This window comes from Motacilla alba, chromosome Z, assembly GCF_015832195.1.
Source record: "Motacilla alba alba isolate MOTALB_02 chromosome Z, Motacilla_alba_V1.0_pri, whole genome shotgun sequence".
Taxonomy (NCBI): Eukaryota; Metazoa; Chordata; class Aves; order Passeriformes; family Motacillidae; genus Motacilla; species Motacilla alba.
The window spans coordinates 46,479,569-46,551,657 of NC_052046.1; the positions used below are offsets into that span (position 1 = coordinate 46,479,569).

The following is a 72,089-nucleotide window of genomic DNA, read 5'->3' on the forward strand; positions in this document are numbered from 1 at the left end:
GAAGCACAGACAGCACAAGGAACTCCACTGCATGTCAGCACCAAGCACTGATGTGAAAATGAGATATGTAAGGTGGATTGGGATTTGTCTTGTGCCATGGAACTAAATAGATGTTCTTGCTAGCTTCCTTCCAAGTTAGAATGGTACAGAGGGCTGGCGCCAGGTCCTGGTCCTAGGTGAGTTCCTGACTTCTAGGATATCAGTACTATTGATCAGTTTTAGTCCAGCAGTACCTAAAGGCCTTGGGTTTGATCTGCATTGTTCAAATGCAGCAAAAAGGCAGCTCAACTCAGCAGAGCTGGCCATCAGAACACTTAGTGAAAAAGAGCAGGCGGATTTCAGTGGGGGCTGTAGATAGCCCCTACAATTCTTTACCTTTTCTAAATTTGCTGGATGCCTGATCTAGTGCTAGACCATGCAGGTTTCACAAACACCTCTTAGACAATAACCAGAGAAATGAGGAGTACCAGTTGCATTCGCAGCAACCTTTGATGCACTTTGAAGCACCCTCTGGCCTGGGACGAAGTACAGAGTTTTGTCTGATGTATCTGCCAAATTCATTTCTGGTCCTGATATACCCAGAAGGTGTTAGTTCAGTCAAAACTGAGACTTTTCTTGCCAGCACTAGACTCTCAGAAAGGTATCAGAAGTGTCTGCATGCTAGCCAACACAGAGCTTCCCTGCGGAAGAATTTAAAGGGGAGGGTGCCCAGATCACTATCTTTTTCTTTGCTTTCTCTGAGATGTTTCAAGTCTGAACTATTGCCTGACAGTGAAGAAAACAGCTTCTTCCTCTACTACCTGAAGGGTGTTTTGAAGTAGGTTGCCAATTTCCCTGCTAGCGATAGAAACCTAACCTTTTTTTTTTTCCTGTCAATAGACCAGAATATGTCTGAACAACCACACACAAATGATAGTTTACAAATATGGATTATTTTCTATAAGGATGGAAGTGATTTAGGCGCTTAAGCTGCAATGGATATCTAAAGGTGTGTTTCTCACAAGCACCTGAAGTGTCAGTGATACTCTTGCTTTTCGTATGCAAGTGTATTAGTCCTAAAAAACACTTTAAATTAATGTTTCTCATAAGCCACCTGCAAAAGCTGTGACATGCTGTAGGAAAACAAAAGCAACAACTGTGTTTGTACAGTAAGCACACACAAAGGATTTGTACCTTTTCAGACTGAGTTTTAGATCAGAGTTGAAGAACTGCCAAGAGAGTTCTGCGGGCAGAAAAATCTAGTGGGAACAGGGTAGAAATGGCCCAAGTTGTTGAAACAAGCCAAAACAAGATAATTTATTCCTAGATAATTACATCAAATCAAGTTTGACGTACATGCAATTGTGCCTGTGGAGGGAGATAATATAATGTAGCTAATATAGAATAGGAACACAAGACGTCATGAGCAAAATTAAATCCTAGTCTAGCTTCAGTGCAATTGGTAGATATTATCCTGCAATGAATATGACTCAAATTATCATATAGAAATTATATATGACTGCAAACTTTTCAATATACATCAAAAAGACCTTCTTCATATGTTAGTAATCACTTTTAATAATGCTATTATTAAATGCCATATTTCCTAATGAGTTAGCTAGTGCACTGTAAAAGCATTTATCTAAGAATTTTTTAAAAGTCTTGGGAGAGGTGCAGCAAAATGACATACCTGCTTATTACCACAGCATTTTGTAGTAATACGATAGACCATAGTAGGTTCTGAATTAATTTGAGAGAGGATGATTATTCTGCCAATATCCCAATAACAAACAACAGCTTCAAAATATAGCTGTAGTGTCCCTAAAACTAAGATTTGTGCTCTGACCAGACTACATTGTCTAGGCTTAACAGCGATTCCTGAAATAAAGTGTAGAACTACTAATAATGTAAAACTACTCAATCTAAACCAATGAAGAGCTTCACAGAGGTAAAGATTAAAGGTGCATCTAGACTATCAGAAGATTTCACTCTGGTATTACTGTCAGAGAAAACCAAAGGAGGGAGACGTGTTAAGATCAATAAAGAGAGGAGGTTGTGCCAGGTTCCTCATGTGGGAATGGCTCTTGGGGAGCAAATCTTCCTTTTCTGTCTAGCTAAAGTCTGTTCCAGTCAGAACATTGATCCAAAAGGTACCTAAGAAGACACAAGAGTGGTGGCTAAAACTTGCTAAGACAACTGGCTTACCTTTATGTTTATGTTTATGTTTATGTTTGTCTCTTTTTTAGTCCATTTCCTCTTACACACAGCTTGAGGAGTGTATTGAAGATGAAACTAGGATAAAATTTGGATACTATTAGGAATTGTACAAGGAAGCCCTGGAGGGGTCATGTTTACCATTAGTCTGTACCAAATACTGCTCATGATCTTGCTTATTGCTGCCAAGAGCTGTAAGGCTGCAGTATGTCTACTAGGCAGACTAGCAACAACATTGAGAAAATATGAAAAATATATAAGTACTCAGAATCTGAAGGGAGGATAGTGAAAATTGGTTATTTCACATTTTTTAGCCCCCTCTAAACACATAAAGAGTCGAGTGAACGTTTCTATTAAAGAAATAATACTTGAATGAGAAATGTGAAAGGAATGCAGTCTAATACCGCTTTGGGCAGCATTACCTTTCCTCCATACCTTCCTCCTTCGGCCTTGCTATGGCCAAAGCAGCTGCAGCCCCTGCAGTGTCACCTGTTGGACAGCCAAGGAAGGCAAAGAGGGTGTCCAGCAACCACATGGGCAACTTGCCCTGACAGGCAGTTTTCCCACATGGTTTCTGGCACAGGTGCTGTGGGCTTTGGCGCCTGTCCTCCGCCATCCATCCTGTCACTGCTGGGGACACCTTGGCTCCTGCCCTCATCAGCACAGAGCCTTGCTCTGCCAGGACCAGGCATTTCCCACTGCAACCACCACAAAACGTCACCCAGCCTAAAAAAATTCCCAGGAGAAGGACATTTTCATGTCTGCCCCCCACAGCACATATTTTCTGGACAGGTCAAACAAGAAATCATCAACACTATTGTTTCTTGGCCTCTGAAAAGAGAGACGGGTGATTTTCACAGACAGAGAAGGAATCTGTTTTTTTGTAAATACTTGTTTTTACTAGAGGGATATTCTTGGTAAGGTCAGTGGTTCAGAACAGGGGTAAGAGTGGATAATTTCTTCATTTTTTTTTTCTGTGGGCTCACTGAATGGTCTGTAGTTCACCAGAGACCCCAGGACAGTGTAGAAACATAGTTTTCTGTATTTGTTTTCAAGTAAAGGATAAGACCCTTGAGTTTGCTTGGGAAGCACTGAAGCATGAAGAATGTCACTTCAGTGCAGGCTTGGCAAATTTGTCTTAATTTACTCCTTTGAACAACAATTTGATCTATATATCCATAAAAGGTTTCCTGATTGTGTATGTGTGTGCACATGCCTGACATACATAAAAGATGCAGTAAAGAACTGAAGATATTGAAAAGAAATCCCATAAAACATTTTTACACGAAACAGCTGTTTCTCAGGTCTCTTTAGCTTTATGCTAATTTCTGACAAGAAGCTTAAATTTTTAAGTGCAAGAATCTTGCTCTTTCAGCTATTATGTAAAACTTCTCTTTTAAGCCCAGGCATCAACATTGCTCTTTTTTCTCTTCTTTCCACATACATCTACATCAGACAGATTATACTCGTTCAGCAAGACAGATAGTCACTGCCTTTCAAACCTGTGCTATGTAACGTATTCTCCTTGACTCTCACTTTGAATAAAACTTTGTTCTTCATCTACCTGTAGACCAGGAAAAGGACAATTTGGCTGCAAAAAGACACGCTCTGGGATCAAACAGGGTGGGAGAGAGGGGCTTGTGCAATGGGTACAGCTCCACACTTGACTTTCTGTTCACCTTTATCTTCCATCATTTGGGGTTTTGGGGTTTTCTAGCAGTAATCCAAGCAGCTCATTTTGACAGATTTAGAGTGTTTCATACTCTGATTGGAATCTCACTGCTTTAATGTCTTTATTCAGACACTTTCTCTGATCATGGCACTGAAAGGGAAGTCTTCTGTTATACATAGCTTTATATGAAAGAAAGGAAGTTTATGTGATTATGGTAATACTTCTTAAAATCCATCAGACAAAGAATAATTTAGAATTCATTTATTCAGAACAGCAGAAGTTAATATTCTTTCCTACAAAAGATTTTCTGACATTAATATTTTCTTTTGAATTTCTGCTATTTTTGCAGAGGTTGTTTGGATTGCTTCACCATTACCATAGCCCAAACTTATTTTTATTTTCTTTTGGTTTTGGTCCTTTTTAGTCTTTTCAAAATACTGTTTTTCCTTAAGTAAATAACACTGCTTCCATTAAGATGGTATCAGAGCTCTCCTTCAGCTTTACTGTGGATTTATGTAAGTATTTGAACAGAACATTCAATTCTGTTCTCTGTTTTGCAGCTAAACATTTTAATGATACAGAACAAATCACTCCCCTACAACTGAAGGTTTAGGATTTAAACGACTTTGGATATCCTTTCATAATTTGAAAATTTCTGGTAATGGTGCACACTTACTGAGGCAATAGGGGAATAACATGTGTAAACATCGGTTTATATGTAATTTCTATTCTTTCAGTAGGAGTGATTGTTCTTTTTCTTTTTTCTTTCTCTGCTGATGACCTCCTCTATTTCTTCAGCATCTTTCTTATCTAAGATGCTTCAAACCTCCCTAAATGTCATTTTGAACTGAGCTCATAAAAAAAAGCTGGCAACAGCTTCAAATACTTAACTAGTTACTTGGGACCAAATTGTGTACTCCCTTGGCCTGACTTTGTTGAAAGCCATGCAGTTGAAAGCAGAAAAAATTTGGCATGCAGCCCTGAGAGAATTGAAGAGTGACAACCATAGGAGCAGTGATTCAGATTAGTCTTTGTATTAAATTCACTGAAGCAATACATCTGGAATGTATTAAAACAATTTTGTTGTGTGATCTGTCAGTTCTGTGCTATTATTCCAGGGTCTTTAAAACCCTTTCCTCTAGGTTAAATGAGTTTTGTGATTGCAAAATGACAGATGACAGGAGATGCTTTTCCTTTCCATCTTTGTCAGGGGAATCTGATGCATTTCATGTTAGGCTCAGTACCTTCTCATTATTTTACTGTGGAGTTGAAAATATAGGAAAAATTGCTTGCAATAAAATTTGCAGATGACAACAGAAACAGAGATTTGCTAGAGAAATATGAGTATAGAGAAGGCAGGAAATTTCAGAATCAGGTCTGGCTATTTGCCTTTTATTAATAAGGCATGTTGGCTTGTAAGCATCCCTGACCAGTGATGCCTCTGTGTGTGTGTGGGTGCATGTGTGTGTGCATGTGTGTGTGCACAAAGACAGAAATAACAGTTCCCTTTTTTGTTAAACTTTGTTGACCTCTGGTGATCTTCTTGCACACTCACTTCACCCTAGAACTCTTTGGCTGGAAGGGAGTTTTGTTCTTTGGGTCAGAGAGACGTTGGATGAGACCACGTGTTGAGGCCATTCTGATCTACAGATGTGTGTCCCAAGCTCCCTGTCAATCTTGGCAGTTTTGGAAACTTGGTTGGTTTGGGCTGGTTTTCTCTGTGGCCTTGTTGAGTTTATGGCTGCAGAGCATTTCCTGGAGAGCTTTAAAGGAAATGACCTTTTGGTTTATTCATTGTGACATGCAGACTGTGAGGAACAGAAACAAGCATCATAGAACCAATTTGAAGTGGTTTTGAGTTGCAGGTCAAATAATGATAAAAATAGACCTTGAAATTTATGGGCACTTGTCTACCCACTGTACAAGACTTCTTTCTGTGTCCTTCAGCTTCACTTGGTCACTTAAAGCTAGGTGGTAGTTTTTCAATCTAAACTAAAAGAGGGGGAAAGCTCAGCTCAAAACCCATACCCTGACACAGAAAAGAGACACCTTTCCGGAATATAACAAAAGATCCCCACCAACATGAAAACTTGCTCTGCGCATCATCATACCTGTGATGACATCTAGAGCCTCATTTCTTCCCTCGCTTTCTTTACTCAGACACGTAGACTGGCACTCCTACTGGGAGAGCCACAGAAGTGCCTGTCTAAAATATGGGAAGAGGAAACAATTGATTAGGCTGATCAGCACTTGTCTAAAAGACAGAAACAGCACTGCTGCGAGCCCTTCAACTGAGGTTTTCATTGGCATCCTCAGACTTTGCCCCTGGCTCATCAGCTGCTAGTGGTACTGCAGAACAGCTGTGCTGCATGGCTGTGCCAGGGTTGTTGACATTTCAGTGGAACAGGATCCTTGATCCTGTTCCCCAGCAGTGGCAGAAGGTGGTACCAGGTGTTCTTTGCCATTTCACCATTGTCTGGAGCATTTTCCCACAGAAGCGTCTTATGGCTGGCAGCTGTCCAGGGCCCTTCGCACAACTTACTTAGGGTCAAAGCAGTTTCTCTGGGTGGCAGGGGAATGATGGTTATGGTCAGCACAATGGGAATACAAATGGCCATGCAGAAGCAGGGGAGGAGTGAGCATGCAGCAGAATCTGCATGTTTTCTTCCTTGAAATGAGTTGGTCTGAACCAAGTTTGTCCTGCTGCTGTGGGCTTCCTGCAACCAAGAGCAAGACTGGAAGGTACTTGCCTGTTAATTAGTGGTGAGAATAAAATATTTCTGAAGTAAGGCATATTTATACATGGTTGCACGTTGCTAAGCACAGCTAAAGGAAAATAAACAAATCAGCCAAAGAACAGAATTTAATGTTACACAGGCATTGTTTTTACAAAATGAAAGACCTTTGTAAAATTGTGCTCTATCACACTGCCTCTACCACAAACATGGTACTGCTTGCTAGGCTGAAAGGTGAGCCCTATTGGTGACCTGAATGTTCCAGACCCAATTTCCAGCTACTTCAAATTTCTTAGCTTACGAGTGAAAGTGTGTTTCATAGTTTTTTTTGCAAGAGATGAGTATAGTGTCTGTCCCCCTTCCCTTCCCATCCCAACCCACCTTTTGAAGTTATTGATTTCCTGGTGACCTCCAAAAGGTATGCAATAAAATCTAGCCAGAACATCTAGCTAGTAACATCCAGCCAGGATATGCTGGCAGCAGATGAGCTCCTTGAGAGCAAAGACTTGCTGCATTTACTGGGATAAATAAATTTAAAGGCTCCTTCCCTTTCAAGTACATGTCCCAGTTTGTATGACATTTTCACTGTATGATGTTTATGTTAGGTGAAGAGGGTGCAGTATTTGGGTGTTTTTTCCACAAATGTTTGTTAATGTGCAGTAATCAGCAGGTTTCTGCTGAGGCCTGGGAGCCAAGCAATGGGACATGCTGGATTTGTGGGCCTGGCAGTGCACCACCACCAAATAAGACAGTTTTCAAGCAAAAAGTGTAGGTCTCACCAGTCTCACAGCTGTCTCAGAGTCCAGTTTTGGTGTGGCATCTGATGGCTTTATTCCTTCTAGCCATATTTCAAATGCACTGGGACCTTTTCATTTTGGGGGAAAGAAAGACAGAGACTGTCCTCAACCCAAGCAAACCTTGAGTATATTTCTTCGTCCAGGCCGCGGCTCCCTTGTAATTAAATGACTCATAAAATTGCTCACATACAGTTCTGCAAACAAACACAGGAATGTGTCATATTATTAAACGTTGTTGGGTTTTGGTGTTTGGTTAGGTTTTTGTTTTTTTCTTTTATATAGCTGGCATGGAAAAAGCTGTGGGAGTTTTGGGAACAAACTGTGAGCTTTGTACTTGCGCTTGTATAGCAGGAGTTCTGGTTTGCATTAACTCGGGTACAATGTGACACTGGAGGGAGAATTTCTGAGACATGATTCAGTCTTTGCTTTTTCCTGTAATCTGACTTGTGTAGTACTCCAGCACCAACAAGAACCACTACTTGTTCTGCTTATTCCTTATAAGTAGAAACCACAAAAAGATGAGGAATGCCATGCTCATTCCCTATGGCAGCTACAGAGTGGACAGACAAAAAGGAAGTCATGGCTGACTGAGGAGTTTAAAAATAGTACCTCACTGCTGCATGCCCCTGGGGAAGCAGTAAAACCAGTGAGTACACAATTTTAAAATACCCAATATGTGCATCCTTGACAGAGTCAACAACACATTTACAGAAGAAAAAAAAGAGAAGATTTTGTGCTCTAGTGCAGTAGAAGTGTGCAAAACATGAGGTGGATCCTGAGCGCAAGGTGTGTAGCTGTATGCATAGAAACAGCTCAGTTTGGGGCATTTACTGGCAACAGAGGAAATCGTGCTGAAACAAAATGATATTGATAATCTAGGTTTTTATACCCAACTATGGGTATAAAGATGTGTCACTACTGGGGAAAATTAAGGAAAACATTGAATCTAAATATGTATATTTTGGGAAAAGACACATCAAACCTAGCCAAACAGTTAATCTACATATGCTCCAAAGTAGGGCGGGCAAAACACCCCAAAGCGCTGCTCTTTGACAAGCTCAGTGAGCTTGTACCACTCATGCATTTCTTGATGTGTTTCTGCACCCTGCAGCCATCTCCTCGTTATCTAACAAGATAAAAAGTTTTCTTTTTATCTTCCAGAACTATCACTGAAAACTAACATTATTAATTCTTGCCAGATTACTGGAGGTGGAACCTGATACACCAGTCAGAGAGAAATCTTTTGGTAACACAGGTGAAATCTGTACATAAATTAGAAAAAGACATGAAGATGCAGCTACAGTGTTGTGCAGTAACAACTGAGGAACAAGTAATTATTGAACTCAAGTATGAAATAATGACAAGAAATGTTTGCATATGCGCATAAGGGTGTAATATTTTTAAAGGAAAGTCTTCAAGCTGTTCAAGAGACAACTATTAAAGTTCTCTGCTACATGTTCTGCTGCTCAGTCATGCAATTATAGTCTTGCTGTGGCTGAAACTGGCACAATTTCTTTTTATTAAAGCAGGAAGTAGGAAGAACAGATGTTGATGTTAATGCAGCCACTGGAGGTGGCAATGGAACAGGACAGTGTCATTGAATGGTTCTTCGCAAAATTTTTTCTATCTTTTTTGTCGTGGCAGAAATGTGTTGCATTTCTAACATGGCAGAGGCACAGGGAGCCTGGCACTCAGCTGACTGAACCTCTGACACATGGAGTGCTACATGGGCAGTGTAGCTGCAGGCGCAGGGCAGTGGCATTCCCCCATAAGCCCTTTGATACAGATAATGGTTTCTTGACTGACATTTTAAGGCATTTGCAGCAATGGATAGACAAGGGGAGTTAATGATCTCTGCACATTTACACTGGACTGGTTATCCAGGGACTATTTACATTTGAAGTAATGAATTTGAATGGACAGTAGTGTAATGCTTTCACCAGCTGCCTCTTGTTTCCTCTCTTCTCTGATTATCAGGAAATGTGCACACCTCCACTGCCTCAGGGAAGCAGTCATTATACTCCATGCAGAGTTAATTATATGTCAAGGAACCCAGTGGGTCTTTGTCTCAATTATCACATATGTGACAGAAAAGAACAAAATACCTATTTGGACACAGGTGCACAGCTCTAGCTTGGCTTCAGTGAGTGATTGGAGGACTGTTCTCAGGACTGGAACAGGACTGTTCTCTTACATCTCTCTGACTGCTTTTTTAACAGGAATATATAAGTTTTTTCCTTCTTCTTCTGCATGCCTTGCAGTCTTCAAGTCTTCTTGAGTCTGTTCTCACTAAACTTGGGCTGGTAATTACAACTGCTTGCTTAATGTTTCCCTATATTATTCAATCCACATGTCACCCTCATTCCCTTCCAGGCACGTGTGGGGCGTAGTCTGTATCTTTCCACGTGCAATCCCTCATTGCTGTGATCACTTAAAAGACAAGGGGACACTGAGTCTCAGAAATCTTGGTTAATGATCCACAGCTGACTACTCACCATATAAATAAATGATGATTCGTCCTCACATGCAACATTGCTTCACAGCAAGGAGCAAAGAGAGTGTGTCCTCTGTGACACGCAGGCACAACAACAGCCGGGGCAGAGTACAGAGTGCCAGAAATGGCCAGACAAGTGCTTCACTCCAACTGTGCTCAGGCATTGCCACCTCCTGGCAGGGCTGGGGTGACGACATCCTGCTGCCTTGGTGCACGACCTGGCTGTGCAGGCCAGGCCGCTTGCAGATGGGTTATCTGGCAAACTGGCAGGGCTGACTGTGCTGATTTAAGGGGTGAAAATTATGGGTATTTCTCACTGTCTGATTAAAAGCCCCCTTTTTGCACAGTGTTAGAAGCAAGGACAGGCTGAAGCAGGGCTTTTAGGGTGTCTGTGTGTGTCTTTATGGAAAAGCCCATGTTTCCCATACTTCAAAATCATACTCCATGGTTTTGTAAATTTGAGCCCTAATCAAAGGTGTAAATACACAGTTTTCCTCCAGCGAAAAGCCCTCCTAGCATGTTATCACCTAGTCCTTCTTTTCCACCAGCCTTCCTAACTACATCCTGCTGTTTTCTACCCCTTAACTCTGTCATGACAATCATCTGTAGGCCTATACCACCAAGTGGCACTTCTGAGACAAGTCAACCTAAAAATAGACAACCAGATCCAGACAGCCAAAAGAGAAAAAGTCCCTTCATGTCGGTTGATGATGCAGCCATACAAGTAGGAAGGTGAAGCAATTAAGCCAGATTTGCTCTAGGAAAATATCACAGGAGAACAGAGTCAGTCAGTCACTGACTGAACCTCCCCAAAGGTAAGTAGCTGCTTGAAGAGTTGTCTACCTTTCCGCCCTTCCTGTTTATTATTCAAATTCACATTCACAGTCATCCAGCTTTAGCTTTCCTGAGAACCTGAGAATGCAAAAAAGCTAAATGAAAGACTAAGATGTTGCTGTTATTTTTCTAGAATGCCTAGAACAGCTGTCTGCATCTGAGGGAGGCCCCATGTCATATAATGTGACTTACATCTTGCATAGCTGACATCTGTAAGGCAGAAATTCTTGGCTAGCTGATATAGTGCACTGACTCCTGGCATCTCTAACTTTCCAGATTCAGCACAGTATTGTTGTAAATCACTTTGAAAAGACTTAGGTGCAATAACAACGTGCACATTTTGGGAATTTCCTGCTATTTCTGTATTGATCCAAAAGCAGCCCAGGCTTCAGTGGCCTTATCTGTCCCGGTGAGTGCCTTTCACTCTCTGTAGGTAAATCTCAGTCTTCCTCAACAATCACAGTAACTCAGTACTTATACACACTGCACAGCATCAGGATTTTTTACAAAGCATGTAATTATGAAAGGATTCTTGTTAAGACAGCATATTTTATAAAAGTATCTTTAATTAAAATGTTAAAACCAAATAAATTTATTTCAAGATACTTTATATTCTCATTGTAAACTTTTATTTTGTAATAGAGAAGTTAAAAATAATCAAGTAACTCCAGAAAGCAATGCTGACATTCACTCAGAAGAGAAGAAATAATCCTCCAGGTTTGTTATATCAGACATCACTTTTAAAGAGAGTGAGAGCTAGAGATGAATATTTCTCTCATTCTGGAAAACTGAGTACTGTCACTCGCTGGTTCATAGAGATTTGTGCAATTTGTTTATAGCTAATATCCCCATAACTGTACTAATTGCACATGTAGAGATAACAAATTCTCTGCAACATAACTAAAGTGACAAAACACCTCTGTATAACTATGGCTAACTTCTACAAAAACTGGTCTTGTAGAAAAATGTTTCTTAAAAACAAAACAAAATTAAATCATCTTCAAGGCAAGTCACATTTGGTCACATTTGAAACATAGTCTATTACACTCAGTATTTTCCAGTAGCTTGTGGTGCCTTGCACTGGACAGCCAAGGCACCAGATATTATTTAACAAATAGACCATAAACTTAGTAAAAAGAAAAAAAAAATACCAGTAGCTTCTATATTTGTTTATAGTTCTGTCTTTTATGAAAATTATTTCACTCTTTCTCAGTTTAATTGCTCACACAATTTAATTACTAGACAAAAAAAATACCACTGCCTCTCTAAGAATACTCTGCTCACACAAAAATTAAACACATATATACTAACCAGCCATTTATATGCAATAAATATATCTAAATCTAAATCTTATTCTCTATATTCTTCTAAAATCTCTATATCTAGCAGAAAAAATGTAAGTAGATTCCTGAGATATATGCAAATGACAATAAAATAGCTGCTTGTAAGTAATAAGTGATAGAAATGCCTCTATTGATAATATTTAAAATGAGGTTGAGCAAGCAAAGCATAAGGGTAAAAACAGAATCAGAAATTGATTCCTTGATTTGTTATTACTCTACTATACTTCCAATTTAATGGAGACGTACACTGCATTACAGAAGAGTGATAACTCAAATGCCTTTTCCTGAGATGCCCACTGAGATTTGTCCCACAGGACAAATACTAAGATTTTGGAGCTGGTAATCTTGTTGTCCATCTGCCCATTATAAAATATTTGAACTAGACATGAAATTTAACTTTAGAGGGGGTAAGGTGTCGTGAAATTCTCAAAAGCTTTTTAAAGAAAGGTTTGAAGAAAAGATAGAAATGACTGCTGCTCAAAACCCAACACAAGGAGCCATGGTATACCCAAATAGATACATAGAAAAAATATGTCTGGAGAAGGATGGAAGAGCACAGAGAAAGGTAAGCGCTGCTCCATCACAGGTGTATTTTCAGGAATGCAGCGTTGGAGTTTATGTCAAAAATACAGAATCATAGGTGCTGGTATGTTTTCTTTCAAGATGAGATCAAGCCTCTGAGTTCCCAGTTTTCACAAGGAAAAATAACTCCCTGAGGACAGCTGGGCTGAGGAACAAATGAAGAGATGAAGAACAAAAGAAAATGGTCACATTTAAAGGATGTGATGGTGTTAGAAAGTCAGAACTCCCAATTCCCCTCTGCTTACTTTACTACTAGGAATAATGTGATTTGGTTTAAAGGGGCTTGGTGATAAAATCAAACACACTGTCAGTCAAATCATGTGACACACTTGCACGGTGAATTTGCTTCCTAGTGAGAAATGTTTATGCTATTCTTCCTTGAGGGAAGGGAAGGCTGGAACAACTAAATACATTTAAAGGCTAATAATGTTGATGACAAGAATTTGAATTCCAATCTGCATTCCAATATAGGAGAGGAAGAGGGCTCAAAGTCACTAAATAGATTTTACAAGACTGAAAAATATAATGCAAATAAAGCTGTAAATAAAAGGAAATGGAATGTAGCAAAGTACAAGTATCAAAGTACAAGTAGCAAAGTACAAGTATCTTATTCTTGCTGCGCACTTTGAGACTGTTACACTTCCAAAACTCTTCTGGGGCTGGATTTTGTGCAGAAGGTAAGAAAAGGCTGGGCAACCTTACAGATGCAAGGCTCAGCTCTGAGCTTTGCAGGTTGAAAATGGAAATACAAAAATTGAGGTTGCTTGGTTTTGGAAAATGTGCTGCTTCTCAGAGGGCGCTGGCTGGAGACAAGGAAGCTGCTGCTCTCCACGGTGTTAGTGGGAAATGTCATAATAGTAGTTACGTAATCTCATTTCGACTGCAACAAATCCTGGTCGGTCGTCAACACTGTGGGAAGATGACAAGTGTTACTGCGCAGGAAGGACAGAGCTGTCAAGGTTCATGGGCCTTACAGCCCTCGAGACTCTACCTCAGTGACAGACCACTTAAAGATGCTCACAGTATTTTAAGGCTACAAAAATGATACTACAAAATTAATACCAAGTGACAAATACTACTACAGGCATCCAGTCAGTGGATTTCCTATCACACCTGTTTGTGGTTGATGAAGGTACTAGAAGAAAGAAATGGTAAATCAGCTCCATTTAATTTTCTACTTCATTTACTTTAGTAATAATCTGGAGAAAAGAATATGTGCCGTGCAATATCTGCCTTACAATGGGTAGTACCATCACATGGAGTGGTTAAAAGCACTGAGAGGAGCCTACCCACACACCGTATGACTGTACCATCTTTCTTTTATATCCTCAATTGTTTCTTTATTTGGAGAACACAATTAAACTGACAACAAGCCCTTTCAATTTTACATTACATATTGAGATAGTTACTCTGCCTGACCTGAACCTTCTTTTTAAAATTTACTTTCTTTGTAATAATAAAGATATTTTAGTACAAAAACGAAACCAGCATGCTTTATGATATGTTTATTACTAAAAACAAAACCTGATCCCTTTCACTGGAGAACTGCTACAGCACTCCTTGAGTCAAACCAAAAGGTAGGAATTACTTTTTGGTTGCACGTTCTCTCTAGAGTACTAGGTTTAATAAAGCTAACAAAGAAGCAATGTACCTAAAAATGAAGTACCAGATCTCCTTAACATAGAACTTTTGGACAAACCTATTCTGATGGTGAACTGGAAGAATAAATGATATTGGAGTAATTTTGGGTGCTCTCTGGAGACTTCCTACAGTTAAAAGTAACTTCAGCAGACTAGTTTAAAACAATAAACTGTGAAAGAGTTTTAACATATTTTTGCAACATACTAATTCAAAAAAATCAGGTAGGCTTTATTTATTTCTGCGTTTCATAATTCTAATTTCTAAATGGGTATGAAAGAGAAAAAAATGTTTCTGACATTAGAAAAGATGACTTGTCTCTCACTGATAAGAAGTCAGTGTGGGATCCAATTTGAATATGTTCCATTATTAGAGAAGAGATAAACAGCTCAAAAAAATTAAATATTAAGAAATAGAACAAACATTTTGGCAATATGACTTTGAAATTTCAGTAAAGCTAAAGCCTTGGAAATTAAAATTAAATGAACCACAATTCAAAATAAAACAAAAATATTTGCTTACTTTCAAACATTCTTTTCAAAATGCACTAGACTGACATTTTTTGTATACTTACTTTTTATGATACCACATATTTTGTACATAACTGTTCTGGCAAACTCTGTTCTACAAAAGTGGCTTTTTGTAGTACACTCTGTAACTCAGATAATTTTCACCTGAAAGTGCAACTGACTTCTGCTCTTGGAATATGGTTGTAAGCTAAACTCCAGCTGAAAAGATGTATTTTGAAGTAATCCTTACTCACCACTTTTCTGGCTATTAATCATGTAGATTAAAATGTAATTCTATCAAAAGAGCATCCCATCACACTTACTTGTATGTCCAACACAATTTCATTAGACTATAGACTTCTGTTGGGCAGACTTCAGGACGTTCCATTCGTTCTCCTCTTTCAATCATCTGTGCAACTTCACCACCTTTCATTCCCTGGAACAGGGTGACCAGAACAGTCATCCAAGTTGCAAATGATTATAGCACACATGACAGCGTAACTCTAACACAGGTCTGGAATCGATTTTGGGCTTCCCTTTGACTCATTTGTTGCATCAAGTCCCTTTAGTTAGGAAAACATATTGGTTCAAATTTGCTCTGAATTTTTAAAGAAAAAACATGGCTAAATAAAACCGCTCACCTTGTATGGCTTTTGTCCATAAGAGAAAGCTTCCCACATTAAAACCCCAAAGCTCCAGACATCACTTTTGCTAGAAAACTTGTAGAAATTCATGCATTCTGGAGCATACCATTTGACTGGCCATTTTCCATGACTTTGTGCCTAAAATATGTCACAACAGAAAGAAAAAAAAGCAGACTAGATAAAATGATAAGTAGTAAACGACATCTGAATGCACATAATTAATGTTAACAAATCTACACACATTTGTACTAAGTACCATAACATTTCTGATGCAGTTAGCATTAGAGAAAATGGGTAACAGCTTCTTCAAAAGTGTTGCAAAAATGTTCTAATCTTCCACTTTCAAAATAATGCATTGAAATGAAATCCATGGTAAAAGAAAGCGTAGCCAAATGACTTTGAGTCACGCTTCTAGTGGCATTCAATTTAAAGTTGCTCTTTAGAACATTTTTTTTCCATTTGGATCTCACAAAGGCTAAGAGACATGTCCAGATGGTTGAAATGGGTGCTCTATTTCAAAGCACAGTGACTTTCTTGTGGCAAACTGCAGTTTACCTAAATTATGCCATAATACTGCTTTATGACCATTCAAGTGTCAAGCTATACCAGCACAGTGCTCGATCTAGTGACAGGGCCCTACTGCATCCTGTGGAGTTGTAAAGAAAATGGACTTTGATACTAATTCTCAAGGCCCTAAGACTGGGATTGACAAGCTAGGCTTGGCTGGTGGCAGTGATTTAAGATGCCTTTACTGGCAGTGATTTAAGATGCCTTTACTGGCAGCAGCGACTACTGTTCCTACACAGGAAGGTCATCACAAGGGAGCATGGGCTTGCTTCTCCTCTGCGGTGTTTCAGGGGTTGGATTATTACTTTCAAAGAGCTGATAAATGGAAATAAGCAGAAGGAAGAAGTAATTTGAATCGCAAGAGTGATATATCAGGAAAACAAACATAGACATGGTAACAGATATTGTCTCCCACTTTTTACCTGATTAAATGTTGAAATTATTTTAATCACTTGAGGTATACAGAGGTCCAAAGATTTAAAACCAACATAAACAAATTTTGCTTAGGTTAATTTATTATTTAAAAGTGGTATTCTTTCAAAAACCTCCCCTAATTCTGTTCTGTAAGACAGTGTATTAGTGCTACCCTACATTTTACTTGGACATGATGAGAACTGTTTTGCAACAAACACATTTTCCCCCATTTATATAAGGTAGTATCTCATTTCCACAATAACTTTCAATCTTCTAATGACAAGTTTATCAAAAGGAAATGAAAGTAGTCAAGTAAAAGGAGGGACAAGCTTTTTCTTCCCTACATGTCTTAATTTTGATCACATATTTTGAATTCGGTAATCTAATATCAGGTTATAAAATAATGAGTGATACATAATATTTCTCATATTCAACTGCATTTCAACTGGAAATACCCTTATTAAGCTATGATACTACACAGTTTTCATGTTGTGTTTAGACCTTACCTTGTAATAATTTTCATCAGCACTAAGAGCTTTAGAAAGTCCAAAGTCACTAATTTTGGCATAATGTTGGGTGACTAACAGCACATTTCTTGCAGCCAGATCCCTATGAACAAAATTATTCTCCTCCAGGTATTTCATCCCCATGGAAACCTGATGCACCAGCTCTGTTATATTCTTCTCTGTGACATGTCTGAAAATCACAATTGAATTTTAAAGAGGTCAGCAGTTCATTTTCATGACTTTTCATGGAGTTCAGGTACAAATCTTTATTCTGAGCTTGTCCACATTACACTGGGAACTTGATTCACTTACATTTAGCTAAGCTTCAAATTTGAAAAGGCAATCTAAGCTCTTGTCCTGGGCAAGATGATGTGTGATCACATCAATAAAGGGGAAGTTGAAGGATATATGAAAAGTCTTTCATTTATTCAAAATACTGTATTTTGGCAGAAATATTTGACAGTTTATAGATATGTTCCAGTGAAGAATAACTACAATCATTTATTATTACATTAACAACATATCAATTTTAATTGTCCTTGAAGGAAAAGAAAAAATAAAAGAAAGGAACTTTTCCATTCCCATGGAATGGAATCAAAGTTTACATACCTATTTTTTTGCAAAAATTTGTTCAATGGCCCAAGTTCAGCCATTTCCATTACTAACATCCAGGCCTCAGCTTCACATATACCTATCATTCGGACAATATATGGGTTATCCAGTTGCTGCATTACATTTGCTTCTCTCAGTAACTCATCCTTTACGGCTGGATCATTACTCTCATTCTTCAGAATTTTTACAGCCACAGGCTTGGCACCCCTGCAAAAAAGAATCCAGTTCTGAGACTAGTTGCTGAAAAATCAGTGCACCAATGCAGTCTTCATCAGATATTTACATTCACATAGTACAAACTGTGACAAAAGACAGAATTGACACTCAGGGAAGAAAAAACCAGCCATAACAGGAGCATCTATCAAATGCTCAGAAGACAGCTTAGCAAAAAAGCAAGAATAAAAAGAACCTGAAAAAATTACAGATTGTCATAAAATGCCTAAAGAAGCCTGAAAAAAAACATACTGGACAAAATTTTCTTGTCCACTCTGGCAAGGATAGCATTTTCTGGCAAGAAAAGCTATAAAGAGCTTTCTAAGCACTGGGGTGTTTTGCGGGAACATGCAGAAGTGCCAGGAGAGGCAGGGCTCTGAAACCCTGAGAATCCAAGCCTACTTCTGCAACATTCCATTCATACAGCAAACTGACAGAGTAATTGATGAGATCAACATAGCTCAAGTGTGAAACACGATAAAAATATACACAAGGTGAGATCAGAGCCCTTCAAATTCCTGCATCCTATTATGGGAAAAATAGAAATCCTTTCTGCCTCTGAAAACCTCGGTTAAAGAAATGCCTCCAACTTCAAGAGATGAGAGTGTGTACATAATCAGCCCATGCATATAAACAGCATACTGATAACATTTTACAGTGAAAATGCATGAGAAGTCAAGTACAAACAGGGTCTGTTCCTACTGACATGATGTGCTGAAAAATGTTAAAACATGTTCTGTCTTCTTGAAAATCAACATTCCAGCTTCAGCAAACTGGTATTTATCACACTTCAGGCAAAACTCTCTTTGCTATAGGTAAATTGTCCATGGCACTCTCCACGTTTTCTGCCAGAGATGTTGTGCAGATGGGAAATACTGCGTAACATTAGTACTTCTGCAAACTATGGAGCAAGACAGTGGGGTTCCCACTCTACTATTCCCATCGGGAGAGAAAATAGTCATGAACAGTAATTTCTGACTTTACGACAAAAATGAGTGCGTAAGTGTACATACAAAGAGAGAAACTGGTGAAAATTAACTCAAATTACTTACAGTCTGTCACCTCAAATGACACACAAAGATTACTGCTACTCCAAAAAGTAAAGGCTAGAACTTTTACATATTGGATTTCATGAAAACAGAAGGCAACACTCACTTTTTCATCTTATAGAAACCTTTCTTTACAGTACCAAAGTTGCCAGAGCCAAGTTCACCTTCCTCCAAAGTCAACAATTTCCTGTCAAGAGTGACATTTTTTGGTTTAATTTCATCTGGATCAGCATATGGACTTTCATAGACCTCAGTATCCATGGGTAAGGCCTCTCTCTGATCACCTGCAGTTCAAACAATGAAAAAAATTAGACATGATTTAAGAAATTTTTGCTGTCACAGCTAATATAGTCATCTTTTCTATGTTCAAGACCATCAGTGTGTGGTGCAAGGCCATTATAAAGAAATCACATGCTGTCCATCTATATGCATTTTAGAGCAGACCAAAAGACATTTGTGTCCTCCTGATGACATGCTGTAACTACTGAACATTTGTGCAGGGTGAAACCAGGAGGTTCCTTGACAAAATGAGGATTAAAAGTTGGCCCTTCTCCTTGGTACTTCCCATTAGTTACCTCACACAATTCTTCACTCAGAATGCTGCCTTATATGTACGTCATTCTTAGGCACCCAACTTCAACTGCATTATGCCTGGCACTGTGGATGCAACAGGGCATAATTCTTCTTGTGACATGCGAGAATATAGTTTTTAGAGTCCAGGAAATAACACTCCATTTCAAAATGGAAAAAGGGGTTTCTGCTAAATGATTTTGGTTATAGATGGTGACAGCTGGTATCTTCAGCTACCAGGCTTCTGTTATGATGGTGGCTATACCAATAAATAACAGAATGTGAAATATATGCAAGAAAAAAGAAATAAATATTGAGAAAGAGCTCTGCCACAAGGAAGAAAATTGCATTAATGGTATATATTACTCTGCCTACCTCTTTCTGCTCCTGTAAGACCTCTGTTCCTTTGCAGCACATACGGATTAAAAGGTGCTTCTTCTGCTGGGTGGCCAATAGTTGACTGAAGCTGTAGCACACAAATAAAGTTTTTCTCTTTAACAATGAATAGGTAGGTTAAAAGCACTTTCTTTTTGTCCCCCCCCGCCCCAAGAATTTTGCCATAATGTTTACAAGAGACACACAGGTGAGAATAAGAAAGAAAGGGATCCAAAAGAGGTTATTTCATTCTGAAGGTTATTGATAGAGCAGGCTAAAAGCACAGAAAGATATTACAAATATTTCAGAACATTAGATAAGAGAGAATTAACTGTAGTGGGTCATGCAGAAATCTTATTCTGCAGATATTAAATTTACATGCTCTTTTCAAATTTGTCATGTAACACAAGTAGTCAGAAGGATTTCTCTTTAATCTGTCCTTCCTCCTTCTTCAAGTTATCTCTACCCATGTCTAGGCCATAGAGAAATGGCCTGGCACAAATGAAAACAAAAACCAGTTTCCTGTTTCTCTTGTGGATATTACAGAGGAACTCTATTTTTAAAAAGTGGAAGCAACTGTAGTAAAAAGTTACTACTTTCATAGGCTTGTGTAGCATCAGGGACAAACATCATGGACCAGATACTAGGCCAGTTTGTCTGCTCTGAGGAGGGACATGATTACTTAATTAAGCACCTGGTTCAAATACAATTCTTCTGCCTTTACTCTAGACAGAGAAATAATATGGTGTACACAAACCATCTCACCCATTTTGTCTTCTGGAGCTCCTTGCCTGGCACAATAAAGTATAGATTAGAGAAACTACTAATCTGGTGACTTCTGTTTGTGAGCTGTTGGGAACATGGAATTACAGAATCTATTTCTGCAGGTTAGTTTCTTCTCAAGCAAAGACAGGCAAAGCTCTAGCGGAAGCTGTCCCTGACCATGGCAAAGAGATTGTAATGAAGTAACCTTTAAGGTCCTTTCCAACACAAACCATTCTTTGATTCTGTGAAGTTTCCTATAGTGAACTATTGGATGTAATAGAAGTTTTATCATTTGGAAACTGCATTTAGTAGGGGAAACATCTGACCTGGGAACTACAGACGTTGAAATCATAATTAAGTTATCTGCCCAACTGGATGAAATAGAAAAAGTTTCACTACATAGGTTTTACTGCAAACCATGTGTAGGAAGCCAGTTTTCAGCAATATTCTGGCCTGGTAGGATGAGCACATTGACATCAGGCACAGTAAGGGTAGTATTTCTGACTTGGAACAGTGTTAAAAGGCCATTTGCTGTCAAGGCAAGCCACGAAACCCCAAGACAGTTCTGGGATACATCAAGGAACAAACTGACTGATCTACCTTTCTCAAGGCAAATGAAGGTATAAACCAAGATCCTTAGCTCTAGTTTTGTTTTTCTAGACTGATTCACCCTGACAGCTTTCCAAGACCTGTGTCACTCTATTTTACATTTGGGGTAATTCACTCCCATTAAGACTGGAAGTTAACTGGCATACTTTGAACTGGCCAAATGTAATTAATGTACACCAAATTTTGCACACCTCAAGAATCCAATCACCAGTGGAGAACAGCTGGTAAAAACATAGCTCTGGCCAAGACATAGCTGAGTCCTCAAATTAGACACGTGAGATATTACTGCTCTTTGAAATTCAATAACAACAACAACAACAACAAAATCCAAAAGGATTGCATGATCTTGCTCTGCATAAAAAAAAATATATTTCATCACTTCCATGCTTGCAAATAAAACTCTGCAGCTCTGAATTGAAAATCACAGAGTGACACCAGATATAACAAAGTGGGTTCTCAGAGAGCTGCTCATGTTTAAGAAGACTCACAGTGTCTTATTTATCATTACTTAGCTTGGTTAATACATATAGAATTATTTCTAATTGTTGCAGATTCAGATTGATTAAATAACTTAGTAATGTCTTTTATGTTAATATTCCTACTTTCCTTTTTATTTACCTATCATTTAAATGCAGAGTCCTTTCTGCCCTACCCTTTTAAAATGGCAAGTAAAATTCTGCAGATCTTTTTTGGACAAAAGGATCTTTGTCTTAATACATCTAAAGTATAGGATAACTGATTAATTCTTGTAGTCTTACAAGAAACAGAGAATGGGCAAGATGACCAAGGATTTATTCAACCAATAAAAAGGAGTACAAGAAAAGAGTCCTCTAGAGGAGCCTTTTAAAAATGTGACATATGAATGAAACGGCTCCAACTACTCTAAATCTGACTTTTACAGTGCCAATTGTAGTTTTATAGTAAATAGCAGAGTTCGATTCTCATGGAGGCAAGTTGTACAGCAAGCGCAATATTCCTTAGGTTAATAACTCTGATTTGAAAAAATGCATAAAGTCATCTTCTTTTATTAAAATCTAATAACTAAATATTGCATGACAAACATTTCATTCACCACTAGATGAGAGGAGCTTTGGCTGTGGCATCTCAGTTGCCATTAGGTGGCAGGATTTGACTTAAATTGTGCAAAATGACAATTTTACATTAGTAAAACAGACTGAAAAAATTTTGATCTGGATCTAAAAATGTAACACAAATAGTGCATTTGTGAAATTTAAAAAAAAAATCCCAAAAGTGAATAAATATAACATAACAAATAAAATAAATATATTTTTTCTGGTTTATGGTCTGAAAGCTTTTGACATAGTAGAAGCAACAGTGTAATTAACCTAAAGGTCTAAAGTAAACTGTGCTTATTGGGGTTAATGAATCATTAAAATCTTTGAATACTTCAGAGCACAACTTTTGTCTAGAGTCTAAAATCTGGCAGTATGATGTGGGTCTAAGTATTCCAGGTAAAGTACATGTAAATGGCAATCAAATTTGGTTTCTGAAATTATTTTCCTAAATTATTGCTTTTACTCTGCCAATATGCTTCAGTCTCTACTTTGTATGTTGTCTAGAAGGCAGGAAATAGGTATTTGACAGCAGAAAGTGACCAGAGCATGACACAGGTTTTACCAGGTTAACAGACAGCTGTGAGACCAAAAATATGTCTACAGAGTACAGACCCGACACCCATTTTTTTTGAATCAGCCCAAAATGTGTGATAGTTTGGCATTGTATTTCAGATGGTTGAGAGCAGATCATGAGACTGTGTCTGTACTCATATATGACAAACACATATTGAAAAAGAGGTATGGGTCCTGTAGGGATACACAGCTGACAACAGCTGTTGGCACTTCAGCATAAAAATGAACTGAAGCTGTAGGAAAATAGTATTTGTTATTTATCAGCATTATCAAATACAGTATATAAAAACCACAGCTTTTTACTCTGAACAGTAGCCTACCTCTAGGGCTTGTCATGCCTGCTCATTTTTGTTGAAGAGAAACTGGAAATAAATCAATAAACATACAGACTCATGGATTGAATAGGGGCATACATATTATTATTCTCAGCATGCAAACAAACTCATAGCTACATGCTTCAGAACTACATCAATTACTGGACAGCACCATTTTCTGGCCATGTAAAAGCATTTTCAGTAGGACAGGGCAGGGCTCCCCTTGGCTCCCTGGCATCTTGCCAATTTTCCCATTTTACTTGGTCTTGTGCCATCTTACACTTGCCTAAATGTAAGTGAATGCATAAGAAGATTTGTGCACACAGGTTCTGTAAGTATGCATTCTGTTGCTTTTTATTGTTCCCTAAATGTGTTCAGTAATAACATAATTGTGTAAGCAAGACAATTTTCTCATTAGAAAGTAGAAATATAATTTTGTTTAGTTATAACTGAATGGTTTTGAAAAATATTTTATCACATTTTATTTGCAGAAATAGTGAGATCTGCATTATTTTGGCATGACAGAAATAAAAATAAAAAAGAGTCCCTCTATTTTTAAAACTCCTTCAAACCCATTGTTTCAGTTATAAAATCAAGCCCATAATTATGCAGATGATTAGGATAGATGCAGAAAGCTTACAAAATCTTAACAATCTAATTGTTAGTAGTCAAGACAGCAAGCAAAAAGAGGGGGAGAAGAGAGTGAAATTAGTCATTTAAGTATTTTTAACTCAGTCAAAAACCTAAAAAAGTATATGAGGCACCTTTTTGCTGCCAGCCTTTGGGAAGGTGTACGATTTGAGTCTTGAGATAATTCCACCTCCTGCCCAACTCTAGAAACCACAATGTCAAAGAGGAACAGTAAATGTGTCATGAAAATAGCTAAAGATATTTCACAAAATAAAAACACTCTAAAAGAACAAAACATTCCCAAGCTTTCTGTTGCTTGTGCCTTCAAGTACACACATATGATGCATCAAAAAACACAGTACAGGAGATCTTAGTACTAAATTTTATTTTGTCTATATTACTGTCAAACCATTCTGAACCTGTACACATACCTTAAGGCAGTTTTAAAATTCAAATGCATTGCCCTTTGTCCAGATCTTTATTTATGGAGTACTCTGTATGTTTCTCCTGCCTCTGCTACTGAACTTTAGTCGCCCTCCCCCAACCCCGAAACATATTTAGAAACGAGTGGATAACTTTTGTATCTGGAAATATGACTAACGTATCAAGCAAAATTTGAAGCACACTTTGGTCATACAACAAACAGTGTGGTTACTGAAGCAGAAAGCATGCTAGGGAATATTAATTCCAAACAAAAAGAACAGGCTTTACATTTTACACACACACTTATGTTCTGTATAAAGATACCTTCAAAAGATATGCAAATATATTTTACAAGAACACATTAACCTAATTAAATGTGACAAATTAGCATTTTTAGGGGTCACTGAGAGATCATACATGACTATTAAAAACTGAGATGGAGCACTTACTGTTCAAACATTTAGTCTCATGCTGAGGCTAAAACAACAACCTGAGCCACATTCTCAGTCACTTTGAAGTCTTTGAACTTAGATGTTCTGAACTTTTTAATAGCCCATTTGAACTTCTTATTTTCTGAAAAGGTAACTTTTTTAATTGATAGGGTTGGCATATTCCCCAGTATTCTTTTAAAAGAAAATGTCTGATTTCACATTAAAAAGGTATCTTTTGTTTCAAGACACCAAGAGCAGCCACATGGTCCCTGATGCTGCTGGAAGAAGAGAAACTTTTTTGATGCTTGACATTCTTCATAGCTGTGAGACATAAAAATTCAGTGTACTGCATATTGAAAAAGGTTGCTGAGTCAGCTATTTTCTTTTACTTCATGAATTTTTCTTTCCATATTGGGAATAAATGAAACCTGAAGTACTACTTAATTACAGTTTTAAAATAGATAAATTCTCTAAGAGGTCAAGCGCTCCGTTGCACAAGCCAAGCATGGTTCTCATTATACTTTGTCAACAAGAATATCTCCCAGCACTTGAGAAAGCAACTACCTGTAGTTACGGTAACACCGCTTAACTCACATATTTATATTAGACCTACAAATGCATGTTGAGATTAATACCTCATCAGACACAGCAACTAGTTACAGTTAGGCTGTACTCATAAAGGTTAGGTTTATCACTACCACCTAAAAGACTGTGACTAAACAAAATACTGAGAAAGGTTAAGAGGAGAATTTGGGAAATGGCCAGAACTTGGCAGTTTCACTATAATGTCATCAGTTGGAGAACTGAACTAAAGACTCATCTCAAAAGCTCCTCTGTTGGTTTAAATATATATTGGGATGAAATTGATTGCAGGGAGAAAAAAAGTAATTTACAAAATGGAAGGGGTCAAAATCACCTTAAATCTAGCCATGTGAAAAGCAAGAAACATCCCAGTCCATGCATGTTCTGGGAGAAGCAAGAACAAGCAACTCTCCATATTCTGCATGGAAAACTACCTTCAATACAGACATTTAGCATGAAGTCCTTTCTTTGGCAGAGGAAACGTGTTAGTATCACTAAAAAGGAGATGTCCATATTACATTAAACTTAAGCATTTTGTTACTCCAAATGTGTCCATGGAACAATAGCAAATATTAGACAAATCTGATGTGGATTTATGTCCCTGATGTAAATTTTACTCCAAGCTCTAATAACCAACAGTTTACAGATAAATCATTTGGACAGTCTACCTTGCACATCATCCAGCAGTTGTTTCTACATTTCATGCACCTTCTTAAATTCAAAACTACTTCAGATTTGGGCATTCTATTCCACCAACACTTTGGAATAGCACCACTGTATTTTAGGCTGCAATATATACATAAACGAAAAAGATATTGGATATTGAAAAATTAGTCTGGATGGGAGCACCAGTATTAGACTGTTGCTTAGAACTGGCCATTATGTTTTGTTCCTCTACTTCCTCTCTTTTGCTTCTTTATTATAATCAATCCTTTCTCACAAGTCAAGATCATCCCTGTTGCCTTGCTCTGGATTATCTCCTGCCAGACAACGTTCTTCTGTGCAGTGTCAAAAACAGGTGAAAGTCTTTCAGTTGAGACCTTGCCAGAGTCGAACAAGCTGGAAACACATTGATGTTTCCCTTTTCTCTACCAGCATGGTGGTTGCTTGTTCTGTTCCCATCCTGATTCATCGTGGGCATAACACCCTCTGAAAAGCTTTGTCTGCTCACCATTCTGTGATTTATATCTGACTATTAAAAGTGCACTAGTTTCTTGCTGAGCTTCACCCTTTTTATTTTTTCCAGGACATTTCCCTAATTCCTCACAATTATTTTGATATCCAATTCAAAAATTCACTATCCCAATTTACGTATTTTGGCAGTGCTTTTCATAGATGAAAAAACCCCATGCAGTATATTAGAAACGTCAGAAACCCCTAAATGTTAATTATCATAGTGTAAATAATATGAAAATAGATTGCACATCTTCCACATAAGATTTTGTTTGCATTACATATGTTGGTGATTACATATGTTGGTGATTCTTTCTCTTCAAGGTGGTTCAATTTCTGGTTTTGTGTAATCTAAATAATTGTATTTCAGGCATATTAAAAATCTCCATGAGTTACTGCTTTTGCACACAAGTATTAATGTGTGAGAACCTGGAAATATTAAGTGAAATTTTTGAGCTCCATAAACAGTATTAGTTATTTAAAATATTCAATCGTCTTTATTTCTATTACAATAAAGTAATTTAGCAGGTTCATTTTTAAAAAGTCCCAAACACAAAACTCAGATTTCAATTTTAAGAAATTCAAAATATCAAATATATTGAGGATTAAAATAAAATATGCACTTTCACTTAGTTTTGGTGACTTTCTTTTTTAGCTATCATGACAATTCTTAAGCAGTAGCAGTTACATTTACACTTATATTGTGAATTTTTTTGTGGCTATTATGAAATGTACACAGTATTACCACACTGAATGTGCTTGCCCTATCTCTATAACTGAATGTATACCAGATGATACACATGTGGTCTTGTGTGCTTAAACTTCATGGACATCTTTGTAAATGGCGTAGATCCAAACCTCAAGGCATTATTTTTATATTTAATTATTTTTAATTTAAAAAATTATTAATAAAGAAGTAATAAATTTTCAAATATTTTAAATTAAAAAGGAACTGATTTTGATTGCTTAATTTCCAATTCTTTATAAAGGTACCTGATTTTCAGAAGTGAAGGTATGAGAGTGGTTGTTCACAGGCGTGCTAGGAGTCAATTGTATTGAAATAGAGGTAATTGCTTATTTGAATAAATTTCTTTTCTGTAATATGGGACTGCATCAAGATAATGATCTAAATGATTAAGTTATGCAGAGAAATGACTGAAATTAACTCCCTATTTCAGATGAAATCAACCACCTAGAAAAAGACAATATTATGTGATTCTGTGGACGTATCACACCTCAGACGGCTTCTATAGTCAATGGACTTTGAGAACTCAGGTAATTATAGTAACAGGTGGACTTGCTCACTCTTCAAGGAGTGGATGAAAGAATCCCCCCTAAGGCAGTGCATAAGAAATGAAAGCCTTGTGTAAAGTCTGATGTTAACTGCACAGACCAAATATGAAAATGAATTGAACTCCCATTTCTGCTTCAGTCAGCAGATTCTCAAAGTGAACAGCATAAGCGATGTGGTATCTCTCCTCCTAGTGTTGATACAACATTATAGAATATGACCATCAATAAGGCATCTTGCCTATGCAAAATACTGTTTTATCACATACATTATATGTGTAAAAGAGGTTTACAAAATTAAATTATGATTAGCACATCCTAAACACTGATGAAAGCAATACCATGATGGAGTACGTTAAGTTTCTTTAAAAATCACTGTTTATAACCCAAGAAAAATAAACTCACAGTGAAGTAATATCCAAGAATTAGGATTCCCAGAACAGTATGTGACTGTAATCCTCCTCAAATGAATGCTATGGCTATACCTCCACTTTCACTTACCTTAGGAAGTGTTCCAGAAGAAGGATGAGTATTAAAACCAAGATTATCTGCAAAATAATCAAATGTAAAATGATACTGAGCAAGGTGAAATTTTGTGTAAGAACACAGAATTTTACAGAGAGGACGAACTGTGTAGTTTTTAGATCACATTACAGAGTTTCTCTTGAACTATTTTCTTTGCTTTTGACTCATATGCAGCAGACTATGGTACTTCCAGCCACAGAGACAAAAATAAGTGCAGAGCCTAAATGATTCAAAGGAGAATGAAAATAATGGTGGAAAAAAGCATGTAGTGATTCAAATGAATGGAAAAAGTAAAAACTTCAGGGTGGGACTTGATGGTCCTAGTGTCTTTTCTAACCTAAATGGTTCTAAGATTATATTTTATTATTCTCTATCCTCTCACCATGGCACTGGCATCCAGTTAAAATGACAGAAGTTGGCTTTAGAGAGAGAAAATCAGTTCTGGAAGAGCAGAAGTTGGACATAGATCAGTCAGATACATCTCTTTTCCCTTTTCAGTCAGGGCAAGAGGGAGGACAAGGTCTCTTCAGTGTGACATGCCATTAAAGAAGAAACAGGATAAAAAGCACACTGACACTTTCCTCCACCTCTTCTCCCCCTTTCCCACAAGTTATCAAGGAATGTCCCTCTGAGCCCACTTTCAGTGTTGGGTGCAGCCAGTGCCTTGTTCTGCCCTGCTCTCCCCAACACAGGAACTCACCTGCTGGATGCACGACTCACTGCAGGAATGATTAATTCCTGCAGCAGCACTGCTGCTGTGCCTGCTTCAGCTTGGAGTAAGGACCACCGGAGCAGTGCTGGGAAGACCACCTTGTTCATGTTTGTGGTCCAGGTAACACACACTGCCCCACTTTGAGCAGCAAAGCACATTTCTGATCTAACAATAATTAAGACCCAGCAGTAATTCGACTTGGTAGCCCTAAGCTACAGGATCTGCCTCCATCATGCGCAGTCTGGCAGATATTGCCTCATTTGAAAAAGTGGAAAATCTGCACCCACCTATAGGGCAAGTGGAAAAAATTCACACATATTTATCATAATTATCATGTCTTTCAACACATATAAAAATAATAGGAATAACTCACCATTTTCTGAGCCATGTTGTGGACAAGGAATGGTAAGAACCCTTAATAATCCATCTGGTTTGTATGAATAATGCTCAACTAACTAGCAAAATGAGAGGGAAGGGGAAAAAAAAAGAAATAATGAGAGAAAAAGATAGGAAAATGAGGGTGGTATCATTAAATATATTGTCTCTAGAAATGTGTGCCTATGTACAATAGCTGATCTGTATCACAACAAATGACCTTGGAATACAACAGATCTTTACTGCACATATAATTTACTTTATTTTTATTTAGCAGGGGTGCATGTTTCTGAAGGAGCCTTGTGAATAAATGTGCAATATTATCCAGGAACTGGATTTATAAGGGTCAGTATTCCCCCCTGGTTCTGCTACTAAACAGCTTTGTAACTCTGAGCAAATAACTTATTTTCATGTCTCTGAGTTCCCACTCTCTCTTTTTTTTCTTTTCTTTTTTTTTTTTTTTTTTTTTTTTTAATTTTTGGGGATAATTACAGTGCAAGAATTGCCCTAATATGCAATGCTTTCTTTGGACCTTAGAATCACAATGGGATGTGCACAGTTAATAAATGTAGCACAGTAGTTGTGGCCATTTGTGCTCCTGGATTGTCCTCTCCAATCATCTTTTACAAGTTTGTTACAGCTGTTTTCCATTTGGGTATAAAGGAGAAGGTCTGTAAGTGTAAGAGTTGCAGGCATGTTCACAGTTCACAAAAATTGTAAGATAGCAGCGCTGCTTTTAAATTTCTAGTGACATCAGGAAAGAAATACAAAGATCCTAGGAATTAATACATGCAAGCAAAGATTCACATTTTAGATCTGTGACTCACTTAACTCATTTTAATAGATTTTTAAGCAAGAGGGCATAAGAGATTTCTGCAGGGATTTCAATTCCCTTAGTATTTTCAATTTACAACCACCATTTCACCAGTATACAGTTTTAGTACCAACTATGGCATGGACTTGTTAATTGCTTAATCTTTACCAGGATTCACACATTTTTTGGAGGTAAGCCTCAGCCAGCCATGCTTTAGCAGACTTGAAGGTAGAGAATTTCAAAGGTAAAGACTGCATTATGTGTGCAACATCTTAAACTATCCTCTTTTTGCTTGCTAGAATTCTGTTGGTTGCTGTCATAAATGACATTAGCAAAAGACTAAACCAAGCATATCCATTACTGAAGATGGTTAGTTGCAAATGCAAACGGACTTTCATTCTAGAGAATGTTCAGCTAATAATATAATAACTAATAATAAACACAGTTTTGAACTCAGCCAGGCTGCAATATCACATTTAAAAGTCAATAAACTCTCTACACTCACATAGCGTTGTACTTTAACATTTGTTTTCTTCATATAGAGAAACCACACAATGTTGCAAACATATCACAAATAACCTGCCAAAGCATGTTGGTTTTAGCCAAGAACTATTGTCACAAGGCAATATAAAACAATGTCGGTCAGTTGGTCAGTTATATGGAAATGTGATGGTAGATATTCATGTGACATAAACTTAACAGACCTGCCACAGGGTGTCAAATCTTTTTCCATCTGGTATGGAGAGTTTTCCTGTCTTATCTCTGTCAATACGATAGTGCAGTACTTTTCCATCATTCAGTAGGCACAGGGCATAGGAACCATTGCTGTCTCTTTCTCGGATACTGTAGAAATAAGAAAGACTTTCAGGATTTACCAGGAATGAACATTCTTTTTTAATCACCCTTTCCTTAAAGCTTTTGAATTAAAACCAAAACAAAATCAGCATTGCAACTTCTGAAAACATTTTGTTAAGCCCTTCATTTATTTCTTAATGTAATTAACTTTCAGGTAAATTGACTAAAGGTTCTCTTTTTTTCCTTCCAAAAAGGCAACAGATGAAAACAAAAAATCAATAATGTAAGGCACTGTAAGGCAGCTACAGAACACTGTACACTGCATAAAGCACAGTTTGGGCAAATATGCATTTTAAAGGTTCTGCAGTACTGGCTTGCTTCTCTTGTATCTTTTATTTTGAAATAAAGAGATGACAGAACAGAATATAAAATACTAAAAGGATATAATATGAAAAGGCAAAATTTTTGTGTTTGAAATAGCTTGCTGTGTGGCTGGGAATTTAAAGAAAATATGTATTTCTGTAATCATCAATTCTTATAATTTCAGGAAACACATCAATGGTTTGTTGCAGATTTCACATAAAATTCATATGAAACTTAACATGGTATTGAAGTGTACATGTCTCATCTAAACTTCACCACGGAGAGGACAGCAAATGTAATATAAAAACTTTGTCTAAAATTCATAGGTAGGATGATCTCCTCTTCTTTCAGGAGACCTTTGAGTGCCCTCGGAGATGCCCATAAAACATGACAGAGTTCTTATATGTGCACTCAGGGCAAGCTGACACTGAGACCAGGATATTCTAATTACTGGACCCAGAACAGATTGGAGTTTGTTACTAGCTCCATCACAGCTGGTGCAACATTTCTTAGTTTAGAAAGAAGGTTTTTTCTTTCAGTCAGGTTCCCATGGTCACTGACAGCTGACAGTGTGACAGCAATAGAATAGAATAAAACTGACTGCTTTTTTCCCATTTTTTTTTAATGAAAAGCTTAGATTCTGGAGCACTAAAACATTTCTTGTTCTGGTGTGCACAGAAATCTACTTACTCTCCCTTGAATTTTTTAACAGCCTTGAAAAGAAATATAGTGGTAAATTCTCACAGAAGCTTTGCTGGTGCAACACTGGCACTTGCTTTTATATCTCAGGAGATTGCAGAGGCAAATATTATTCTCCTCAGCTGACTCTCTCAAGGCTGAAGTAAAACTGTATTTTGTCTGAATTACTTATGCACCTTTTTCTTTCAAATAGCATGATTCTTGTTGCCTAAGTTATGAAAAGGACACTAGCTAAAAGAAAAGGGAAGTAGGGTCAGTTTTTTGTTTTCTGAAACTAAAGTAACTTGTGTAAGTCTCTAAAGCAAATTGAAACACATTGTGGTTTCTTCATGGCATATAGGTGTTTTCTCAGCATGCTGATTTCCTGTGCTGACTGACCAGTGAAGAGCAACAGGCTCTGCTAAAATGAAGAGTGACTTTTACTTTGTCTTCTTCTGACCTGCTCAAAGCAAATAAACCTTAGAAAAATATTTTCAGAATAGAGGGCATTGTTTCTAAAACACAAACAAATGGCATTTCATTGCAATCAGGCTTCTGTTCAGAATAGCACAAGTAAGATTATAAAAATGCAATGGATTGATTCTCAGTGACAAATATCCTTCATGTTTCACAGGAAGAAATGGAGGCTCCAATACAATTCAGCTCTACTAAAACTGGTTCTCATTTGCAAGAGCTGTTACTCTAATGAGAGGCATTGCAAATATTTCTTGAAAGCATGGGCACCCGTGGGAGGGGAGAGTCCTGGTTTCTGAAGACTATGGCACAGACTCAAACAGCTCTATCACACTTCAGGGCAGGATTTAGGTGGAGTTCAGGTTTATAGGGTTGTAATTGCACTTCAGAGCTTTTCCTTCCCCTGACCAAACAGCTACACAACTCTGGAGCCATCTGCAGCTCACAGCCATGTTAACTTCTGTCAGACAGCTCTGTCACTGCACATCCTGAAAACACTTCCATTCTAACACATGATCAATCAGGGTCCAGCGGCACCCCTTCTCCCTTAGGGTTATGGAGCAGATGGGTTTTAAACTGTAGTCAGTCAACTCCAGCACAACCTAGATCCCTACAAAAGACGAAATCAGGAGGTACACAACCTGGATCCCCACAAAACATGAAACCAGAAGATACTACTATCTTTCCAAAGATGTCTGAAAAGCAGGCGTATCAAGTGCATTAAACTGACAGTTTAAGTCTTAGTTTTGGCAAACTGAACTCTTACTGCATGACATGGATTGCCCCAAGCCACGTTTCACAATTTCACTTTGATTTTGCAGACTGCAGTTATAGCTGTCTAGGTTAGGCTAAGCCTCCAGAACTGCAGCTGGGTAACAGTATCCCACTCTATGTCAACAGTTGCTGTAAAAAATAGAATAAAAGGCAAATGCTATTCAAACAAAAAGGTTGCAACCTGAAACCTCTTTAAATGGACAGAAAAGTTTCCCATCTTGATGGTACTGCTTGTGTTACCCAGGGCCTTCATATCAGATCTGGGAGCTCTCTTCATATATGGAATTTTCCTTGTATGGCAAGTAACAATTTTCAGAATGTTGAGAAAAAGAAATCCAAATGCACTCTCTGCTTTAAAGTGCTCTGAAATTAAACACAATATTTACTGTTCTTCAATAAAAACTGCTAAATAAAAAGGTCTTAATTGAAAAATTTTGGCAAGGAAGGAAGCCAGCAGTGAGATATCACCTGGTCTCCATTTCATGATGTTGCAGAGATTTGCAAATGTACAGAAGAAAAACATAAAGATAATAAACACCTGAAAATAACACTGTTGCTTCATCCACTGAATTCATCATAAATACGAACAACTTCATTGAGAACAGATTTGAGTACATACGTAGCATATGTAGCACTTAGAGAAGAACCAAGGTATCTAGATTTTTTTTTTTTGTGACATACATTTTTAAAACAGCAGAACAAGGAATGTAGAAAGTAAAATTGTTACCTGATGCAATGCAGAGAATATTTAGGTATTGATTTTATATTTCATGCAAGGTGTGTTTGAGTATTTTTTGTGGTTTTGGGAGTGCAACCTAGACCAATAACAACCAATAACAATTTGGAGCATTATTACAGACAGTGTAAATAGCTATCCACTCCTTCCTTTGGTATTTTCACATGGAAGCAAAAAGAACAGAGTCCCAATTTTTTCTGTTTCCATCTGAAAGCCCAAACGATCCCTCTCTTTCTAAAGAAAAATATCCCTGAGGGTCAAAGAAATAAATTGCTATTACAATATGCCTCATTGACCGTGTAGAAGAAAACAGAATTCACAGCATTCTGCAACAGAGAATTATGAAGAAAATAAACAAGCAAAATGCTTGCTTTAGGAATGGTGTGAAATTATTCTTGCTCCTGAATCCAAAGGCATGCTAAATTTTATTCTTGGCATTGCTTTGCCTTCTCAGCAATTACAGCTTTGTTGATGCCAGAGATACTGACACTCCCCACTGCTGATAGAGCTCCAGCCATTCCCTGCTTGTCTTGCCCTCTCTCTTCATGACCATCTCTCGGGTAACGCTACTAACAACATGGCTACTCATTATCATGTCAAATATCTGCTGCACATTGCATATGTTCCAAGTCTGCGGGTAATAAGAAATGAAGTTGGTGCCATCTGTAAAAGAATTATATAAAGGGCAAAATGGATTGACTGCTGTCTTCATTTGCATCATTTCTTCTCCCCTGTTTGCTAACACATTCAAAGCTGTTTCAGAAATGTCAGAACACTACAGAATTTAGGAGATATCTCAGCTTCACACTATTGCTATCTACAATGGAACCTAAAAATTCATCTCCTGGTGAGTCTGCTGCACAGTTACAAAATACTTTTGTGAGAAGGATTGCATCAAATTTGTCTATTTAGTTGACTTCACCTTGGCAGCAAAATACACCATGGTCCACCAATCCCCTAACAAACAGCTCTGCAGTAAAACTGCACTGAAATAGGAGATCCTAATACAGCTGTCTCAGTTAGGTCACAGCTTTTCTTCACATCTCAGATCCACTCTGCTGAAGCACCCAGTGCAGAGCCCATCTTGAGAGGCCACAGCTCAGCTGCATTGGTCTGCAAGTGGCACCCAACATGTACCTAACTGAAGATCAATAAACAGCTCTCCCAAAGTGTCATGGGCATCATCCAGGCTGCTGGGGAGAGGCAGAAAGCACCTCCAGAAACACAGTTCATTGTCTGTGTGTTATCTTTTACCTTGAAAACTTTTATGGTCTTTTATGGCTCATCTAAGCCTAGTAACTCCTTGGCACTTTCAAGAGGAACTTCATCATTAATAAATAACCCTGAATTAGGGTCACATTTAATAGGATTGTTTTCATCTTCTATGATGTCAACAATGTCCAGTCCCTATTATGAATAGAAACTTAATACTGATAAAATTATCTAAAAAATTCTCTACATGGTCAGAAAAATGACCTAGCTCAGTACGCAGTCTGGTAGCAGCAAACTCCTACAAGAAGGCAGCAATATTAGTGTAAATATATACTGCTACATATATATATATATATACATATATATATATTTATATATACTGCTACATTTTATGTAGCAGTATATATAAATATATACTGCTACATGAAACAGAAATCTTTGGTCAGACAAAAGACTCTTACAGACAACTGCACTTAAAAGCTTATACTTTTGAAATACTGTTACTAGTACTAAGTATCGTGACATATAAGAGACAACTTAGTTTCTAGTTGTCATGGAATGCCAAGATGTGGCATATTACTGTGGCTCATTATGAAAGGCTAAACTAGATTTGTCCTCTTTAATATTCTCATTATGTACTGAAGACACTCATTGGACACCAAAATAGTTTTCTACTTTCCTTTTACACAACTGTTCGTATTTTATGTGAACTACATACAGCTGAGAACACACGTAAAAAGTTTATATAGACCAAACCGCTAATTTGCCCTGCCTTCACTCACAATTTTCCTAATATTGAATTTTTAAGTTTAACAGTATTTCTGAATTTTCTTTATCCTCCTCTAACTTCAGAATTCCTGTTTTTTAATGCATATGCAAGACCACATGCTTGTATAACTTAAGTGGTTGCTACTGATGGCAAGATATGCCAACCCTCACCACATACCAGAAGTGTTTCTTCTGTGAAACTACAGAGGAAACTAACTCTTCTACTGTTTGCTTTCAGCAAAGTTATAATTTATTATTCAACACTTCCACACATGCATGCATGAACTCACGTAGATATAAACAATATTATAAATATTTAATGATGCATTATTAAAAATACTATTAAAATATTAATAAAAGTATTACCAACATTAACAGTTTGATCTATGGTTAATGTTCCTTACCAGACAAAATGTAATAAACCCCAGATGTTTGGTCAAGAACCATCATCCAACACAGAATGTGTTAATGTAGTTAAGTGGGGCTTCAGACATAAAGTTCTCAATTTTCAGTTTCTTTTCAGATAATTTTAGAAATATTTTACTTCTGTTCCACTGCTTCCCCACCCCCGTCCCCCTCCCTCCCAAGTTCGTGCCTAGAGTGGCAATCTTACATAAACATTCTTCGCAGAAGAGGTAGAAAATAGTTCCATTTCATGTCATGGTTTCTGTGTTTGGTTTTGAAAACAATCTCTCTAGCATCCACACACATACTTCACTGACTTTTAAGCCATGAAAAAAACTTTTAAAAGATCTTTGAAAATTCCCTGGTAAAACATCCACATTTAGCTCAAAAGTTTTTCTTGGATGCATTGTAGTGTTATTTTTATGGTGCTATTCATGATATTTTGAAGCGCAGTCAGGAAGCTTTTCTACTATTTCCATATTTAAACCATTAAAATAATTCTTGATTTGATAAGCTTGTATTGCAGCACAGCAGTGCTGAAGAAATCTACATTATAGCTGTATACACAGAGTGCTGGACTGGATTTTGTTTCAAGGTAGGTAGGTAAGATGGATAGCAAATTTCTGGTGTAATGAAGTTTTGGGGAGCCTTGTTAAAAATATACAGAATTATTATATCCTTCTAAGATTTATTATTTTCTCCAATATGATTTTTGTCACATACAAGTATTCACTTGTGGACTTGTTAAATAACTTCAGGAGTACCTAATCTCTTTAAAAATCTAGCTCCTATCTTTGTTCCCAGGTTCCAATTCCTACCACAACAATCAAATATCTCTTACACTTACATGTTTGAAAAAGTTTTCCCTTTCAGTCAGCTACTGGGCTTGATTATCTTGACCAGTGTTAGAAAAACACTAATTCACTAGTTCACTAATTCACAGTCACAACTTCAAAGCCTTCAATCCACAGATGTACAGAATATTCTGGCAAGCACTGCTGCTGGGTAAGTAAAACTATGTGTGTGCCTGAAATGTAAAACAATGCCTTACACTCACACTCAACTGTTTTGCTGCTTATGCTTCAGTTGGCCAGAAATGAGTGGTTTATTTCTCAACGCCTGCTGAGCAGGCCCATGTTAAGCAATCCACTGCAGAAAGCAATAAACCCCTCTGAATCAGACAGTTCTTTTGCTATTTGTGATGAGCCTCTAAGTGTATGGGTCTGAGAGCTAGAATGGCTCAGGAATGTAAAATAACTGATTCCAACATAAATGAACAACACATTATTTCTCCTCCTGCACTGGCTACTGAACTGTGGGGTAGATGAAGTTCTCTCCCTGTGTCTTCCCTGAGCCTACAGCAGCAAATGGCAGCTGAGTGGCTACTACACTGGCCAGATAGGAAGTCTGTGCAAGAACAATTAATACATGAGAAAGCATCCTACAGATGCAGAAGTAAACAGTCTTGTCCTTAATAACAGGTACCCAAGATCAACACACTAGCAGTTTATATTATTTAAGCTTCAATGGCAGTTCTCGTGGTTTAAACAGAGCCTTAAAATCAGCATTTTCTCCTCTATGAGCTTCTCCACCCGATATGAAAGCAGCCACTCGAGTTCCATCAAAACTATGTAAATATGGATCCATTGACATAGCCAGTCCCGTGGGAGAAGGTCTGAATGCTCCCCCACAACTCATTAAGCATGTCACTACAAAGAGCATCAGAAATGCCTCCTAGGCCATCTTTAAGGAACACAGGAAAATGCTGGGAAAATATTTCTGGTCAAAGCACTAGGACTGTTTAAAGATTAAAAAGAAACTACTGTTTATAATAGAGGCTGAAAATGTCAAATCTCTTAGAAAATTTCACTCCCTTACTCCAAAACCCATCCCTGTTGTTAAGAAATGCTAGCTAGTGGATCCTTCTCTTGGAAGAAAAACTAGATTCCTTCCCCCCGTGCCCCCTGCCCCCCCGCCCTTGCCCCAAAGAGAAGTACTTTGGCCACAGAGGAACCAATGTGCGCCTGAGGCAAACTGGAAAAGCTGCCAGCTCTAATACATGAGCAACATCATGACTCAGCTGATATAAAGTTGATTTGCTAAGGTGTTAAAACAGAAAGCAAAAAGCAATATATTTTTAGGTATAAAAATTGTCCTTAAAATAAAGGATTGCTTTTTCTTTCAATTACTGGACCTTCTGTCTAAAAAGTAGAAGGAGCTAGCAAAATCACAGGGCAAGAAAAAGGAGAGTTTGTGTGGTGATGTTGGGCTGGTAACTGGTAACAGCAATTATGTTCATCAAATCCTCTGAACTATGCAGCAGAAAGATATGTATCTGGCTCCACAAATTTTTGTAACTTGTGTAACAGTTTCTTTTTTTTTTACTACAAGAATGAAAAAATCTGTGACAAGCTTTTTACAGTGTTTTGTTACACACAGCAGCAAAAGCAACTGGGTAAGCACCCCTCTGGATGTGGTCCCCATCAATATGGAATATGAGGCTGAAAACAGACATTCATGGCTACTTGGGTGAGACTGGCTATGAAACAAAAAATTGAAGTACTGAGGGAAGAAAAGAGAGTTCAAGAAATGAGATATCACTACAGTCAAAGCATTTGTGATTAAGACCTCATAGGAATTCACTCTACAGGAAATAGGACTTAAAGGAGTTACCGGTTCCTGTCAACTAAGACTGAAACATGGAAATATGCAAGGGTTGCACCCACATTAGCAATAAGTATGGCACAATTACAGAAAATCAGTAAAGTGAAAGAATTGGTACTGAAGAATCATATCCTTACTGCACTCACTTGTGGGGTTTCACTACTTCTAAAATAGCCAAAGAAGGCTGAGTGCTAAAGAAAACTACCTAGGTAGGTGATGAAATTTCCCTCAGAAATTATACAGTTCTATGTGATCCTTACTTGACCTTGAATTTTAAACCTAATTTTTCAATTTTTTTTTATCATGATATAAATACTTTCTGGGTGGGGGTGGGAATGACAAAAGACAGCTCTGTTAAAATACTGGTATTTTTCAAATGAGGATTCTCCAAACAAACCCCTGGCCCTAGTCCTTGACGGCTGTCAGTCACTATCCTAATGCCACATTTGTGCTCAGAAAACAAAAGATCATTAGGTTTGGTAAATACAGAGGGTAAGCAGCAGACACAAAATAGTGCTGTCAAGGTAGAAGAGATCATTTTATTGCTTAATGACAAAACAAAGCACTACCACTGTTCCTGGGAGACTTGACAGATACAGATCCCAACAGCTCCTAACATAGGGAGTTTGTATCTAATTGTACCAGTTTAATAAGCCTGTGTTTTGGGTGCAGGTGGTCAGGCTTTAACAGTGGGACTCCAAAGGCCAGGGGGTGCCCTGGACTGGTCACAACTGGTACCAGCAGGCCCTAGTGGACACCCTTGCAGGTGTTCCAGGCTTTTGTTATATTTTTCCATCTTCAGTTAAGTGTGGGACTTGAGGGCAGGAAGCACCAAGTCACGTAAGTTATGCTGAGCTGGGTGCACTCACTGTGGACAAACCACGTTTTAGGGCATAGTCTCATTTGATATTTATTCAAAAGAGTTGCACAGTAGCACTGGAGGCAAACAGCAATACCACAGAAAAATAAACTCACAGAAATTTTCCATTGTTTCTTGATCCGATGAGGATACGGTGTTCTGACTCCTCCCGAGAGATCCTCCCGTGGAACCATGGCATCTTCTCATGGGCTGTAGTGGCAATCAGCTTCTCCAGCTGAGGCTTCTGACTAATGATAGCTTGTTCAAGAGCATGCCCCTAGAGAGAAGTAAAAACATGGTGAAACAGTCAAACTATCTTCTGCAATAAAAAGATGACAGGTAGACTCTCAGTCTTTTGTGACTGCTTTTGGGACATCCAAAAGCTACACATATTTGTAGTGTGTGAAGGCCTGGTTGCTCTAAAGATTTTAAACCAGAAACTAACATATCACAAAACTAGGGTTCTCCATCTACCTCTGAGAAAAAGAAGGAAAACTAACTAGTAAATAAAACCACCTATATATCAGTATTTAAGCTTAAAATAAAGTCATATTGTTATGCTAATGAGACATGGCTAAATGAAGTTAGTGTCAGTCTGAGCTTTCAAACGCACCTCCAAATTTCATATCCTATGGCAGTATACTAAAATAAACCGAATGTGCTTTGCACTATTGCAGCATGTCTATGTCAAAGACATCAATGCAAATTTTCCCAGACAGAACAGTCCCCATTTTAGAGTGAATTATTCAGAGTAATATTAACTTAGACATTTCTAACCTTTTCTACAACCTACCACTTCTAAATTGGGCTCAGAATCTGAGGGCAACCCCCATTAGTTTCACCAGTGTTTAACCAGAGCTCATCAACTTCCCTCTAGATTGAGCTCAGACTCATCAGAAAAGACACTCTGAACCCCAGCAGTTACAGAAAATGTTGTATAAGTGTCAGGTTTTCCCAGTTTGGGGGTTGCTCCATGTATTTTACATAGCAGAATTCACAGGGTTACTTGCTAGCAGCAAAATAGATTAGGAACCTTGAGTTTCTTCATGAATTCATAAAAGTAACCCATGACATCTCAAGGTGAAATAATACTCTCTTTGCAGCCTCCTATACCGGTGTTTCCATGTCAAAAATGGCTTCTTCATAGTCATTCCCAGGAAATAATCCAACATCTTGTCCTCCACATGGAAAATTCCTGCTTGACCCCCGCAGCACTGAAGATGTATAGGCAGTGCTCTGCAGTGTAGAAACTGTTCTCTTTCACGAACAATTTCTGTTTTGGACATAATTTAAATTAACAACACAGAAACAAGGCCAGCTAAGAGAGTAAGATGTGAAATAAGTCATCAAGTCACCATGCCTGCCTGCACATCAATCCATAAAAAAATCAGAATTAAAAGCAATGAGACAAACCATTTCTGTATCTTGTTCATGAAGTGTATTAATTTTTGGTCCAAATCTGACGGCATACATGGCATACGTTAGTGCAGAATTGGGTAAGATTATACTAGACCAGGACATTGTAGAAATTCTAAGGGCTTAAATTTCAGGAAAACTACACTTATCGCCAAGTTACTGCATGTACTGAGGAGAAAAACCCCTCACTGTTAAATCTCAAACAGCTGTGATTTCATTGTGAAAAAATGCTACCTAGCAGCACCAACTGCTGGCAACAAACACTGCAATCTCTTTTTTCTCCTAGCTCAAAGATTAATTTATGGTGAGATCAGTCTGATTTTACCTGCAAATTCCAAGTCTGCTTGACATACTCTCTGATGAGGTTCTCTTTCAAATCTTCGAAGGGTCCTGTTTTGGGTTCAACACCTGGTGGCCGGTTGAAAGGTTTTCTCAGTAGACAGATGAGGCCATCTGCTTCTCCTGAGTGGTAGTTAATGAGTTCAGCAGGACTGGCATGTGACTTGCCTCCTGCAATAGCATAGGAGCCACTCAGCTCCCTCTCAATTGTATAGTGGTGAACCTTCCTTCCATGGGCCAAGGATAGGGCAAAGCCCCCCAGGTAATTCCGGCTTTGGCGGAGCAAGTATAGTCCATCACTTGCTCCTCCCTGCATCAGATACTCCTCGGCATCCTCACGTGTGATATTACCAAAGAAGTATGGCAAATGGTTAGCAGGGTTTGATGTGTTGGAAGCCATGGTTTTTTCTTTTCTAAGCAGCAAGCCTAGAATACTGTATCTGAAAATACAAAGACAGCGACATGAATGTCAGTAGAAAAAAGAGGATAAACCAGTAAGCTAGCAGTTCACCTGCAGTATCACAGAATGATTTAAGCTGGAATAGACCTCTAAAATCATTGAGTCCAAACTTGAACCAATCACCACCTTGTCAGCAAGACCATGGCACTGAGTGCTCTGTCTCCACTTGTTTCTTGAACACCTCCAGGGATGGTGACTCCATCATCCCCCTCAGCAGAGCATTCCAATGTTAAACAGCCCTTTCTGTGAAAAAATTCACCTGATGTCCAACCTGAAAATCACCAGGGAGCATAGCTTAAGGTAATTTTAGTAATACATTTGTTGGTGATACATATGTTGACAATTAAAAAATTATTTTAAAGTGAAGATTCCATTTTTATATTTATCTTGTTAGAAGTTGTTTGCCTAAATCCCATCAGCTCTCTTTTCCTGTTTCCCAGCACCTTGGCTAGAAGTGGACAAAGTGATCAGAAGTTCAGTTTCTCCTTCTATAGTTGTGAAGCACATAGGAGTTAAAATATGAGCCCTTCACAATAAAATGAAGCATCATTTTAGGGAAGCCATTCAGAAATCTGTGGAATTAGCATCAAACAGATCAGGCTATATGGGAATAGGATTAATACCACATTTGTCTTGCAGCTGGCCAGAGTGTGCAACTGAGTTACATGAAGAAAAGTGCAGAAGACTTTATGGATTACTATGTAAAAAGGGAGGGTTCATATGCAAAGGTGTAACTGAGGAATGGGAGTCTTAATGTAAGGCCTTTTAGCACACAGCACTTCAGACTGACACCTTCCCTGGCAGTCCTGAAGCAGGCAGAGCTGTTTGTGCCTACTGCTTAATTCATATTTGATCCATCAGCGCTGATTTGCTGTCCCTTGTTCTCATATCAAAAAACAGTAGAGCGTACCTGTGGTACGCTGTGAATACGTAAAGGGTTGATGTGGGAAAGGAAAGAGGAAGAGGAACACAAAGTCAAATCAACAAGGCTCACACAGTATAGAAAACTAGATAGGGCACAGTCATGTCAAACCACACGCTGTGCAGATGTTCTGGTCTTCTCCCATCATCCCAAATAAGGGAGATCTCAAAGTTGCAAATATATTGCACCTACAAAATAGAGCTTTGTGCAGCATTTTATTTATTACTCTTGTGATCTGCAACTAAAAGTTACTGGTTTGAGTTCCCATACAAATCTAGTAACATAACTTTCTCTTGCTAATTGCAAGAAAGAAAAGTTGTAACAGAAGACACAGGAGGCAGTCCTTAGTTGGTCACCACCAAACATTAATTCTGTATGCAAAAGGACCATTCTGACTGTACCAGACAAAGTTTTCTTCAAATGGAATAGATTCACTCAGTAACTTAATGCAGGGCCAGAGGATTGCAATCAGTAATACAATGCCCATTTGGAGGCCAGTTATTAGTATTGTAACCCAGGGTCAGGATTGGGGCCAATGTTATTTCATTGAGGTGGTGGACAGCGGGGAGAGCACAGCCCCAGCAAATTCACAAATAACACAAAACACAGTGGCTAAACATCACAGGCTCTGATACAATTCAAAGGGACCTGGAAAGGCTAAGGAATTCAGATGAAAGTAATTTAAAGAGGGTGAACAAAGGGAAACATCTGGTGGAGCAGACTTTGCCCTTTTTGGAGCATCTGTCTTCCTGGCTATGCAGTGTCTCACACCCTTGTGATGTCACCATGGAAAGAAGGTCTGTGACCAGGATGTCTTCCAGCAGGATCTGTCTGCCCACAGTTTGTCCAGGGCCCCTGTAGGTGGACACAAAAGGCATGCAGGCTCCATCAGAACTCTTGGCTTGCTCTGCCAGCTTTGGCATAGGGGACAGCAGCAAGACTGGGTGCTGCACAAGGGCAGCCCCTGACAGCGCTTCTCCTGCCCAGCTGCGCAGTCTTGTGGGTTTCACAGGAGCCTGTCCTGGGACAGTGGGTGCAAGAGTGCCAGCGCATTGGTAGAAGGGAACTCTCTCAGAAAACTCCTCTTTCTTCCCTAACCACCTCCCCCAGGTAGACTGTGCTAAGCTGGTGGTGACTGGGGGAGGGTATGGGGGCATAGGGTTGTGAATATACAAGCTCTTCTCCCAAGCCCTCCTGACATCTTGCCAGAGCCTGTCACATGCAACATGCATCTCAGCCTCAGCACTTGGGAGATGTGGAAGCGATCAGGGCTTTCCTCCAACTCCTCCTACTCCCCACCCCTGCCATCTTTCCCTGCCCTCCAGCAAAGTGCAGAGATAGGGACACAGACCAGCTGAGCCCCACATCTCACCGCCCTGTTCCAGGGCTCAGCTGCTGCTTTCAAGCCTTCAAGGAGAGCCAGCAGGAGGCTCTTTCATCATCTCCCCTCTCCCACAGCTGTCTGATGCCCGCTGACTTTTCTACTCCTAGCACACAGCAAGCCCCATCACTTTGTACGTCTGTCTTGGCAGTACATGGCATCGGGCACCTCGGAAGGCACAGGGGAGAACAACTCTGCTGCAAGGGACAGTGGCATGGGGCAGACACCCCAAGCAGGGCTGGAGTTAGTCTCTTCCTATGCATGAGATGATGTAGTACTGAGGAGGTTTAAATTGGATACCAGCAAATATTTCTTCACTGAGGAAGTTATCAAGTATTGGAAAAGTATTTAAATCACCATCCCTGAAGGGATTTAAAGACCTACAGAATGGTAGTTAGGGACATGGTTTTGGAGTGGATTGGGTAGTGATAGGTTTACAGTCAGACTTGATAACCTTAAGGACCTTTGATTCTATTGTTCTGAAAGTCATTACAAATATGGATGTCCTGAATGTGGTAGTTCATGTTTCCTTGACTCCTGCTTACTTGTTTCTTTCACACACACACTTTTTTTTTTTTTTTTTTTTTCTTTTTTACTCCACTGTGCACCACACATACTGGTGGTTAGGAGACGAATATACATCATCCAACTTCTAGCAAAATGGTCCTGGAAGACAGGTTCCAAGTCTTCAACACCACTTTCAGGAAAGATGGAAGAAAACAGATTTACTACTAGGTTTTTAGTAAGGAAAGAATTTGGATGCATGACTGATTGACACTGGCTCTTCACCAGCAATGTACAACTTGGAGAAAAGAAAGAAACAATCCCATAATGTGTCTCATGCCAGGAATGCTACTGCACTGCAGTGCCTGCTCAAAACACCTCAGTAATACATACTGAACAAACATCAAACAGAAAAATATCACCATACTCTTCATCTGTAGAAATTTATTTTAATGAATGTATTTCATTGAAGTTAATTTCTGCCATACTTCTAGTGTCAGACTTAAAAAATATAAAGAACTTTAGAATGAAAATAACAGCTAATAAAATAAAAGGGAGGTGGAGGACAGGGTTAGGAGGGATAAAAACATCACCCCTGGCTACAAAAACCTTTATGGCTAATGAAATTTAAATTCACTTTGACTAGGATGCGTTTCAGATCAGGCTACTCTCCAGAGTATTGCTTTGTCTCATATTAATCTCAGTATTTTCTACACAATCTTCAGGATGATTTGCCCAGAAAAAAGTTCTTAAATGGTGGAGGGGGGCTGGGGGAAAATCCACTGGTTGTAATTTAGATGAAATGTCAGTGATGGCACTGGTGAGGGACTGTCTCTTAAATCTTCAGAATGAAAAGGCCTGCTATATAACAAGTTTCTAAAACATGAAGAATATTTCTCAGTTTTGAAAAGAACAGCAGCAGGATTCTTATGATCTCTAATATTTCAAAAACTATTTATTTATATCTGTTTCAGAAAACAATGGTCTGATTTACTTTCACAAAATAGGTTACTGTTGGTAGATTTCAGGCCAGGTTTCTCTACCCCACTCTCTAATATGTGGAGAATATTTAATGTTTAGCAATGGAAGGAAATGTTTCGACTAATGCAGCATCTCCTGGGCATGCACAAAGGAAAATAATCACAAAAACACAAAGGCAAATAATCACAAAAACACTTTAGATAATGATTAAAAACTACTTAATTTTGGAAGAATGTCTGAATTTTGGATGGCCGTTCTCTTTGTTTGGAATTTCAAAATCTTGCCTTCTTTTTGGGAGCATAATACCCTTCTAGGATCAGTAATGGAATAGAAGAAAATGCTTCCTCCCCCTCTAAGTTTTTCCAGGTGCACAAACAGTACAGCATTTTTCAAGCCAGCGTGGTTACAAACCTGAAGCTGTAAAATGGAGATTTGGCCACCTAAGGTTGAATGTCAGGCTCTACCCTTATGAGTGCTGGAGGAGGTGCAGCTGGCTACCCAAGAGAGGCGCTTGAGCACAACAGCCATGGAGGGTCTTAAGTGCAACTCTCCCCTTAATCGTTAAATATGACCTTTAAGGAAGCTACAAATGCATGCAAATATCTATGCGAAAGAAAAGGCTTATTCTATGTGAAAGAAAAAATATTACACAAACACAGAAGAAAATTAGGTACCACTTCCCTTCAGGCAGCTTCCTCATCAACTCTGCAGGGTAGTCCTGACATAACTGACAAGAGTTTAGTACCTCACACATTTCATGCATACTAGGAAGCAAAACATTCTCTCAGAACAGATGAGCAAAACTAAGGAGAAGTCACCTGGAAGGTGTTAGAATCTGTGCTAACTACACTGCTACACTTAGCTTAATCCTATTTCATCTCATATATAGCCAAGAATAAAAGGAGAATAATTGCTATATTGAAAAGTTTGCCTAGCAAAGAGTATAATATTGCCAAGGTACTGATCTCCATTCTAACATTAAAAAAATACAAATAGGAATATGAATCTTTCTAAAAAGACCAAACAGTAGTGTGGTGGGAGACTTAGGGATGTCTTATTTATAAGTTTACTCCTTCATGGGTAAGATGACCGAAATGTGACAGAAGATGCCATGTAGCAGTGAAATAGTGTTACAAAAAATGTTCCTTATTTGAGTAGTTATTTTTTCACCTTTTCTTGTTTTTCAAGATAGTATTCTGTGATCAGAGGATGAAAATAAAGAAGTAAAGTTTAAAGTCTTACATGTCTACAAGGCACACTAGACAGTGCTGAATGATGAAAATATGCTTACTGAAACAATTCATTCTAGAACAGGGAGATATTTCAAGCACACACGGAGCTTCAACAGTTCTCTAATTATACACAGGAAAACTATTAATAATAAAAGAATAATATGAAAGTGTATTTTTATGAAGCAGTTATTTAATTAGGATACTTGGAATCAAGATGTGTGCCTCTGAGAAAAGCAGTACAAGTATTTTTAAGATTCTTCCCCACATTTTTAATTTATGTAACACACCTGAAAGCTGAGAGAAATTCAGTATGCATAGAATTATAAATACACTTTTGATGGTGACTTGATATACTATATCAAATATTTTAGTAGTTTCAGGGTTCAAGGAGAACCTTAAAGGAATACTCCATATTGATGTATGCTTTGAAATAATTAGCATTGAAGTATTATAAATTCATTGCTACTACAGCACTTTTAAACAAACTATATTTGAAGAAGTTTAACAAAGTAGATGGATTTCTCATTTTTGCACCTTTAAAATCATCTTCCAATGGCAGCTGAACGGTGGTCTTAATTTGATCATCAGATTACCTCTAAATGCCTCCTTTACTTTTTTGTACAAACATGAAGATTTAATTTCTATCCACACTTTAGGAGAGGAGTTTTTATGAGCAAATTATACAGAAACAAAGGAAGAACACAGCAAGGGTCTAAAAGGAAGTCATCAGGGCAGGAAATGCAGCACAATATAACTTTATCAAGTAATTCAAACAAACTAGAGTTTGATCAGGACACTAGAGTGAACTTACTGATCAATTAAAAACATTTAAAATCCTGTGTAATTCACCTGGTAATACTGGTGATTTTGCAACTTTTGTAGACATCTTCAAACAATGTCCCACTCATCACACTGAAGGGGACGTCCTGTAGTACTGTCTAAGAGGGAAAAGTGACACTTATATTTCTTTGAGTTGCTGACCTTCCTCAGGGAAGTGCCCTTGCTGAGTACTGATGCTTAGGGCACTGTGTCTCAGTTTGCACCTACCGTGTCTCTAATCAGCTTACAGCCGACAGCAACATTTCCATCACTCATGCTTGGGCATCCTTCTCCATGTATTTTCTCCAGCTTCCCCAAGAAAAGTTTTCTTCACACAATCAAACACTCATCTCTGAATTCTGCAATGTTTTACTGACAATCTAAGCTATGCTGCTCTGTTTTTTGCCTTATTCTTCAGACTTTAAAAATGCCTCCATCTGCAAAGACTTTCCTGCTATCCCACATGGGCTTCTGGCCAGTGCTGACAGATACAAGAGGCATGTGTTAATTTTTAGCAAGTTTCATATTGTTACAGGTTTATACAGTCAATTCATATTGACAATAATGCAAAGAAGCTCATATTGTCAATTTTTTATTATTTCTTCAACATTGGGCTCTTCCCTTAGCACTTCTATTTAGTAAAAATACTTGTCTCAGGTGTCAAGTTCCATATTTTAATTTAACAGTTAGGTTTCAGAAGCATTTTCTTTCTTTCAGATATTTTTGCTTTATTGTGATGCTTTCGGGGTGACAGTGGTGTTTCTGCTAAGGTTTTTAAACACTGAGATGTATTCTTCACCAGAAACATAGCTTAATTAAAATCTCTCTGGGAAAAGTAGGGAATATGGTAGCTTTGGCCCAGACTTTTCTGATGGAGGATTCAAAACCTGAATCTTACAATACGATCAGTGAGCTTTGGGCTTGTCCAATCCCCAACAGGTTCATTTTTTTTATCATTATTATGAAACTTAGTGGCCTAGCTAGCCTCTTTCTGAGGTTAAGAAGAAACAGCTTTTGCCCTCATTCATGTAAATCTTCAGCATTTTGGCCATATCTGAAGAAATACTTGGCTACTAAACAGGTGGCACTGGTATTTAATCTACTAGGTTTAGGGTTAACACCATTTATCTTCCCTCTGGTATCAAGGAGTCATTCATAAAATGAACTGAAAAGGAATATCACACAAACACACCTGAAATCCTCATTAGCTTCAAAAATATTCTGGAGTCATCTTAATACTGAAGACAGATAGATAGATTTTTTTTTCTCCATTGAAACATTCCAGAAATGCCCTCATTTACTCTAAATTGCATCTGACATTCTGATATCATCAGACTACTCCAGGCACTCTAGCTATTGAAATATTTCCTGAGGAGAAACTACTTGACCTGTCAACACAATTACTGCCCTATTACGAGGCAAACAGATGCTCAGAAAAAGTACCACAGCATTCATGCTCTATTCAAGGCTTTTCTACAAAAGTTTCTGTACTGAGTTCATGGAGGAGCATTCATCACTGAAAAAGCATTCCTCACTGATGCTAGGAATCTATTGTCTCGTACAACACCTTCTTCTTTTGGGATTCTCACGTATTTGGTAATCTTTTCACATTCCTCTAATAAGGTTTTTCTGCTTTGATCTTTTAAAAAGGTCAGAAGGCTACTGTGAAAGAAGAAAAATGCCAGGTGTTTATGGATAACAATTCTTTCCCTGGAAGTAAAAAATCCCATGATTTTTACACACATTAAAAATAGACACAACCGAAAAGCTCAAAACCAAAACAATTTTTTATGTCCTTTTAGAAAAAGAAAAAAGATCACTTACATAAAAATGTGAACATTTTCTTTTACATCTTGAATGTGCTCTGTCATTCCCTGACCTCCTTTTCCACTCTTGCACTGTCACCAATGCAAACACTGCCTCTTGCTAAACTCACCTCTTGTCAAATCAAGAATTTCAGACTTAAAATGGGTGGCACCATTTGTATGGGGAAACATGCTCCCTTTTGGACAAAGTACTTGACTGTGATTGGTCCCTATTCCAATAAATAATGGAACCACTGGGATGAGGTATATCTGCAGGAAAGCATTTCAGATACTGTGGGCAGATCCCTGTTTTTCTGCTGTGACAAGATGTGAACAAACTTCTCTGACCACAGACAGATCTTCACTAAAACCAGCTGTGCCTCTGTAGTGACTGCAGAACAGTACAGGTATAAATGCATCTTTGAAACGCTGGGGGGAAAAAAGAAAAAAAAGCCAGTGTTTAAAGGGGTGCAGTTACACAAGTCTTACTCAGGGAGCCCCGATTACCTCCCTTCAGGAACTACTGAGACACACACAAATGTATATATATATGTATGTATGTGTATACACATACACGTATTGTTCAATTATGGTTTTGTTTCAAACATGTATTTACTTCCCAGAACTACAGAAAAAAGTAAAACTCCTTTGCATACAATAGATCCCACTATGACTGAACAGAAGGAGCTGTGAAATGAACTTACAGAGGCAGTGAAAATATGTGAAGAGCAAAAACAGAAAAAATTATCACCTTTCTTGCAAGAAATCACTGAAATCACTAAAAAGAGATTGAACTGCTTAGCCAATGGCCTGCATATTCTCAGGTTCAAAGTTACAGTGACATTAAATATGACAGTATTTAATATTAAAATACTGTCAAGTATTAAATATTAAATATTACCAAGTGGAATATATTTCCATTTTTACAGAGACAGCAATAACAAAACTGATATCACAAGACAGTGATAACACCAAAGACCAAAAGACCTCTCTAGCTATGACTGAATTTTCCCCCAGCCCCTAATTACTCCAAAATCTTCTTTCAAGGTTCACTGCAGTCTATTGTTTGTCACAACTCAGAAAGAAGTTGCCAGACAAATATGTATCAGAGTGTTATACCAAAAACATTGATTCAAAACATTCCTCTTTTTCCAGGAAGTCAAAACCTGGAGTATCTGTCCAATTTCCAAACACACAGAAAAAGTACCTTGGGCAGAGAGCTGAAGATACTTTAAATTTTCATTATCATAAGACCTGAGAAAGGCTGGTTTCATCCAGAAAGATCAGGGTCCAAGTCTAGATGGATCCACAAGCCATAACTTTGTTTTTCCTTACTTGTGACATTTTTAGCAAATTTGCTGGAAAGCAAGACATCTCAGAACTAAAGCATCATCAATTCTAGAAAGAAGTTGCCACAATCAAACAGAAGGTGAATGAAAAGCTTCAACCATTAAAATAAACAACCCAGGAGAAATTCAACATTATTACAGCAGTCTCAAAGTTCTGCAGCCTCACAAGACTAAGAGAAAATGCCACACTTCATTCAAAGTTTCAGATAAAGACCACTGTGGTCTTACTAGTCAGCAGACCCACAAGATAGGTTTATTTTACAGTCCAGTAAGTGTCTTCATTTAACTTTTTTAAAGCCAGTAATTGTTGCAGGCTGGCATTTCCAAAGCTATTATGCAGGTATGAACTCCCCTTCTTTGCGCAGGTCTGTCTCTATTTAGTTTCAAGTCTAGAGGCTACAAACATATAAATGATCTCAGTTTCTCAGCCATGAATATTAGCCTTGACTTAATGTTAAGCAAGAACACTTGGACCCCATTACACATAACTCGTTATCAGAAATGTATTGGTCTATCTTTAGAATTGCTAAAACCTTTGCTGAACAGACGCCTCAATGGACTGGCCCCGTGAGTCAGAGTGGCAAAATTAGGCAGTTCCTCTTTCAGACCAAGGTTATTTTGTAGTCTGAAACAGTCTACAGTAGCCTGCTTTATATATAAAGCACAGAAATTATTGCAGGAACAAAAACAACTTGTCTTTCATACTCCTAGAATAGGCAAGCTTCTATAAAACTGGCCAAGCCTTCTCAGTGCCCCTTTCTAGAGTCGGTAAAACCCATGCCATGTTACCTCATTTTTTTAAAAAAGCTTCTGCTAGGAGCACAGACCAAGTAAATGTTCCGCCATAGACACTGTAAGCACCTTCTCTTAGAAGAAATTATACTCACAAAGAATTGACAGCCACAGAAGTATAGAAAAAATGGCCAAGCATTTCTGCTTTTTTTGAAAGGAAGATGTGACACTAGCTCACACAGCCAGAATATCTATCTATTAAATAGATGAAATCTATCTAATAATTAGAAATATAGAAGCACAGCATTGTTCAGGTTAGAAGGCACCTTAAAGATCACTTACTTCCAAACCCCCTGTAATGGGCAGAAACACCTTTCACCAGACCAAGTTGCTCAGAACCCTATCCAATATGGTCTTGAACACTGCTAGGGATAGGAAATTTACAAGTTCTCTGGGCAACCAGTTCAAGTACCACAACACTCCTACAGTAAAGCATTTTTAATTTAACAACATTTTTGTTAGGAAAGGAACACTTCCCTTAAAAAATACTCTCATCCAACAATTGTGCCAACTCTCCAAGTTTTATGAGGACACAGACATCATAAAAGGCAGGCTGCTTCGCAGAAGAGGCTCTTCATAACAATTAGTGCATCAGCAGCCGTCCAGAAAAGATTAAGTCTATATCTCTCCCCATATCAACCTTCATCATCAGAACAAGCAGCACAGATAAAACTTACTTCTTATTGGTATAAAGACAGAACAGTCTCTTAACAAGCAGGAACTTATTTTAGCAAACAAACAAACCAAAACCTAACCTCTCTTCTGACATAAAACATAGAGCATTCCAGAAACACTACACAGAGAGAGAAAGAGAGAAATATGAGCACTCTCTTCCCATCCTGCAAAGTAAGCCCATTGGCAACCCCTGGACCAACTAAATACTCTTGACAAGGCCAATTTATCACTCTAGGCAGAAAGAGGATGCACCTGGCCTCAGTGTGTGCTGGGCCAATAGGCAGTATTTCCCTATCTTTTGCATGACAAACTGCCAGGCTGGAAAAAACAGCTCGTAGTCAGGCCTCTTTTTTCATGGGGTGTAGTTCTCCACACAGCATCAACAGCTACATCTCTAAATGGTCCACTGGTAATTGTCACTATGTTGCTATGTCAGGATAACAAAAGGGCACCTCCATTTGATGCAACTTGTGTCTTGAGAGTTGGAGGCAAATGGATTTCACACTAGCAACATTATGGCCTCAACACACCACTGCTTCCAAGTGAACACAGCTCTGCATCCTTTTCAGAAAGCATGTTCCAGTGGGTTTGAGTTTACTCATCCCATACTGGGGGGTCTCCCCTGCACTTTTGTGCATAGAAGTACCTACAGAGCAGACCTTTGAGGCATTTATTGGATGATGACTGTAACACAGTTATTCCCGGCACCTGAGGCAGCAGGAGATTTCTTACCAACTGCACCTGGTAACTGAGGACTGAAAAGTTACTCAAAGCCTCCCTTAATGACCACCTGAAGTCTGGGGTGTCAGAACTGTTCAGAGCAGCGCTCTCCAACTTGATACTTATCTTAAGGAGTGATCATTTTCACTTCACAGCAGCAAGATGCTCACTGATTCAAAAGACAGCTAATCCAGTTACACGACTTGGAAAAATAATCTTTACTTAAACATCCTGCTTGCTTTACTAACTCTTGAGCAAAACACTGTGGAATTCACATGAATTCTATGAAATGCAGCAATGACATTTATAATTTTATGCCAAAGTTGATAATACTAGTGCTGCTTTCTTCACTCAACATTCCACATATTGCAGATATTGAGCAACTGGGTTTAGCAAAAGGTGTCCCTGCCCATGGTAGTGCAGTTGGAAATAAATGATCTTTAAGGTCCCTTCAAATCCAAACCTTTCTGTGATTCTATATCAAAGATTACCACCTTGACAAAATTTTAGTTTTGTGGTTTCTTGCATAGATTAATCTTCTTGATTCAAGTTATCAATATGGTCTCTTCCCCAAAGTAGGAACTTACCCATAAACAACTGCTTATTACACACATACCAGCTTCCTTTTCTATGTTCTCTACAAACAAGATAACTAATAGATTTTTTTTTTTTTTTTTTTGCAGTCGAAGCTTTTCTGTAATGCACTTTACAAGAATTTTAGGGGGGAATGGGTTGTCTTTATAGCTTATTTCTAACCTCAGGTTTTGAATCTAGATTAAGAAAATCAACTTTTCAGGCAACCCTATAAAAAAATCAAGAAATCAATTTTGTAAAACACATTTAGACATTGTTTTAAACTGAGCCAATTTTGAAATTGACACTAGAACTTTTAAAAGCAGAACTACACACTCAGTGGTCAGCAGCAACACATATTTTAGCATTTAGATCTAGCATGCCACATGTTCTCAGTCACACGGGCTTTAGCTAAGACATACTGTCTTACATACTGTCTCTGTAGGATCTGGATTCTATTTCTTCTGTGGTCTTAGAAGTTTTACGGTTTCTTCCTCTTTTTTCCCCCCACTCATTTACTTAGTTTTTTTAAAATAACAAACGGGGGGAAATATGAGAATGTCTCTCCAGGAGGGTAGGGAGGGCTATGGCTGATGCATGAAATTGTGACACCTTACTCATCTTACTGAATCTGTTGTTTAAGATAAGGATTTATGACATTAAAACATTTGAGTCATTGTCAGATTCCTTGGTACATATCCTATTCTAACACTTCCCGAATGTGTTTTCTCTAGTAGCCTCCAATCACGATTGTGTTTCCTGTCAATTTCAACTCGACCCCTAGCCTAGATACTGTCTCAGGGATTTACCTGGCTGAATTTACATATTATCATGCCCAAAGTCCTGCTTTTTTATCAAAGCTTTTAGCACCTTGTATCTTACTTCTGCTCAGTGTCAGTGCTGAAAAATTCCTTCTGCTGCCTCTTTCCATTTTTAAAGAAGGCAAAGTTGGAATTTTTACTGGACATTTTTTCCACTCAGGCACCTGGAAATCTATATCTGTTTGGAGGAATGCTATCTAAAAGCAAATAAGGGTAAAACTGGAGAAATTACTAAGTAGTCCTAGCTAGTCAACCAACATACTCTAATTTTAGTTTACTACACACTGAGTGATAGTGAAACTGGGCAAACTATCTGTAATCATAGTTCTGTATGCTGGTTATTTAGGTTCTAATACATGCAAATTTTAAATTATTTGCTCTGGTACATGGTACAAAGGGAAGGCTAGCAGCATTTTGCATATCACAGAATCACAGGGTAGCTTGGGTTGGAGTGACCTTAAAGATCATCTAGACTCAATCCCTCTGTCATGGGCCTCTCCCTGGACCAGGTCTTCTTCCAGCCTAGTCTTGAACACCTCCAGGGATGGTATACCCACAACTTCCCTGGGCAAACTGTTCCAGTGCCTCACCACCCTCACAGTAAAGAATTTCTTCCAATTATGTAATCTAAACCAACTCAGTTTTAAGCCATTCTGCCTTGTCCTGTCACTACATGCTCTTATGTCTCTCTATCCTGCGGATTTCCTTCAGGTATTGCAAGGCTGCAATTAGGTAATCTGGAACGCTTCTCTTTTGCAGGCTGAGCATTCTCAACTCTCTCAGCTTTCCTCATAGGAAAGGTGCTTCATCCCTCCAATCACCTTGGTGGCCTCCTCTGGACTCGCTCCCACAGTTCCATGTCCTTCCTGTGCTGGGACCCCAGGGCTGGATGCAGAGCTCCAGGTGGGCTCTCACTGGAGCAGAGCAGAAGGGAAGAATCCCCTCCCTCCCCTGCTGCCCACGCTGCTTTGGATGCAGCCCAGGACACGTTTGGCTCTCTGGGCTGGGAGTGCTCATGGCTGGGTCATGTCAAGCCTCTCACCAACCAGCACCCCAAATCCTTCTCCCCAGGGCTGCTCTCCATCTGTTCATCCCCAGCCTGTGCTGATACTGAGGTTTGCCTCAACCCAGGTGCAGCACCTTGAACCTGGTCTTGTTAAATCTCCTAAGGTTCCCATGGCCTCATTTCTTGAGCTTATCCAGGTCCCTCTGAATAGTATCCCAGCTTGCAGGTGTGTCAACTGCACCTCTCAGCTTGGTGTTATCTAAAAATTTATTGAGCATGCACTTGATCCCTTTGTCTATTTAATAAATTCATTCATGAATTTAGTAAATAACACTGGTCTCAATATAGATATACTGAATTCACTTTGTAACATTAGGATCCCTGTGAGTCTCGAAAGTATTTTTAACTTTTCTTTATTTAGAATATTTTTAGAAGAACCACTCCCAAGAAATACCATTAATCATTGTATGCAAAGTCACAGAAAGTTATAACCTAATTTCAAATTTGGAATGCATACACAAACTACAAAATTGTATTTAATTTCTTTGATGCAAGCAATATTTGTGTGTCAGACACAATATTTATTTATTAATTATCATTTGCTACAGCAAATCCTGAAATTTTTTCTTTTTGGTTCAGGGGCATACAGGCTCCTTCACACTTCTCCATTTGCAAGGTTGGTGTTTTCCTATCACCCCAACATGCAACGAAGAAGTCAGTAGGAAATGTTTTCTTCTGCTTAACTTCTGCTTAACTGTACGCCTTCACATTACCCTCTGTCCTGAAATTTAAAGGTAAACAGTATCAGCTATGTGCCCTTGCTGCTGGAACTTTAGAACACAATGCAAACACTAAGCAAGAGCTTTGTGATCAAATGATTTCACTGTGCCTCAAATGAGTATTTATAATTGCGTATTGTACTATCCTACACCATACAAAGGATTAGGGAAGGATACTGCAAAGCCCAAGGTTTCTTTTTCTCATGAGAGTGGTTGAGAGGCTTAAATCCAACTAAAGAAATTAATGTTTTTCTGTAAAAGCAGTACAGATATTAAGAACCCTTTTTTGTAACAGCATTTCTAGAAATGCCAGCTGAGACATCTAGTGAGCTGCCCTCTCCTCCTCTACCAAGATTCTCTTCTTTTGTCAAATGCAAGGAAAACTACTGTGAAACTGAATTACAAAATTGTTTCCCTACAATGAGCTGGTATTTTACTTTTTCTTAAATTAGAAATTAAGAAGATGGTATTGTAAATACTAGCAAGATGAGAAGTTTTCATTCTTATGACTGAACCTTACTACTGAAACCGACAAACACCTGCAAGTCCATCTTCAGCTTCGTAACAGATACCCTGAATGGTACAAGCACTCTTGCCCCAGTGGAGCAACTCACTAAAGCACATGTTTACATTCAAGCAAAAAAGAGGCAGTTTTTAGAAGCAGCTACAAGTTTATTTTGAGCACAGCATAACAGAGAACACTCTTTTGGAATGATTTTTCTGTGACTATTGCTCACATTCATAGATAACTCTTGTATTCCTTATAATTATGATATAAACCCTGACAAGCTCCCCTTTTCAGCTGTGATATTCTGGAGCTAAAACCATGTAATTGAAGGCAGATTCTGGCATAGTCTGTGTAATATGTACACAACAGATACTGGGGTAGTGACCCAAAAGTCTATAAAGCTGGAAAAAGGATAACACTACCTAGAATTTTCAGTAGATTCAGATGCAAACAGATTTCTTACACTTACAGTATTCAAATCAGCAGTGGCATTGGACTAATTGTTTTCTACTAAATATTGTGTCTTGAAAAAGGATTAGGAAGAAAAAAAGAAGTGTAATTTGCAAAAAAGGAGAAAATTGTCACTGACTTTTTTCATGAGTTCTGAACATAACATACTTTTCAGAAGTGATTTCTCTCACTTCGAATACTTCTATCCAACAGATCCAGAATAAAAGATGGGAAACTAAGGTAATTACTGTAGATTTTTTGCCTTTTTTTTTTTTGGTCACTGGTATCTCCAAAGGTGCTTAAGACAAGCTTATAATTTCACCATCAGACTTCTAAACTGTTATTTTGTGCTCAACATAAACCGCTAGCTAATTCTAAAAATAAATATGTTTTTTGTCTTCCTGTGGCTTTGGATCTAATTCTGCTCTTCTGTCAAATTGCAACAATGTGCAAAAGGGAAAGCCGCACAAGTCACCCTTGCTTTGACAAGAGCGCTATTATTTTAACTGAAAAAAACCCCTGAGCATGCCAATTGTATTTATCATGGTATTTTGTAGTGATTTTAAGTGATTGTGAGAACTAAAATAATTACATACTTTTATCTAATTCAACATTTTTTTAAAGAATCACACCTGATTTCAAACTCTTTAGTTAAAATATACGTATCTATGACTATAATCTTTCTCCATCACAAGATAACTGCCACAATATAAAGAACGTTCAAACTTCCTTATTTATCTCTCAATGCTCAACAGAGGGATGAAGAAAAAAAAAAAAAAAGAAGGAAGTCACAGTTCCTCTAACGGGACTGCCTCAATCTACACTGCTACACTGTATGGCCTCCAAGCCTGTAAAAACACAGAGCTCTGCATGCTGGCTGTGTCCATGATTACTCCATGAATTCAACCCAAAGACTCAGGAGATCTACGCTTCTGTGGATAAAAAGAGCAAGAAAGAAACCTAACGGATAAGAACATTAAAAAATCCTGTAAACTGTTAATACCCTAAAGAAGAATAACTTTGTTTTAAATTTACCTTAAATAATTGTTCTACAATACATCATGTAACTTGGTCAGACTAGGAGTCTACCTGCCACTCTTCTAATGGATTGTTTCATCTAACAAAAGTCTTGTTTTACTTTGTCCAAGAAAACATAACATCACTTCAAACTAATCTAGACAGCTACAACACAAAGTGCATGCAGTAACAGTGCTAACAAACATAACTGAGTAACGCCGGCAGAACACAAAACTAAGAGAAATTTCTCTGGCACCAGGCTTGTAGAATCGACTACTACTGATACAATACCCATAGATGTTTTCTTGGAAACAAAATAGGGAAGTTTGGTTAAGAGAACCCGCTTTTTAAAAGGTATTTTTTTCAGTCATAAATCTTTCACAGGCTCTGCACCATGCAAACAGTAGCCCTAATTTTGTGCACATTTGGGTCTGTTTAAAACCTGCCACCACAGTAACGTCTCTCAACAGAGCAAAATCAATTTTCTTTCGCACCTAAGTTTTAGATTTAAATTCTTGAGACGCAGGGCTAGTGGTATTTTTCGAAGCACCGCAATACAGCAAGGTTTCAGGCTGGTGGTGCGCTTCCAGCCGCCCACTCCCACCCTGACACGAGCGCTCCTCTCTGCCGCCGCTCCTTAGGACTCCTGTGTCCCAGGCGCTTCAGCCTCCCTCCCACCCAGGAGAGCTCCGGCTCTCCTTTCTGCCGGCGTCCGCGACACCCCTAATCCCGCACCGGGGGCAGCAGCGCCGCCCGCTCCTGCGTCCCCGTCCCCGTCCCCGGCCCCGGCCCCGGCCCCGGCCCCGGCCCCGGCCCCGGCCCCGTTCCCATTCCCCTTCCCCTTCCCGGCCCCGGCCCCGTTCCCATTCCCGGCCGCGGCACCGCCGGGGAAGGGGCGGTGGCGCCGGGTTGGTCGCCCTCCGGCTCCCTGTGCTGGCGGCCGGGGGCCGCTGCTCACCGCTGCCCCGGGGTCCCTCGGCTCCGCGCCTCCTTCCGGCGGGCAGCCCTCGGGCGGGCGGCTCTGGCGGGCCGAACCGTGCCGGGCTGCGGCCGGACCGGGGCCGGACCCTCTCTCAGCGCCGCCGGATCCGCCGCTTCCTCCTTTTCGCTCGCAGCCGCGGCCACTTCCTCAGCGCGCTGTGGGCGAGCGCTCCCTCCTCTCCAGCGGGTGCGGCCGCCGTGCCCCCGGACCCCTCTTTCGGGCGGTGGCCGCGGAGGGAGGGCCGGGCACCGCTGGAGCACCCGGAGCCGCCGGCGTCGCTTCTCCCGCGGGCGAGGGAGGGTCCGTGTCCTCCGGACCCCGCGGCACCGGCTGCTCGGGACCCGTGACGTGGGTCCCTTGGTGCCGCCTGACGCGGCTGTCCCTGGGACCCCGCCGTGCCGGGTCCCCTTGGGACCCCGGCTTGGGCTCCTTGTAGCGCCGGTGTCGCCTCGCGGCCATCTGGCTTTGGAAGATGGACATGTCGTTGCTCAGCACCACGCTGGGGACAGAGGATCGAAGTGTGTCGATTGCGGCTTCTGGAAAGGGAAAAAACGAGTGTGTGCGTGTTGGTGCACATGCCAATTGCAAATTGGTGAATTCTGGAATATTGAAGTTCTTTGGTGCTTTGTGTGTACTTCGCCGAGAAAAGGACTCCCAGAGGGTTTCCTTTTGGAACAGCAAAGGGGCCTGCCATAGCACAGTATCATCCTTCCTGCTGTATGTCACACAAAAATTTCTCTCATATTTTGATCAAACATTTGTAGCAACTCCAGGTGTGCAGGAGACTCAGTGTCCCAGACACTAAGCTTGAAGGAAAGTCCCTCTTCAAGGCCTCCTCAGCAGCCTGTGTGACGCAATTAATTTCTGTGGAAGCTGAGACCACACAGCCAAAAAGTGCCGCTATCCTTCGCCTGTCACTGCCCAGGGAGAAACCACTCCTGATGCAGGTCACACAGGACTGGGTGGCACAGGACTTGGGTGAGGCCGGAGTGGGCGGGTCTCCCTCAGCCGTGACTGTGCCACATGACACAGTGTGATGTCCCGTGATGGGCAATGCTTGCAACAGGAAAAATCCACTTCCTTCTTCCCCCTAATAAATTATGGTGTTAGCACTATTGTGGGATACAGGCATTATTTGCAGTCAAAATACTGTTTCTCTTTCCTTATTGCAAAATGGACTGTACACCTGATATTCAATACAGCTGCCAAAGTACAAATCTCTCATATATCATGCCATTTGAAAAGGTCTCTGGTTTTTGTTTGCTTCAGTGAGACTTTTGGCAATTGCTGTAATGGCAGCGCATTTCTTATTGGCACTGTCTGCATGTTAGAAAAAAGACAGTAACTTAGAAAACCTAATTCTTAGACCTGTTCTCATGGTATTGTTCTTTTCCTATCAACATCCAAGTGTGAGCAGATCTGCAGGAAAAGTTTTTGGGAAGTCATTGTTGGCCTATGAACTGTTTTTTTAAGGGGAAGTCTTACCTTAAATTGGTGAAAAAAATCACCACTACTGCATAAGCAATTGTACTGGACCTTGCTGGGAAGGAAGTAGCTTTCATTACAGCAGCCAATATGGTGCTGTATCTTTGATTCTGGCTAAAAGAGTATTGATACCACACTAATAATTTGTCTATTCCTGTACACTCCTTGCACAATGTCAAGGCTTTTTCCATTCTTCACTTTACCCCTGTCCCCAGTATGTAAGCTAGAGGTGCACAAGAAGTTGAGAAGGGACAGGGCTGGGACAGTTGCCTGCAAGTGAACAAAGGGATAGCTCTTATTATGGTTAGCACTCAAAACTGGGTATAGATGAAGGAGGGTGGAAGGATGTGGGCTTCTTCCAAGGCAGCCACTAATCTGATATTTACTGGTTGTCGCTGTGCTCGTGGGAGGTGGTAGGTGACCAGCTCTGCATCATTTGGTATAGTTGTGATCTTGTTTTCCCCTTCACCTATTAAATTATGTTTATCTTGACACATGGCTTTTTTTGATCTCCCTTCTCGGTCGTCAGTCCCATTGGGCAGGGGGAGCTGAGCATTTGGCTGTGTGGGTGCTTGGCTGTGCACCCAGGTCAGCTTATGGCACCAGTGCAGGGGAAATCCAGTAAGTGAAGCAAAGAATTTTTAGGCTGTCCACAGTTTACTTTTCCTTTCATTTCATACAAGATTTTATACATATAACTGCGTTCTGTGATCCTGATTTTTGGTAAGGTGCTCACAGCAGGGGGGTATCTTATTTAATGTGTTACATGTAATGTTGTATATTAGCATATTCTGACATATATATTATCATTCTGAAGCTTTCTTGTGATGTGTGGCCAGCTCTATTTAAGGCCAGCAACCAACAAAGTAAAATATTTCTTCTTTTTTTTTTCTGGAAACACTTAATAAGTGTAAATCTGGATTTTCTGGAAGGATTCAGTAAATTTGAGGATTTTCCTACCCAACATGAATATATACAGTAGAAATTAATAATATTTACATGGTATCCAAATAGTTGTGCAGTATAAAAACTGCAAAATTTAACTTTGTAATACTCCATACTTTTTGGGAGTATCTGAGAGAGTTTCAATGTTTTCACTATGGCAATATATTTTGAAAGACCTTTGCTTTCAGCAGTCATGATTGTTTGCTTAAATGATTTATTAGAATATTCTCAAACCTCATTTATTTACAATACTGACTCTGGGTTAAGTAAAATTTATAAGATAAAATTTAAATTTATTAAATTTATAAGATTAAAATTGAGCCTCTCCAAAATTTGCAAATTTGAATAAAGTATCTATTCTGTTGCCTTCCTACTACTTCTGTTGCCTTCCTTCTGTCTTCATTGTTACGGGGACTGGGTGGTTTGGAGAAAATACAGGTAGGTATGTTGAAATAAGACTTTCTTCAGTGAAACTGCTGTTTCTGTCTTACAAGTGTATGCAACTTTTGCAGATGCTGTTTGCCCTGATAGAATTCTGCTCGAGCACGAGGGGTAGTACTGTGGCTTACACTTTCGGAAATTACAGGCTGATGGTGGGCGTTTTCTGCACTGCCATCTCCATTTCTATAGGAGGGAACGCTGAAGTTGAACTGATGCTTTGTTGTCTGATTAAATGTGAAATTCTCTAAAAAGCATAGCAACGAGAGACACAATGCCACTGACAAGACAATTTTATTTGAGGTTCAAATTCTCAACATGTGACCATACCTACAGCTAAAAGGGTCTCTATGATAGAAGAAGTTAGTGTCAGTAAGATGGGACTGTACATCTCTACAAAAAAAATGTAGAAGTGACACATTTTGCTTAAGGCATATAAAACTTCTGCACAGATCATTGAATTCAGTCATGGTTTGAGAAAAAAATATGTGCTATTTGGGAGTTATTTATTATCTGCTTCATTTTAATTTTGGTGGAAGTAGTGATTCCATGTTAGCACAATATAGCATTGAACATCATTTAGAGAAAATCAAGAGTCAATAGCCTGAAAGCAATGTTGTGACACAAAAGCAAATGTCATAGGATCATAGAATCACAGAATGGTTTGGATTGGAAATTACTTTAAAGATCATTTAATCCTCTGCCACAGGCAGAACCACCTTTTATTACAGATGTCCTGTATTAGTCAGAAAAACTGAACTTGATCAGAAGCTTCAAAAAGTCAGGACCATAATCTCAAATATTTTGGCTTCCTTCTGTTATCCAAGGAGTTGCAAAGATCCCCATTTTATGTAAGAGCGAGGCCTGAAATATTTCATAGATTTTAAATACAAGCTATATGTGTTATGTAAAGTTTTCACTTACTTATAGATCAATTTAAGTGGAAAACACTAGTGGCAATCCCTAGGGGAAACTCAGTACACTTAAACAGAAATAAACTGGGGGAGATGTCCAACAAATTAATGGAATTGCCTGCTCATTGTAAGAATCTATAAATTATGACTGTTTTGGTTACATACTAATTTACTGCTTTGACCAGAAATGTCAGTAGTGATACTTTTTGCTATATGAAATCAAGAGCAATAAGAAAATTCAGGGCTGTGAAGGTATTTTCTTTGTCAGTTCATAGTAATTGTAGTTACATCTGTGTTATTTTATATCTCTATAAATATAACTATTTTAATACTATTTTTTTTGTTTTGCATGCAATGGCCACATTTATCACCTTTCCCCTCTATTTTTTTTCCTCACAAAAAGAAATGTGTCACACTTTAAAGTGCTGATAGTTTTGCTTACCAGTGATTAAGAGTAGTTGTAGGATGCACTTTTACACATTAAAGAGTGCAATATGAGAAGGTATGATGTCTAAATTTAAAATTTTATGTGGGGCAATGCCAGCTAAGATTGTAGATTAGTTGAGAAAAGATGTGTTTTGAGTCTAGATGGCTTTACAAAAAAGGTATTTACATGGAAATGAAGATTTAGGCCAGTCTGGTCTTTATGACTTCCTCTGCTGCTTGCCCATGACTAGTTATGGGTTCTAGCTTTTGTTTTTGTAGAAATAATGTGTCTGTTTAAATGAATATTAAAGAATGGTGCATTGCATGAAAACAGTGACTGAAAGATGGAAAGGCATATAAAATAGCAAGTTATGAATGGACAAAAAAACAGGGTTTTTTAAAAAGTAAATATTTCTGTAAAATAATTACCTAATTGTAGCACAGAAAATAACTATGGGCAACAAGGAGATGATAAACTGATTTTTAAAAAGATTTGAGCAAAATTTTTAAGAACAATTTATTAGCTCTAGCAATCTCTGCTTTGAATGAAAACCACCATGAAGGTGAAAAAAAAGAAAAGAGGGAGAATGCATAATCACCTTTTAACTGTCAGAAGACTAAGTAACTATGGGGGGATTCTGTTTCAGCACCATTTCCAGGGCACTTCAGTCTGTAAATTGATGGATATGTCCAGAGCCTCTGACAACCATCTTGGCCTCTCACAGTTGGCAAAAAGAAGAGTGTTGGAAGCCTTTGCATCAGAGCTGATGATTGCACTGACATGTAGTTACATCATCAACGGAAGCCCTTTTTTTTTTTCATCATTGCTTGTGTACATAGAGCATGGAGAGCACATTTTCTTCATCCTCTTCCATTTGATAAATGCCCCCTGGTTGCAACATTAGTTAATGGATGGGGTAATCCACCTTTCCTCCTCTTGTGTACTATGATGATTAACACCTAAGTGGGCATTCCTCTTCTGCCATCTTAGAAATGCAAAAGCAGAGCAGTACTGGATGGAAATATGCTGTGAGGGGGCCTGCACTGGGTGAGAGGTGTGGTATTATTAGCTGTCATACCTCCTGGTCATATGCGTTGGCATTTAAGCATCTCCAATTTCATTCTAAGGCTATTATACATTCATATGGATAATAAAAGCAGACACATTTATACTGAATCTGGGACATAAGTAAATAGAGACAAATAGGTGAAATTCTCCTGTCATTTAAGAGATGCAGAAATTAAAATAGTAAAAAATATTCCCATTGTAAGCCTACAAGAGGCACACAAAACTGATTTTTTAGTTTCAACTGAAACATGATGGTTGTACTAAGTATAACCTGTAAATAGTAAAAAATTACTTCAAGAGTTTTATATATATATATATATATATATATATATATATATGCATGCTTACAAATAGAAGTCAATTCAGTATAAACCCACTTATGGGACTTTTCTATGCCATTTCGCCGAAATTCTCCTGTCATGCCTTTGTCAATGTTCCCCTCTCTAATCTCAAGGAACAGTGAGGAGGCATGAAGGAGAGAGACACTGCAAGAATCAGCTTGGATGCAGCTGTAGTTTTATTCTCTGTGTAACACTTGTCTGCTGTTTTCTACAGAGCCAGTCACACAATCTTTGCAGTGTGGTCAAGGGTCTTGTATTTACTTAAATGCAGTGCTGGCACAGGCTGCATCTGTGTATTTATACTTTAGTCTATTAAACACTTCTAGAAAATGAATTAGCTGTCACCCATAGTGCTCAGAACTAGTAATCTGAGATGGACCCACACTGCTTTCTGAAGAAACAGAAAGAGAATACCAAATAACAAGAAATACTCCTCTTTGTGGAGGCACACAGTATGTCTTTTTGTGAAGCCAGTTTATAATTGTCTCAGTATCTGATTGATGCACAAAAGGCAGATGTACTATTTCTGGATTGTGCCAACTCTGGAAGAGCTATGAAGCATTTCCACACCACTGCACCTGAACTAATGAGTCCTGCCAGATCTGAGCTGACCTTTCATCCCAGTCATAAATATCTTCCAGGTGAACAGCATGGGCACCTCCAATCCAGAATTCACTGTCAAATGAATCAGGCTATAAAATACAATAAAATTCTAATCCAAAATATTAACAATCTGTTAACATCACCTAAATTCCTGCCTTTCCAGTAATAAATACTTAATTAAAATTAGAGTGTCATGAATAATTTACTTTTAACTTGTTTGCTGCTGCAAGGTATCTGGGGTCTTTGCTGCTGCAAGGTATCTGGGGTCTTCATGCTGAAGCAATATATCTGAGATGATGTAGTCTAAGGAATGCCTTGAAGTTGCACAAATGACACTTTTCAGTTTTCCATTGTATTTTATTTTCTGAGACTTTGTTTAGCAGTGATGTAACTTTTCTACAGCCTGTGTCTGAATAAAAACTGCACTAAAGTGAGTTAAAAAAAATCTGAACTCTTCCAAAAGCTTTGAACACCACTATCTTATCCATGATCAAATTGATTTGGGAATCCTTGGATTGCAAGAATGTTAATATTGTTTTCAATTTACAGGAGGAGCAGAAGTTTTGTTATTTAAATGAATATGCCATTTATACTGATACTGATACTTGATACTAATTTTGTGCATACAAAAGAATTTTACCAGAAAGAAACTATAATATTAACAGCAATAATAATGCATGCCATCAAGAAGACAGATTTTCTGCCAAAAGCAAAAGGGTTTTACGGTCAGGGGTCAACAATCCTGAAATTTTAATCTGGTTTTCTAGTTTTCCTTTAGTCCAGAGATAAGAAAGAAATTCCACTTGATCAGGTCTAAAAACATGTTTTTCCCTATAGTTGTACAAATACGCACACACACACACACACACATTTTAAATTGTTAAAATGTTTAAAGACTGTCTTTAAACAGTCTTTATTGTTCTATCTTGGACTAAATCAGTTTTAACTTAAACATTACTTTAAACACACACTTTCTTATAGAATTATGCAGAGCCATCAGAAGGAATTAAATCAGTGTAATAACTTTTTTATTCTTTCTTTTTCATTGTTACCCCACAGAAAGGGTGTAGCTGCTCTGTGCAAGAATGGAAGCATCACATGCCCATAAAAAAGCTTTTGAGCTCTAGGGGACAAGACAGCAGCAATATCCATTTTAAATAAAATTGAGGTTTAAAAAATACTTAGAATGAATCATAAATATGGCAAGGTGAAAGATCTCTTTTATCTTCCCCAAATAAGAACATGGGAAAAATAAGCTCAACCAAATTTCCGTCAAAGTTCACCCAAGTGCACACACAAAAGCATTTGTAGCTCCTTGTGAACTGAAACCATTTGAGAGCTCATAGTTTTGAAACAGAAAGCAGAAGTTACCTTGATTTTAATCTTATTTACATTGATGTTATACAACAGTGACTTCTCTGTGTCTGGTAGACTTCTTAATTAATGCTGTCAAAATTTCCTCTATGCCTATATTATATGTTGTTTCCAGATATTTTCATAGTTAAACAAAACTCTCAAGAAGCTGCATAGAGAAATGGAATGAACAAACTTTATATGAAAAAGGAACATTTTTCTAGATTATTTTTCTAATGTAGACGTGCTTGTGACAAAGAGAAAAAATAATAGTTAGAAGACCAGCACTTGGGGTGTACTGTACTGCAGGTATCCCTCATTGGGGTGGAAGTAGAGGCACTAAATGATGCCTTTCAACATTAATCACATATGAATAATGTCTTTCCAAAAGAGTCACAATCACATCACAGCACCTCTAACAGCAAGTGAGGGGTAAATAAGTAAGGCATGCTATATATGAAGCATCAAAGCTTTTTTTTTTTTTTAATGTATTTCTAATTGCGTGATGCAGCAGGCACAAATAATTCAAATAAAACAGTTTGAAATTTGGAGTTATTTAAAACAATAGGTTTCCTTTGCCTCTCTGCATTTGTGGAGCAATATAGGGTGGTTTTGTCGGGGGCTTTTTGTTGAGCAAAAAAATTTCTTTTCTATATACAACATTTTTCAAGTGCAAATCATGAGGGTCTACATGTGAATGCTGTACATATGGCCATGATATGATGGGGAAAATCATACTATGTGTTTGAAAACAGGCACACTATGGGAAAAGTTTGGAGGCAGATGGGTTCAAAAGACTCCAGATGGCTCCAGACACCCAAATAACACTCAGATCTGGTATGGAGTTTTGGAGTCTCACTGAAATACCTGGAGAGCTGTTGCTTGTTTCCTAGTCCCTACCTAGCCTGATTCATCTCTTGCAAGTCATACAACAGTGTAGAACCCAGACTGCTAAACCAAACTGTGTATCTGACCCTACATGATGTGTTTGCAAGGATGGAAGACATGCACAGAAATAATTGAACTTCACCGAGATTTTAGATAGACACTGCAAGTAGATACCATTGCCCTAGATTGTATTCAATTGTATACTTCCATCTTCTGGTCTTTCAAATAATTTAAAGGCAGCTCCACAGTGGTTGCACTATTTATCAATCTCACTAGTGATACAAGAAAAAGTTTATAAAAAGATGCTGATGGGTGAAGAAGATTATGATTGCAAGACTACAGAAATACTTATACTGTAATAACTTTCTTTGAACTCTAGCTTGAATAGGCATTTCCATTCGTGAGAGGTACTGTATTCTAGCTGGGGACTGTACACTTTTTCAGACCTCACTTTCATGGATTTTTCCAAAATCCATCTAGAAGAACATTCTGGTTACTTTCCCCTCTCCTCACTTATTTTTATAAAATACCACTTAAAATTATTTGCTTCTCTTTGTGGGCTGCAGTAGTTACAGCCAAAGTGTAATTGCTTTCCCAACTTATTCTTACACTTTTTATAGCTTGAAAGAATGGATCAATAGAAACTCAGACAGGTGGTCCTACTTGGCTTTTGGATCTCAGGAGCCGCATAGGTTGTCGATTCCATAAGTTGGGTGTTTCAGGGAATTCAGTGCATCCTGAAGGTATCTCCCGGTTTCTTCATTAAATGTGTTAAGAGAAACAGTGAGCTATTGAGGTGATTTTGATTACATGGGATAAACAATTTTTATGAGAGATTTTAGTCAACTTTGAGGCTAGCCCTGCGTTCATATTTTTTAAAGCTGCTATTGCCTTAGTTTGCAACATTTATATTGTTACAATTTTTGTTTTCTACATTTCTGTTAATATGTCTCATATTGTTTATGTTTCAATGCTTAGAAATCTGTGATGAGCATTGTTTTGAACTGACTAGGATCTCAGCTGTGTGTATTTCTATTGCTATAAGGCAGTGGTGGATCCGTGACCATAGGGAGAAAACATTTACTGTCTGTGATTCCCTACATCCATTCATGCACATGTGTAGGTTTGGAGTGCCCAGCATTCTTCTCTTTCTCTCTTCCTGTCTCTCCACAACATATATTCTTCTTTTGTAATATTTGTGCTCTTGTAAGATGAAAATTTTTTTTTTCAGTTAAGTAAATGTCAGTGAAAGAGCAGCAAGTTTTGAACAATTTGGCCATATGTAAATACAGGCTGCAAGCATTACTACCTTTGAATTTCTGTCTCCTTAGTAAGTAGCACTGTGTGCTGCATTAGACCAACTAAGGCAATATAATTTTGTATCAAATACAATAAATTACAAAAAAATATTATGTAAGAACATTTATTTTTAATTGTACCAAGTCAGTAAATATCTGTGTGAGTCGACACAGGCAGACAGCACAAAACCGTGGCTGAAATGCAGAGTAAGTTTATTTCATTACCTTGCTAGTGGGAGGATCCTGCAGCAACATCAGGAGGTGTTGAGAGGCACTCAAGCAGGAACAGAGGCAACATCAGGCTCTGCCCACCCTAATGACCTTGTTTGTGCCCATTTATAAAGGACTCATGCACCTGTAGTTCCACCCTGCTGTGAACTCCCTTGTACTTTTTTTATGATCTCTGATCATTTTTATGAGCTTTGATCCTCTCTTTCCCAAGACAGGCAGCTTAGGCATGTCAACAAGGGTGCCTCCAAATCTCTCCAAACACCAGTGTTATCTCTGCACAGAAATTCTACTTCTCGAAACAGACAAAATATAAAAAATAGTAGGCATAGAATATGGCATTTCCCACACCATTATTTTCCAGACTTTGGCATTCCCAGCTGCAAGGTTACTTAAGATAATTTACTATCCTCCTCATCATTCTTTTGCTTTCAACCCATTTGACCCAACTACATCTAATTCAGAAGTTCAGCAATAGTTCATAGTGGGATTCCACAAATTAAGTTTCTGATTTCTTTTTTCCATTTATTATTATTGACTGACATAATGGAAGCACATGACAATTCAGGGATTTATAAGGCAAATCTCCAGCCCTGTGACAAACATGACAAATAATAATATTAATGTGTGTAGACATGAACAATACGAAAATAAAAAAGAAAAAAGAAAAAAGGCAAGATATTTTGCCTAAGGAACAGTATGCATTGAGATGCATATAGAAATAATACAATAAAAGACAATTGAGGTCACAAAATTAAATATTTGAAGGTAAGAAGTGTAGAATTGAAGATCCTATGCAGCGTTTTAAGTCATTCTGCTTGACTGCATCTGTCTTCTGAAATTGCATAGCCCATAAGCTGTCTTTTCCAGGAACCCTGACTCATAGCATAGAAAGGGTAGACTTGCTCTGGTGGTGAATCAGGTTGGACAGACATGAATTTTACTGATGAAATTAATTTGTTTTTTTTTTTTAAGCTGGATTGGACATTATTTGATGAATGAGGATTTTGACTGTGAAAGAAGTGCTAAACATTATATACACATCGACTTTTAAAGGACAGTAATTCTGCACTGAGCCTTCTCTGTAGTTATTTTTCAGCTGAGAGTGTCTTTCTCTGTGTTAGTTCACGGCTCTTTCAGAGAGGAAGGCCCTTCCTCCCATCTGCCTCTCCTCCTCCCTCCCTGTGCTGGGGGGTTGTCAGTGCCTGCCTGTGCAGGGGGGTTAGGAGCACAGCTGATGTCCTGTCAGCCTGCATTATAGCCTACTGCACTGCACATTCTGATGGTAGATGAGCATTAATAAAAAACCCAAAATACTGGCTTCCCAAAGAACTGCAAATGCCCTCATGAAGTGAATGAAGCAAGGGCCTTGCAAAAAAATTGTGTTTGTACAGCTAGTGATCGTGTACTATATGGCATGCACATAGTGGATTTATAGTGGGTAACATGCGACTTTGGTCTCGAATCCGATCTTATGGGATCCTAGCTTTGTAACTAACGCATAACTTAGCCATACTTATATGAGAAAACCATTTAATTTCTCACAAAGTATCCCATAATGTTTATTAGGCCCTTATTTCACTGTACAAATACTACAATTCATCACTGAATAGCAAAAAAGACCCCCTTTATTCTAGCATTCTGAGGGGGAGAAAAAGCTGATGGAGTTTAAATGAAATTATGAAAGATACAATTTTATGCAGATGATGAGGCATGCAAAAAATCATTGTTAAAGGTCATGGTCTGATGAAGTTATAAACGACTGACATCAGGGCTTTCTGGAAAGGTCATGAACCTCAGTGCTATACAGTGCTGCAGCTCCACCTACAGCATTCACCTTTTTCTATGTTTTGTTTATATTCTTTTTCCCAATGGGTAAAGATATTTGGAGATTATTTCAGGCCTTGAATGTGAGATGGAGGACAAACTAAATAAGCCTTTAATATGACTTTGTTTTTTTCATGTGTTCTTTTATGTTTCACAAGTGTTCTTAAAAGCTCTCCTTGTAAATTTAAGGGCCTACAACAAAATTTGTGAACCGTGTGATCAGCTGAACTGTGTCTTCCCAGAAGTTCAAACTGAAGAGAGGCAATTTATACACCAGGTAAATATGAGTAACATGAAATGAATGGCTGATGACTGGTGATTTATATGGAAGTCTTTGTCTACTTGAAAAAAGTACAGTGTCTGCAGAAATCATTACCTTCACAAAAGGTATTTAACTGATACCTCATTTGTTAGTTTTGAAGAAAATAGAGAATGATGGATAGAGGGATCTGCATATACTGGACACTAACAGCAGTTGAGCTGAGTCTTACCAGAGGCACATTTTTTGAATATGCTGAATATTCAAATTTAATATGCTGAATATGCTGAATATAATCTAAAATTATGCCTTTTCTGTGAATCAGTTAAGCATCTTTATCCCATGCTGTCAGTCTAGTACTAGTAGTTACTGCTATGTCTGTCCACAGTTTCTCTCTTTTTGATTTTTTTTCTTAACACGTGGCAGTGCTTCATCACTTAATAGGTACTTGGATGTTGAATGTCAACAAAGTGGATGGAATAGACCTTGGGGTCTAAAACTACTTTTTCAATGCACACTTCAGTCAATATGAGATGACTGCATATAATATTTAGTTATGCAAATATTTGTTAATTTAAAAAAAACAAATATCAGAAAAGTCAGCTGGTGTGGTGAGGAGGACTTCCCTAATGTCATCTTGACCTCACCATAAGCTTTACTCAGTCACAGAAAGAAGCAATAACAACAGTCTGCCTTCTACTGTGCATGCATTCCTTA

At 38.5% G+C, this 72,089-nt stretch overlaps 1 protein-coding gene across 3 annotated transcripts; it reads right to left on the reverse strand.

Moving 5' to 3' along the window:
* Positions 1-7,130: 7,130 nt before the first annotated feature.
* Positions 7,131-59,409, reverse strand: SYK (spleen associated tyrosine kinase). Of its 3 annotated transcripts, XM_038124452.1 has the most exons (16): positions 59,275-59,409; positions 43,627-50,055; positions 42,109-42,253; positions 41,509-41,962; positions 39,884-40,044; positions 30,744-30,882; positions 29,224-29,305; positions 28,115-28,161; positions 23,849-23,917; positions 19,748-19,838; positions 18,909-19,086; positions 17,538-17,747; positions 16,929-17,118; positions 15,439-15,579; positions 15,121-15,233; positions 7,131-13,559 (listed from the first exon to the last, which is right to left on the reverse strand). In XM_038124452.1, exons 2-16 carry the CDS (start codon positions 43,643-43,645, stop codon positions 13,487-13,489), a joined length of 2,112 nt encoding a protein of 703 aa, XP_037980380.1. In that variant the 5' UTR covers positions 43,646-50,055; positions 59,275-59,409; the 3' UTR covers positions 7,131-13,486. The 3 variants fall into 3 exon arrangements, with proteins under 3 accessions (XP_037980380.1, XP_037980381.1, XP_037980382.1); XM_038124453.1 differs by lacking the exon at positions 43,627-50,055 and having other exon boundaries at positions 59,275-59,357; XM_038124454.1 differs by lacking the exons at positions 42,109-42,253; positions 43,627-50,055 and having other exon boundaries at positions 59,275-59,406.
* Positions 59,410-72,089: the final 12,680 nt, after the last annotated feature.

Excerpts from the sequence above, each read along its gene's own strand:
- SYK (XM_038124452.1), bottom strand. Across the intron at positions 30,883-39,883 it reads AGAAACAATGGAAAATTTCT|TATCCGAGAAAGAGACAGCA; the intron begins GTGAGTTTATTT and ends TTATTTCTACAG. Across the intron at positions 15,234-15,438 it reads ATGGACAAAAGCCATACAAG|GGAATGAAAGGTGGTGAAGT; the intron begins GTGAGCGGTTTT and ends ACCCTGTTCCAG.